Source organism: Salmo salar, chromosome ssa09 (genome assembly GCF_905237065.1).
Source record: "Salmo salar chromosome ssa09, Ssal_v3.1, whole genome shotgun sequence".
In the NCBI taxonomy this organism is placed as follows: domain Eukaryota; kingdom Metazoa; phylum Chordata; class Actinopteri; order Salmoniformes; family Salmonidae; genus Salmo; species Salmo salar.
The window spans coordinates 129,901,412-129,962,359 of record NC_059450.1 but is presented as its reverse complement, the minus strand read 5'-3'; the positions used below and the strand labels follow the sequence as shown (position 1 = coordinate 129,962,359).

General features: G+C 41.8%; 3 protein-coding genes across 5 annotated transcripts in view; 2 read left to right on the top strand and 1 right to left on the bottom strand.

Moving 5' to 3' along the window:
- The first annotated feature begins 1,535 nt into the window (after window positions 1-1,535).
- On the top strand, window positions 1,536-14,571 carry itgae.2 (integrin, alpha E, tandem duplicate 2). The gene is made up of 31 exons (XM_014214327.2): window positions 1,536-1,739; window positions 1,847-1,949; window positions 2,081-2,163; window positions 2,280-2,353; window positions 3,410-3,515; window positions 3,674-3,769; window positions 3,856-3,977; window positions 4,116-4,264; window positions 4,383-4,539; window positions 4,676-4,811; window positions 5,022-5,092; window positions 5,271-5,397; window positions 7,120-7,256; window positions 7,424-7,561; window positions 7,643-7,867; window positions 7,998-8,137; window positions 8,378-8,520; window positions 8,641-8,792; window positions 8,940-9,053; window positions 9,163-9,236; window positions 9,390-9,525; window positions 9,670-9,765; window positions 9,889-9,968; window positions 10,089-10,169; window positions 10,312-10,384; window positions 12,545-12,646; window positions 12,737-12,763; window positions 12,962-13,048; window positions 13,158-13,244; window positions 13,384-13,494; window positions 13,753-14,571. Exons 1-31 carry the CDS (start codon window positions 1,712-1,714, stop codon window positions 13,804-13,806), a joined length of 3,309 nt encoding a protein of 1,102 aa, XP_014069802.1. The 5' UTR covers window positions 1,536-1,711; the 3' UTR covers window positions 13,807-14,571.
- A 289-nt stretch (window positions 14,572-14,860) lies between these two features.
- LOC106612812 (P2X purinoceptor 5) lies at window positions 14,861-22,151 on the top strand. Of its 2 annotated transcripts, none has more exons than XM_045724606.1 (12): window positions 14,861-15,278; window positions 15,502-15,673; window positions 15,928-16,078; window positions 18,402-18,477; window positions 18,579-18,675; window positions 18,817-18,912; window positions 19,093-19,234; window positions 19,428-19,558; window positions 19,640-19,733; window positions 19,841-19,906; window positions 20,207-20,292; window positions 20,419-22,151. In XM_045724606.1, exons 2-12 carry the CDS (start codon window positions 15,525-15,527, stop codon window positions 20,483-20,485), a joined length of 1,155 nt encoding a protein of 384 aa, XP_045580562.1. In that variant the 5' UTR covers window positions 14,861-15,278; window positions 15,502-15,524; the 3' UTR covers window positions 20,486-22,151. The 2 variants fall into 2 exon arrangements, with proteins under 2 accessions (XP_045580562.1, XP_014069803.1); XM_014214328.2 differs by having other exon boundaries at window positions 20,416-22,151.
- A 35,381-nt stretch (window positions 22,152-57,532) lies between these two features.
- LOC106612813 (protein FAM222B) overlaps window positions 57,533-60,948 on the bottom strand; it is an 8,066-nt gene continuing 4,650 nt past the window's right edge. For both annotated transcript variants that reach the window (XM_014214330.2, XM_014214329.2), the window contains exon 3: window positions 57,533-60,948. This exon is cut by the window's right edge and continues 2,086 nt beyond it. In XM_014214330.2, the coding sequence (XP_014069805.1) occupies window positions 60,858-60,948 (91 nt within the window). In that variant the 3' untranslated portion in view covers window positions 57,533-60,857.

The window sequence follows — 60,948 nt, the reverse complement described above, 5'->3', positions numbered from 1 at the left end:
TTTGTCAGTGGGAAAACGTACAAAATCAGCAGGGGATTAAATACTTTTTTCACTCACTGTATACACACCCCCTTTGAATAAGCTGCTGTTTTCTCGAAGGAGAAAAGCATGCACACATTTAAAAATGATACGCTACTTATCCTTTTATCTATAATGTCTTGCATACAACTAGTTCAATTGGTTTTTGCACTTTACACATTTATTTGGGGATTCCACCCCTCTAGATGTCTTTTGCTTGATGACCCATGAGTGGAGAAGGAGAGTCTCATTTCATAGAAGCGCATTTGTTTTCACTTTTCTCTCCTTGCCTCCACTCAGTGATTACCTTTGACCTTTTTCAAAAGCAGGCAAGGAGAGGACAGAGGAGAGGACGCGAGGAGTCGAACAAAACCAATGGAGATTCTCTCTTCGTCTTGTCACTATAGTTTTTGTAACTATTGTGTGTGTTGTCACAAAATACATTCACCATGACAACTCAAGCAACTTGCTTCCTTTTTAACAAGGAAAAACAAATCATCTGTTGACGTGACACATAACTTTGTGGTTAAAACCAAAGACTGACACTGAAGACAACCAGGAAATCATTTCCATGTTGAATTTCTTTTCCAACCTGGTTCATGCATTGCAAATCATAAAACCTTCATAGCCATGCTACATCTGCCAACACAGTTTGAGTAGCTCATATCAGACATCTCATGCAACACCTTTCATCAATTTAAATAGAAAATGGGGAATGTTTGTCAATCTAGTTTGTTGTTTAATCTAAGTTGTTAGACATGTGCTCTCATAGTTGACCCTGGTGACAGAAAGCAACTTTGTAGAGGTACACAGAGGGCCTCTTGTCACCTTTGTTAGAGTAATGTCACTGTCTGTGGTCCAGACCAGATACAGCTGAAACCCACTTTCAGTTCTGCTGGTCTGCTGGAGACAAGGGAGAGAGAGCAGTTAAAGGAAACATATCAAAATATCAATTACAGTTTACAATGCTCCCTACAAAAACAGAACTGAAGATACACGCCTACTGTTTCCACTTCACACTAAATGTATTATATGTAATGTATTTGTATTGTAATGATACATTGTATGTAATGTAATGTATTGCATGTCAAGCACTTTCATATGGGGTCAATATCATGCCAAATGTATTGTGAACACACAAGTTGCAGGTTTGCCATATCTCTCCTAGGTACAAATCTTTATGGCTCTCATTTTACTTAAGGCCCTTGGAAATGACCTGCATATCTGCAGTTTTAAAAACATTCTAATGCAATATATCGATTTACAAATACAAATCAAAAGGTGTTTGTTTGTGGATAGTGATTTACATTTGTGGAAAGTGATTTACATTTGTGGATTGGTACTTATTTGTACAGATCATGATACATGACCACAAAATGCATGCTGTGTGTTCACAAAACATTCGGCATGATATTGATCTCATACTTTTACACAACCCAAGGGTTTACATGACTACAAGGCAAGAGCCACCACCCCCCACAACCCCCACTGTCTGTCTGTCTGACAATGAGGTTGTGATGTCATCACCTCATAGCATTGAGCACACCAGAATAACTTTTTTCATGTGCAGTGTACGGAAGAGCATATATGAGAAGTTATCAAAAACTTTTGATAGGTTACAAGCAAGTTACAATCAGACTGATTTGGTTTAAGCAGTTTATTTTTCTTAGACCTAACATGTTCCACTAGAAACATGATTCGAGGACACATTTTGCTGACTGGTATGTATTCTGTTTTTGAGCATTAGGCATTCATTCATTCAATTAATGTAAAGAGTGATAAAAGGTCTGTATCATTGCTTCAGACCTGACATCTCTTTGTTTTACAGTGATATGCACAGTAGCAGGCTTCAACATTTTCACAAAACCAGTAAAGTATTTTCAGAATGATGATAAACTATTTGGGCAAACTACTGTTCAGTCCAAAGCTGGGTAAGTCACTATGGCATCATCTGTTATATGTTATGTCAAATGAATTTGTGTTCATGTCATATAGACCTACAGTACTGTATTACATCTAGACTTTGTTCTCCTTATCCATGTTCTCTTATGTAATTCAACAGGGTATTGGTTACATCACCAAATTCTAGACACCAGAAAGTATTCAGTTGTGGTCTGGAAAAATGCACAGAAGTCAATATCTCAGGTAAACTATGCCACTCTTGCTAATCCAAATTTCAGAAGTAGGTTCAGTTATTCCAGTACATTTCAGGGCTTATTTTTGTTAACCATATGCTGAATCCAAGTCAACTTGTTTTGTAGCCAATGCAGGTAAAGGACTGCGACCCATCGTGGCAGTAACCAACAGTTTGACTGGAGAGATGGAGCAGCACATGGTATTTATTCTACAACAGTTTTCTACATTCATAGAGATAACCTATTTAACCTGCTGTGTTGCCTTTTATTGAGTCATTTAATTTGCCATTCACAATAAGTCACTCATGAAAGTGTCATGAATTTTTATGACATTTGTCCATGATTTGTACATGATGACACAGTATATTGGCTGTATGACAAATAGTTATAGTAGTTCAAGACAACTAAGAGCTGTGTTGTATTTCATTTCTGTGTATAAATGAGAGGGGGAGTGAGGAGTGAAGTATTAGGGGGGGGGGGGGGGGGCTGCAGGTTGGAGTGGGTGCCATGGGTACTTGTACAGCAGTAAATCACATAAGAGTAGCAGCAGAATCGTCGCCTAGTCAATTGTCTCTCAGCAAAGCCACAGCTTCCTCCTTTGTAGGCGTCAGATGCTAGTAACGTCTGCCTTTCACATGACTTCCCTTTCAGCATGATCAATGGGTCCCACTCTTCCGTTAACACTTTTTCCGATGTAACTGATTATTTTCTGCTACTGTTAGATTGTTTTTGCTAGATAGACTCACAGAGAAGGACCACATCTCTGGTCTAAAACAATACATAATTGTCTGTAAGTCTAGCATAGAAATGCTTCCTCAAACTCTGTTGATAAGATTATTGAGAGTGTTCTCTGACTGTGTCTGCTGCAGATATTAGTTGTGTTCTCACCATTAAGTGTCACTGTGGTCACATTCAGACAGACACTTGCATGCACGCAGGCATCCACATCCGCTTTTTGAGCACAAGGTGTAGGAAATACCATACACTGCCCTGGTACCTTACAGTGTCATGTCCGATTTGTTTCCTGTTCCACTTCAGACATCATATTTTTTATCTTCAAAGAAAGGTGTTTGTCCAGCGAATTAAATAAAGTTCAAATCGTCTTTATCTTGGGCCCTATGTTGCTCCAGGAATTAAGAGGATTAAGTCAGTAAGCAAGTTATCTTGTACACTATCAAACTGATCGGGCCATAGAGTTATCCTGCTCAACAGTATGCCATGTGGCCTGATGACTTGCTCTGCTCTCCTCTCACCAGGTCTGCCAACAGGTCAGGAAGAAGAAGAACATGAATGAGGATCTTAATGCAAACTGTACACTCCTGTCTGGCCTGAAGCATGAGGTGTATTATCCTGCCACGCTAGGTAGGTATTCCTATGATATTGAACCAATGGAAACAGCTGTTAAAAAGTTAGCTCTCAGATGAACATAGGGAAATGTAGACTATGGAAACACACTGTACATCCGCGCCATATATGGAGTGTAAAGTTAGTAACGAATGTCTACATTTTCTGAATTTAAGTTGTAGATCAACTGGAAAGAAACATCTCCATCAATAACAACAATAACAACAACAATAACAACAACAACAACAGTGATGAGGATGATGAGAAGGATGGTGGGTCTACATTTATTACAAATACAGGGAGGTGATGTTCATGTCTGATTTTTTGTTCATGTACAATATCGCTGTTTTGTTTTTAGATCCTGGGACTGAGATTGCATTTGTACTTGATGGATCTGGTAGCATTGAAAGCGAAGACTTTAAAAGGGCAAAAGATTTCATCACAACTGTGATGAAAAATGTTTGGGAGAAATGTTTCAATGTAAGTATTGATCAACATTGATGCACACTTCAACAAAAGATTTGGCCATAAAACTGTGCTTTCTCTTGAATTGGCATTAAATAAAATGAATGATAATGCTTTCTTGTGATAACAAAATAAATTGTTTTTTCTTTTTAGTGTGAATTTGCTGTTGTTCAGTATGGATCGAAAATCAGAACTGAACTGTCATTGAATGAGAAAGACGGGCCAAAAGCTATTGAAACGGTCAAAAACATTGAACAGATCGAAAATGCCACAATAACTGCTTCAGCTATTATCTATACAATGTAAGTACCATACTATTATCTATACAATGTAAGTACCATACTATAGGCCCATATTTTAGATAATTTAGATTGCAAATATCATTACATTGTTGAGATTTGTTTACATTTGTATTTTCAGTGAACATGTTTTCGTTCCTGAGAATGGGTCCAAAGAGGACTCCAAGAAAATCATGATAGTGGTGTCAGATGGAGCAATATCCTATTGGGATAAGACACATTTGGAAAGAGCTAAGAACTTGCTTGAAACAAAAAATATCACCAGATTTGCTATTGGGGTGAGTTTTCACTATTGTGTATCTTTTAATTAATCTTCCTGACTAAAGTAACAGGTTTAATCGATTCAATGAAAAAGTTAGCTCATATTCTGGTATGTCAAGACATACATTTTCTCTGTACATTTATGAATCACAGGTTGGTAATCAAATCAAAATAGAAGAGTTGAAGATTATTAGCAACAGTGAGAGTAACCTGTTCTTGGTTGGTGACTATAAAGCCTTGGAGGGCATCCTCTCCAAGCTAGAGACCAGTATCATCAAAGGAATCGAAGGTAACACTAAAAGGCTGTAATCATCAGTGTAACCTTTACATTGTGTCCCATTATCGTCATATACTGTATGTGTGCAGTTTAATGTAGGAGGTCTAGGGTAGTCTAACACTGACAGGCTGTAAGGTGCAGTTTGCGTCCTACTCCATGAGAAATATTATTTCTGACTCACTTTATAACAAAATGTTTGTGTTGCTCCAATTTATGAACCAGGAATCAAGCAGGGGGATGGCTTTCAATTTGAACTCGCCGAGGCTGGATTCAGTAATCACATTGCACTAGATGTAAGTTGTTTGGGTTTCAACTTTGTTTTTTTACACACTGGTTTTCTAGTTGGTTTAAGACCAAAGTCTGCAGTCTGACCATATATGAGATGCAGTTTGAGGATCATAATAGTATCTCTATCCACTCTCAATTTTTTATTGGCATCTGGCTATAAAATCCATTCCCTCCTCTTCCTAGGGGTCCTTACTGTTCGGCGCTGTGGGGGCCAATGACTGGAGTGGAGGAGTGATCTTAAAACACCCCAAGGACAATAAGGTCACCTTCTTAAATGAGTCTTCCTCAGAGTCAAGGTTCTCCTACTTAGGTAAGTTATGGGACATGTAATCTCGGTTACCCAGAAGTAAAATTCTCGCAAAGTTTAATTCGTCCACGACAGATTATGGGACATGCCGTTTCACACACAAAGTTTCTGAAGGTTTTTGTTTTGTATTCCTCATCCCGAGGCCATAACTGAAGGTCAGAGCTGCCAACTCTCACGCATTGGCCATGAGACACACAAATGTGTCCCTCTTCTCACGCCACACCTCTTATATCTCAAATATTGAAAACTACTGCATTTATTTTTCAAATTAGTCCATTAAATAGTCAGCGTGTTAAGTTTCCAACTGTGCTCCAAATCGTTTTGAAATCAGAGAATCTGCGCCTGCAATTTAACATCACGAGCGGAACCTCTATCATTGTCCTGTCTTGCCACAGCAGGAGAGAGAACGTTCTTCGCTGAGTTTATAAACAGTAAAAAGAGCAGCATGGTAGCGCTGTTTTATGAACGTTCTCTCTCCTGCTGTGGCAAGACAGGACAATGATAGAGGTTCTGCTCGTGATGTTAAATTGCAGGCGCAGATTCTCTGATTTCAAAACTCCTGTCCCTATTGCAGAATGCAGCCTTTTGACAGCATGTACTAAAGTCGATTTAATCCTCACTAGTCCTCAGTATGTTTGGTAGGGTGACCTGATTTGTAACTCTGAAAATCATTTTGACAAACAGATTTTGAACCCAAAAGTGTAAGTTCGATTCTAGAGCGGGGACAAGACATAATGATTTGGTTAGGGTGTAGGGACAGATTTATGTAATCTAACAGGAACACAACTGTTATTCCCCACACTCATTTTATTATTCCACTTCTTCCAAATTTTGAAAGTGTAATCACATACTTGAAATCTGATATGCCTACTTGTATTTTTGCAGCCATTCATGGACAGTTTTGAATAGTCATAAAAAGGAGCATGGGATATTAAATGCTCCAGGTATCAAATATAATTTTTGACATTTTAATGTTGTGCACATGCTAGGTAGAAATGGTGAGGGGACTCTCAAAGCACCATATTTTGTCTATGTAAAGAAAGATGATGGCAAGGATCTTCAACTAGTAGGCATAAACCACCTGAACATTTATATTCATTAGATTTTCCTTGAAGGTTGGGTGATTTTGCGAAATTAGCCCTATTTTAAAGTGAGAGTTGACCCAAATTACAAAATATAATTTGGTTACCCACTGCCATCAACCATTAATATTAACATTTCCTTTGCAGAGCCTTGGTGGAGTGAAAACACTCCCCAGGACATGCCACATACAACTTTCCACCTGAGAACAGAGATCAGTCCCTGCTTCCAAGCTTCCCGCTGTTTCTAGAATCTCATTTCATTATCGCCTGAATAAAGTGTCAAACCACCTAAAAAACATTTGCATGCTTTAAATGGCATCCCCCAAAAATCTAAAAGTAACAAAGTCGTCGAATTTGGAGTGTTCATTTAATGTTCAAAGCATCCTGAATACATCTGACCTGTGGTTTTTATTGAAAAAAAATCCGCCCTAGTCATAGGCCTAAGCCATGTCAAAATATGTAGAATTGCAGGAACTTAGCTATAAAACAGTTCAATGTTCCTGGGGGAGGACTCTCAGTGCCCTTTCTTGGGGTTGTGCCAAAGGGCAATGAAATTCACATAGCATATCTCACTCCAAGCTTTCTTCAAAAGTTGGCAGTCCTTCTTGAATGTATTCTGTTAACTTCTGTCTGTGTGTCCCAGGTTACAGTGTTGTGTCTGCCATGGGCCCCTCAGGGACTTTGTACATCTCAGGGGCCCCTCGTCACAACCTGACTGGTGGGGTCTTTGTCTTTATTGCAACTTCACACAAACTGCAGGAAATACTACTGGGTGACCAGGTAGGTCTATGTGTATAACAGATATATTGTGAAATCCAAGAAATCTAAGAAATCAACTTGGACAGGTACTGTATCCATCTTTGGTTCCACTTTTAATAGTACACAACCTGATGCTTACTGCCATCGTGTGGAGGTTACAAATAATAACCCAAATCTCCACTCTACAGGTGGGCTCTTACTTTGGCTCTGTGCTATGTGCCCTGGACTTTAACGGGGACACTAAGACAGACTACCTGCTTGTAGGAGCACCGTACTTCCACCAGAAAGGAGAGGAGGGCAGAGTGATCATCTTCAAGCTAAACCAGGTCAGTAGAAATGCATTCATAAAATTGTATTTCAGTGCTCATAACTGTACTTTTCTGATGATTGTGAGGGTTGTGTCCCAGGCCCAGGGTAAGTTTGATAAGGAGTCCTGGGAGTGGCATGGGCTGGACAGCTACATATATGCCAGATTCGGTTCTGCCATCTCTTCTGTTGGAGACCTGGACGGAAACGGATACAATGACGTGGCAGTTGGAGCTCCTCTGGAGGACGATGAGATATGTGGCTGTTCTGGGAGCATCTATATCTATAACGGAGTCCAAGAAGGACTTCTGAGGGACCACTCTCAGGTGATTTAGTAGAAGTCTAGCTTGCTGACAAAGAGCCTCTTGCTATGATCCTGATGCCTGCAGTGAAAGGACTTTATACAGAACCCAAACATAACATCACACATAGTGTTGTTCTTGTTCTTACTTCTAGAGAATTAAAGCTGCAGAGTTTGAGATGAAACTCCACCACTTTGGACAGTCTGTGAGTGCCTTCTCTGACAAAAAAAGTGCTGACGGGAGGAGACAGCTTTACATCAGTGTCGGGAGCCAAGGCACTGTCACTGTCCTGAAGTGAGTATAGACAGCAGGAATATATGTCCAGGAAGCTCTGTACTGTATATGTCCACCACAGATGTGTATACTGTTTCATTTAGTAGAATGCTATTTAAAAAAAAGGTGCTATCTAGAACCCCTAAGGGTTCTTTGGCTGTCCCCGTATGAATCGCTTTACGGTTCTAGGTAGCAGCTTGTTTAAAGAGTATATGCGCTGTTCATTTACTGAATAATCTCAAAACTCTGAATTTCTACCAGAACAATCCCTGTCATCGTGTTTAAACCCAAGCTGACCATGAAGCCTAACACCATCCCCACATCCGCGCAGACAAACTCAAAAACCAAGATGGAGCAGGTCACCCTGGCCATCTGCTTCCAAGCACAAAGGGGAAATATTGGCTGTATGTACAGTACAGTTCTCATCACCCATCGTCTCAGTTGATATAAACTAGAAAATGTAGATGTATTTGCTCGGAACTACTGAATCACTTATTTTGATCCATGATTTGCTTGTTTTTCAGCTTATGAAGAACTTCCCATATCTTACAACATAGATCTGGATGCAGGTCAAAACAAAAAGCGCCTGTCTTTTGATGACAAAGCAAATGGGGAAGGCATCTTCACTATACTTCATGATACAAACTGCCTTAACCCCATCAAACTTTTTTTTACGGTAGGTTTCTGAGGCGTCTACATTCATTACAAATATTATCTTTAAATCTCTATTTTAAAGTATGAACAGTCTCCAGTAAGACTTACTGATGATACTTAATCACACGAGAGAGAGGGATAGACACATGTAGTTTTTTCTCTCTTTCAGGGTTGCTATGACTGCTTCTCACCGATAGAGATCAAGCTAAACTTCAAGTTGAATACCACTGAACCACCTCTCCGCATTCTGGATTTCTGTACTCCCACAGAGTTCACAGAAAAGGTGAGCATTTGGTAGCCTACTCAACAAAGTTGTGAAAAACTGTTCAAGAGTCCTTTTTAATTATAATTATTATTATGCTATCGTATGTGCTGTCAATTGAAATCTTCAGATTCAATTTGAGAAGGAGTGTGAGGTGAAAGACAAATGCAAGGAAAACATACCCCTATCTGATTCAAGGCTGAGGTAAATTAGTTTTCAATCACAATGCCATTATTTTTCTATATCGTGTCTTCTCCTGTCTACAAACATCTTTAACAAGGTGAAAATAATAAGTCATTGATTTTATACCCAAACAGATGATTTATTGTCCTTTTTATCCTATCATTTGTGTAACAGCAAGGACATGGTCATAATCGGAACGACCCAGAACTTGATGATTGACTTCAATCTGACCAACGTTGGGGATAGTGCCTACATGACAACACTTGTCCTGGCATATCCCAACATGCTCCTTTTTAACAAGTTCACAATGGTAATTTCTCCTCACTGAAACAAAAATGATTTTGTTGAGTCCTTAGAACAAGATTTGAGGTTGGAAATATTAGATCAGCTTTGTTGCATTGACTGACAAAGGAGTCAGCAACTGACTGACTATTGTTCTGGTCATCATTCACAGAAAATGGAAGGGTCTGTTTGTGAGAACCAAGTTAAGGAGAATATTTCTTATTTGAAGTGTCGTCTCTTACATCCAGTCTTCAAGAAAAATACCCAGGTACCGATACCCACCATGACTTCATTAATACAGCCTAGTGGCATTGCTCATGCTAAATATCTCCCATCAAAATGTCCTTTTTCTCTGACCTGTCAACAAGTTTTTTTTATTTTGATACCCTAGGTACATTTCTCCATCTCCTGGCAGCTTGTGAACAAGAAATCAGAGATGCGAGAGGCTGAGATCACAGCAAACCTAACATGGTTTGAAGCTTTCCATACCGATACTTCTTAAATGATCTTCGTGTTGAGTAAAAATGTAGCATTTTTGTATTTTATTTTAATCAAGTTGTCTACATTTGTCCTTCCTATCATTGTTTTTAGTGAGAATAGTGGCACCCAGGTTTTGGATTTTAAGACGTACCACTTTGGAATAAAGAATGCTTTAAAGGTCCAACTGACTGGGTGAGTTAAGACTGAACAATAGTAAGAGAGGGATGATTTCAAGGCAAAGAATGTCTTTATAAATCCTACTTAATGCTGTTGAATGTTGGATTTCAATTCCATTCAATTCATCTTTATTTTTCTGCTACCTTGTTGTTTACAGGGAGGCCACACCGAACATTGTAAAATTCACGGACCAAATCATTGAGAAAAAAGACCTGACATTTAAGTTTCAGGTATGCTTGCTATGTTTCCGTATGTTTTCTTCTTTCTATAATGTGTTCAAATCAAGTTAAATTGATTTATAAAGCCCTTTTTACGTCAGCCGATGTAGAAACCCAGCCTAAATCCACAAACAGCAAGCAATGCAGATGTAGAAGCAGAGTGGCTAGGAAAAACTCCCTAGAAAGGCAGGAACCTAGGAGGAAACCTAGAGAGGAACAAGGCTCTGAGGGGTGGCCAGTCCTCTTCTGGCTGTGCCTGGTGGAGATTATAAGAGTACATGGCCATTAAGGCCAGATTTTTCTTCAAGATGTTCAAACGTTCATAGATGACCAGCAGGGTCAAATAATAATCACAGTGGTTGTAGAGGGTGCAATAGGTCAGCACCTCAGGAGTAAATGTCAGTTGGCTTTCATAGCCGAGCAATGAGAGGTTGAGAGAGAGGTCGAGTCAGTCAGTCCAGTACAAGGCAAAAACGTCCGGTGAACAGGTCAGGGTTCCATAGCCGCAGGCAGAACAGTTGAAACTGGAGCAGCAGCACGACCAGGTGGACTGGGGACAGCCAGGAGTCATCAGGCCAGGTAGTCCTGAGGCATGGTCCTAGGGCTCAGGTCCTCTGGGAGGGGAGAGAGAGAATTAGAGGGAGCATACTTAAATTCACACGGGACACCAGATAAGACAGGAGAATTACACCAGATATAACAGACTGACCCTAGCCCCCTGGCACATAGACTTTCGCTGCATAGATAATGGAGGCTGAGATGGGGAGGGGGGCAACCAGGCAGGATATAACCACACGCATTTTGCCAAAGCACAGCCTCCACACCACTAGAGAGTCAACAGACCACCAACTTACTGAATATAGCCCACAAAGATCTCCTCCACCGCACAAGCTCGAGGGGGTGCAAAACCGGACAGGAAGATCACGTCAGTGACTCAACCCACTCAAGTGACGCACCCCTCCTAGGGAGGGCATAGAAGAGCACTAGAAAGCCAGTGACTTAGCCCCTGTAATAGGGTTAGAGACAGAGAATCCCAGTGGAGAGAGGGGAGCTGGCCAGGCAGAGACAGCAAGGGCGGTTCGTCCACCCAGTGCCTTGCCATTCACCTTCGCACCCCTGGGCCAGACTATACTCAATCATAGGACCTACTGAAGAGATGAGTCTTCAGTAAAGACTTAAAATGTTGAGACTGATTCTGCATCTCTCACATGGATAGGCAGACCATTCCATAAAAATGGAGCTCTATAGGAGAAAGCCCTGCCTCCAGCTGTTTGCTTAGAAATTTTAGGGACAATAAGGAGGCCTACGTCTTGTGACCGTAACGTACGTGTAGGTATGTACGGCAGGACCAGATCGGAAACATAGGCAGGAGCAAGTACACATAATGCTTTGTAGGTTTACAGTAAAACCTTGAAATCAGCCCTAGCCTTAACAGGAAGCCAGTGTAGAGAGGCTAGCACTGGAGTAATATGTACACATATGTTGGTTCTAGTCAAGATTCTAGCAGCCGTGTTTAGCACTAACTGAAGTTTATTCAGTGCTTTATCGGGGTAGCCGGAGAGTAGAGCATTGCAGTAGTCTAATCTAGAAGTGACAAAAGCATGACAAAAGCATGTTTGCGTCTTTAATGTGCTTGCTGAAAGCAAGACCACTCTAGAATTGTACATACATATTATTATTCCGCCCACTAGTGCTTAAACCACTGGAGCGTAGCTATCGAGACCAAACAAACTTTAGAATGTCCAGACAGTTCCAACTTATAAAATAATTGTTTATGCTATTTATACTTTGTGTACATAACTACATTTGCATAAATCATCATGAATCCGATGTCAACCACAAGAACACAGTGACACTTCAAGTGCTACTGCTCGTTAACCATTTCAAATACAAATATAAAAAAAACTAACATTTTCAAAACGTTATAAACGATAACAATTCAAATTAGATCAAATTAGCATAAAATAAGCCACCAACAACAATAGTAACTCTTGAACCGTCCAAGCTACAGACATCAAACCAACTTTCACATGTTCAGGCTATCCTATCCTATCAATCAAATGATCCTTCAAGACAAGCTAGCAAGCACACACATTTTCTTCAGGAAATGTACTTTTCTAGTTCTATAATGTGTGTGTTTGCATCTTTCTACAAATATTTTCTCCCTTCCAGCTTCACGGTGAGAACAAACACAATGCAACTATACGCGTTAACATTACAATAACAGTACAGGCACGTCACACCGAAATTACAATCAAGAGTATTACACCTAAGGTATGTTAAAAACATCCAGACATTTCTATTGTTCTAATATTTGGTACCCAGTATTCGGTCCCTGACATAATCATTTGGTTTGGATTCCAGGAGAGATGTGGAAATCCAGAAGTAAAAGTGAGTTCCATCCTTTCCCATTACACCTATAATATTAAATTGATTCATGAAATCAAAATATTATGCAGCATATTTGTCTTAATTTGTCAGCAAGAAATGACAAATGAGAAGTATATTAGCCAAAGTAACATATCTACAATGGTTAAATGTCACTATTTTGACATAATGAGAACAAGTAAAAATGTGTTATTCTTCCAGGCCTTCGGGGAGTATCTCATTCAGTGTTCAGTGACAGATGTACAGGAAATCACGGTTGAGGCTGAGGCTTCAATCAGAGACGTTTTGGTTGGTAGATGCACGTTTATTGACTTCCTCTGCAATATAGAGATGAAGATCCTTACACATTTTATGATCAAAAGGCTTTGTTGTGACTATCCATCATCAATCATTACAGGGTAAATCTGAGAAGATTACAGCTAAAGCCACTCTGGGATTTGATGAAGACCGATTCGAAGCACTGGAATTGAGATCGATGGAATCAGTGGGTTAAACGTTCAATAATAGAGATGTCAGATTTAAATAATTGAATAGAATAGTTGAACATTTATATTTATTCATTTACGTACATTATTGGAAACAATCTTGCTCTGTCTGCTCTGCTTTGTGGTTCTGCTTCCTAGGTGGAGGTGATGATTATCAAACTGGCAGTGGAGAAATCATTGCCCGTCATCATCGGTGGCTCCATTGGAGGCTTTCTATTTCTAGCCATAATCATTGTCATACTCGTTAAGGTAATAATGAGTGTTTTTGATGTTTTTGTACATCGAATACATGTTCAACTACTTTAGCTGGGCTTGATTGAGCTTGCATGAACCAATAGAATAATCGTAGAAGTGCAAACCCTGCCAATCTAGCACTCAAGATAGGCTAAATCAAACACTAAAACTACTTGAAAGATTTCAATTTGAACCCAGGTCTGACTGCAGTACATTATTTCGGTTAAAGTATCAAGGCATCACTATTCTAATCTTTCCTTTTCGAACTTGCAGTGTGGCTTTTTCAAACGACGCCATCAAAAGGATATAGCAATGGATGCTGAGTGATGCTCTGTCACTGGTAAGATTAGTGCTAAATGCTAAATTAGCCTTTTGAAAGCTGGAGCCTTGTGTAACTTGGGGGATTTTACCATAAATAAATATTCCAACTGCACGCTGGATCTGCATGGTGTTCCACTGAACTTTAGCCTTAGCAGCCAAAATGCCCATAAGAAATTTGCATTGTTGAGTGATTTAATGAGAACTTTGAAATATGATAAAGCCATGTAATCCAACAGACGCTTTGTTTTGAGTATTTTGTTAAATATTGTTTTGAGTATTGTACATTCATACATATTCAGATAATTGACTTATAGCCTACTGTGATGACTGTTTTAAAATATTTTATATTGTACGGTTTTATACAAAATATGACTCAATTAGAATATAGCACACTTTTTAAAATGGACTCATGTTTGTATTATGATGAGAACTTAGAAATATGACAAAGCCACATCATTGTTTTGAATTTGTTAATTATTTTGTTATGTATTGCATATTTCTACATAGAGATAATTGACTTACACTATGTCTGTGTTTTTAAAGTATTCTATACGGTAAGGTTTACTATAAAATATTACTCATATTTCTACTGTACATTTGTTTACCTTGGTGTAAATTGCCTCAATGTTTTTGTTTTAAAATGTTTGCTCTAAAGAACTAAATACAAAGATTAAATGAAAAATATTATCTTGAAAGCAAAACATGATTTTCCTGTTATAAATCTCAACATGCTTTGTAAAAAGGTTAAATAAAGTCTCAGCTGCTGTTAAAGTTTATTTTTTTCATTTGAGATTGATCAGTGAGAACATAGAGAAAGGCTTTTCTTCACTATATATCGAAAACGGAAATAATAACCTACACCTGTGACCTTGTGGTGAAGTTACATACTTCAAACTTTTTACATTTTGCAAACTGTTGACAGCTTTGACATTTTCGCCTCGGATTGACACCCACACATAGGCCTACTGATCTGTTTATTCGCATCTTACTGACTCATGTTTCCCCTCCATGTCATCGCCAGTAAAACCAGTAACAAAAGCATCCCTGCCTTTCAAAACGTGGGTCTCATGCAAAAGCAGAAATCATTTACATTCTATTGTGTACTGTTGTTTTGTACAGAACATCCTAGGATGTGGGAAAATGTTGCATCAACTTGCACCTGTGACCTGCAGATGCACATCTACATCATGTGATTTGTTCTAAGTCTGCCACACATTTCTTGTAAATCACTCTGCTCTACAGTGTGCTGTTAATCTCTCCCCCTATTGGACAACTGGTTGTCAACTGAATGCTTTTTGTTGTTAATATATGCACAAACTGTCTCTTCAGAAGATTAAAAATCCATGCCCCTTGAAACTCATTGCCTGAATTGAAATATGACCTAGGGAAACAATGTCATCATTACATTGCTGTTCATATAAAAGCTGATGGGTAGAGACAAGATTTGATTCCAGATTTCAATAATCTCGTAGACCAAGGTAAGAAACGAAACTATGATCTCATTTAATAATATTTTTTTATGCGAGTTTGAATGTATATATAGAATATAATGAGTGTTACACTAGCATACTGAAATTACGCTGAAATCAACAGAACGTTTGCCAAAGTAGTTTATTTGCTCTGGTTAAGTATTGGACTGTGATGGCTTCTGTGGGTTCAACGGTTGCATTGGCTGTATAAGCAACTGACTGTTGTTTTCAGATTTACAGTATCATCACCGTGGGATGGCTTCCAATAGCTGGAAAAGCAAAGTTCTTTTGAATGTGCTTTCCTATCTTGACTACAAGACAGGAAAATTCATCATTGTAGGAAGCAAGAGAGTCGGCAGTTTGTACAGAGTTATACAATTATCCATCATTGGATACCTTGTTGGGTAAGGGTCTCAACAAATACCTTTCCACATTTTCAAGATATATGCCCTTATAACATTCTAAAGGCATATGAAATGTTGTTAATAAAATACAATCTAGTCCATCTATTTGTAGTTCACAGAAACTTAACATCTAAAAATATATTCCAACCAATATTTTAAACCCCTATAAGACAGTAACCTCCACTTTTTCCAAGTTTTAAGCAGATTATCCCCATTGAGATAGTTACAGTATATTGTCCTCCTGGTCTACACAGGTATGTATTCCTGAGCAAGAAGTCCTACCAGACCAAAGAGGAATCTATCCAGAGTGCTGTGATAACCAAACTGAAGGGAGTGGCGGTCACCAACACATCAGAGTCCGGACGGATGGTGTGGGGACCTGTGGACTATGTCATTCCACCCCAGGTCAGACTAACCACAATCCCCTTTAAAGTAATTTAATGTTAAAAATAAGATTGATCTAATCCACTGTGCTTGACTGCTAGAATAAATATAATTTTAAATGGAATGTTGATTGGTGTATCAGACCGTATACCACGGGTATGACAAAAACATTTTTTTTTACTGTTCTAATTACATTGGTAACCAGTTTATGATCGCAATAAGGCACCTCAGAGGGGGTTTGGTATATGGCCAATATAATAGCAATAAGGCACCTCAGGGGTTTGTGTTATATGGCCAATATACCACGGCTAGTGGAATTGATCAGAAATAGTGTAGACATTGCTAATGTTGTAAATTACTATTGTAGCTGGAAACAGCAGATTTCTTAAATGGAATATCTACATAGGCGTACAGAGGCCCATTATCAGTAACCATCACTCCTGTGTTCCAATGGCACGTTGTATTAGCTAATCCATTTTAAAAGGCTAATTGATCATTAGAGAACTCATTTACAATTATGTTAGCACAGCTGAAAACTGTTGTTCTGATTAAAGAAGCAATAAAACTGGCCTTCTTTAGACTAGTTGAGTATCTGGAGCATCAGCATTGTTACCAATTTTATAGAGACACCAAACCAGAAGTTGGGCAACTGTGCTGAGGTAAGGAAATTCCCTTTCATTTCTTTATGCTGTCACCTTTAATCACCCTTTTAAAACGGCAATATCCACTGCTCAAAAAAGTAAAGGGAACACTTAAACAACACAATGTAACTCCAAGTCAATCACACTTCTATGAAATCAAACTGTCCACTTAGGAAGCAACAGTGATTGACAATACATTTCACATGCTGTTGTGCAAATGGAATAGACAACAGGTGAAAATTATAGGCAATTAGCAAGACACCCCCAATAAAGGAGTGGTTCTGCAGGTGGGGACCACAGACCACTTCTCAGTTCCTATGCTTCCTGGCTGATGATTTGGTCACTTTTGAATGCTGGTGGTGCTTTCATCCTAGTGGTAGCATGAGACGGAGTCTACAACCCACACAAGTGGCTCAGGTAGTGCAGCTCATCCAGGATGGCACATCAATGCGAGCTGTGGCAAGAAGGTTTGCTGTGTCTGTCAGCGTAGTGTCCAGAGCATGGAGGCGCTACCAGGAGACAAGCCAGTACATCAGGAGACGTGGAGGAGGCTGTAGGAGGGCAACAACCCAGCAGCAGGACTGCTACCTCCGCCTTTGTGCAAGGAGGAGCAGGAGAAGCACTGCCAGAGCCCTGCAAAATGACCTCCAGCAGGCCACAAATGTGCATGTGCCTGCTCAAACGGTCAGAAACAGACTCCATGAGGGTGGCATGAGGGCCCGACGTCCACAGGTGGAGGTTGTGCTAACAGCCCAACACCGTGCAGGACGTTTGGCATTTGCCAGAGAACACCAAGATTGGCAAATTCGCCACTGGCGCCCTGTGCTCTTCACAGATGAAAGCAGGTTCACACTGAGCATGTGACAGACGTGACAGAGTCTGGAGACGCCGTGGAGAACGTTCTGCTGCCTGCAACATCCTCCAGCATGACCAGTTTGGCGGTGGGTCAGTCATGGTGTGGGGTGGCATTTCTTTGGGGGGGCCGCACAGCCCTCCATGTGCTCGCCAGAGGTAGCCTGACTGCCATTAGGTACTGAGATGAGATCCTCAGACCCCTTGTGAGAGCATATGCTGGTGCGGTTGGCCCTGGGTTCCTCCTAATGCAAGACAATGCTAGACCTCATGTGGCTGGAGTGTGTCAGCAGTTCCTGCAAGAGGAAGGCATTGATCCAATTGATCCAATTGAATCCAATTGAGCACATCTGGGGCATCATGTCTCGCTCCATCCACCAACGCCACGTTGCACCACAGACTGTCCAGGAGTTGGCGGATGCTTTAGTCCAGGTCTGGGAGGAGATCCCTCAGGAGACCATCCGCCACCTCATCAGGAGCATGCCCAGGCGTTGTAGGGAGGTCATACAGGCACGTGGATGCCACACACTACTGAGCCTCAATTTGACTTGTTTTAAGGACATTACATCAAAGTTGGATCAGCCTGTAGTGTGGTTTTTCACTTTCATTTTGAGTGTGACTCCAAATCCAGACCTCCATGGGTTGATAAATTGGATTTCCATTGATTATTTTTGTGTGATTTTGTTGTCAGCACATTCAACTATGTAAAGAAAAATGTATTTAATAAGATTTTCTTTCATTCAGATCTAGGATGTGTTGTTTAAGTGTTCCCTTTATTTTTTTGAGCAGTATACTTTGTATTTGGTCCGTATTTGTTAAACCATACTAGTTTGTGTGGTATTGTTTCACAGAGCCCCAATGTGCCAGATGGCCACTGTAAGGGAGATGAAGACTGTGCAGAGGGAGAGGTGGTGGTAGCTGGCCATGGTAGGAATCTTTGAAAACTCAATTGAATTCAAACAAATTGAAACAAGAAATTACATATACCGTCTCCTCACAAACATACTGTGAAATATAATTTTCTGTAGGAGTTAGGACAGGCCACTGCTTGAGAGACAATGGGAAATCCAATGGTACATGTGAGATATATAGCTGGTGCCCCGTTGAGAGTAGATGCCAAACACAGTAAGTGCACTCACACACTTTTACTTTCGTAGCCACACACACACACACACACACACACACACACACACACACATACATACACACACACACACACGAGCATGTGTCCACAGTATTAATGTTCATTCCCTTTTATTCCTTCAGGGATAGACATAAACACAAGAATATGTTAAGAGAAGCTGAAAACTTCACCATCTACATAAAAAATGTCATCCGATTTCCCAAATTCAGTTTCTCAAAGTAAGTTGTCTATATTAACACCACCTAAACAATAGACAGGCAGATGGTTTTCTGCCAGAGTTTTCTTTAAATGTATAAACGTGCTGGAGTCTTAATCTGTTAATATTACGTATTTCAGAATGTGTTTGCTGTCTACATTTTGATAAATAAAAACTTTGAAATGTTTCACCCAATTATCAGGGCCAACGTTCAGGACACGGCTGATAATTTCCATCTGAAGAAATGTCGTTACAATGAGTCTCTTGAACCCTACTGCCCCATATTCCGTCTGGGAGACATTGTTAACCAAACTGGACACAGCTTTCAGGACATGGCTTTGAAGGTCAGTTTTCACAATTTAAAAGTTTATTTGTTGTTGTTGTTGTTATTGATGATGGTGTTTTCAATTATCTTAAGCAGTTAAATGGACACTCTGTACGATGTCCATACCATCAAAGAGTAAGCCACCAACAAAATACATAAATAATGTAAATAATATAGCATTTTGCTATCAATACCTCTCTCCCTCTCTCCAGGGTGGTTTAATTGGAATTCTGATTGGGTGGGAGTGTGACCTTGACAGAGGTCCCTCAGAATGCCAGCCACGGTACAACTTTACTAGCATTGACGTTAATGTGTCCAGAGAGTCCTCAGGATTCAACTTCAGGTAACACACACGAAGTTGATACATAATACTTAATTTGAAGTCATACTTTAATCTTTCACATCTTTGGTACTCTCATAACAGACATGCTCGCTATTTTAAATCTGAGTCTGGAGAAAGCTACCGAACACATTTCAAAGTGTATGGTATACGCATCAACATTATGGTGCATGGGAAGGTATGAGAAATATATATTATTCAATGGCTTTTTAGGATAAATGCATCTATTTTGTTTCCTGATGTTTTGATTCCCTTATTGTTACTTCCTTCTATTTTCTACTACAGGCTGGAAAGTTTTGTATCATCCCCACCATTATCCATATAGGCTCAGGACTAGCTTGTATTGGTGGTGTACGTATTATCTTTTTAAAGATTACATTTGTATAGGCTATACTTATGGACTTATGAGTATCAGTACAGCCGAGGAGGCTGGTGGGAGGAGCTATAGGAGGACGGGCTCATTGTAATGGCTGTAATGGAATAAATTGAATTGTATCCGTTTCACTTATTCCATTCACGTCATTACAATGAGCCCGTCTTCCTATAGCCCCTCCCACCAGCCTCCTCTGCAATACAGGTATATAGTATATTCTATATATTTTATTATATAAGATTATATTATATTTGTTAATGGATCTCATTTTGTTGCAGGGGGCCTGGTTCTGTGACTGGATTCTTCTCTACCTGATGAAAAATAGGGAGTTCTATAAGGACTGGAAGTTTGAGAATGTGAAGAAGTACGGCATTTACAATAAATATTTGTCAAGACATTTGGAAATATTTTTTTCTGGTAATGGAGATTAAGAGAGACTTTTGTTATAAAATGTCATGTTATTTTTCACTCTCCCATTTTACCATAGCAGTACTACAGAGGATGTAAAACAAACCCCAGAAGAGCAGCAGCTCACTGACCTATCACCTGAGGTTTAACACCATAGCAGCAGCTCACTGACCTATCACCTGAGGTTTAACACCATGGGAGCAGCTCACTGACCTATCACCTGAAGTTTAACACCATGGCAGCAGCTCACTGACCTATCACCTGAGGTTTAACACCATGGGAGCAGCTCACTGACCTATCACCTGAAGTTTAACACCATGGGAGCAGCTCACTGACCTATCACCTGAAGTTTAACACCATGGCAGCAGCTCACTGACCTATCACCTGAGGTTTAACACCATAGCAGCAGCTCACTGACCTATCACCTGAGGTTTAACACCATGGGAGCAGCTCACTTAGCCTTGCCTAGTTAAATAATGGTTAAATACAAAAACAAAAGAAGCCGAAGTAAAAGACATGCCTGAGCGGGATGCCACACATTCTGGTCATGAGGAGAGAGAGAAAAACTGTCGGGGAGGTTCTCTTCTTCACTGTTCAACTAATCCACACTCTTTGTAGAATCCTACAGGACTAGCTAGATTCGATCCAGGTAGAATCCTTTTTGGTTCCAGGCAGAACCCTTTTGGGTGCCATGTAGAACAAAAAATGGTTCTTCAAAGGGTTCTCCTATGGGGACAGCCGAAGAATCCTTTTAGGTTCTAGATAGCACCTTTTTTTCTAAGAGTGCAGTACATGTGGAGGAGGAGTTAAGATGGAGTGTTGCCTTGTTGATATTCCAGATTGAAACAAATGTAAAGAGCAAGCAAGCACATGCCATAGCTAGCTACTACACAGATATTAGCTAGCGTTGTCTAGCGATAATGGACTCTGACAAAGTTAACATCAACAAAATTGGTATGTGGTGTCGGTCAACTTTGTGGCAAGGACTTAATCTTGAGGAAAGACAGGCACTATCTATAGCACAGGAGGTTGGTGGCACCTTAATTGGGGAGGACAGGCTCATTGTAATGGCTGGAGCGGAATCAGTGGAATAGTATAAAAAATATATAAAAAAATATTTTACCTTTATTTAATTAGGCAAGTCAGTTAAGAACAAATTCTTATTGTCAATGACGGCCTAGGAACAGTGGGTTAACTGCCTTGTTCAGGGGCAGAACGACAGATTTGTACCTTGTCAGCTCGGGGATTCGATCTTGCAACCTCTTGCAAAATACATCAAACACATGGTTTGATGCCATTCCATTTGCTCTGTTCCAGCCATTATTATGACTTGTCCTCCCCTCACCAGCTTCCACTGATCTATAGGCATCTGCTATATGTTTCACCGGGACTGTAAACAGCGAGGCGCACGTCCAAAAGTGGGCCGTATCTCCTTAAAACCGGATGTTTCTGGGTTCCTTCGACCTCGCTGAAAGTGCCAACTCCTTTTGGAATTAAACTCAACCTCATGCGTGACAGCATATAGGCTTCCTCTGTAGAACTATTCTTGTGTTATTCACTGATGGATAGTTTGTTTTATCACATTTGTTTTACCATTGTTTGTTTTCACACTGAATATTGTGTGATTTAGCATACATAGATAGCATTTTTTTGTAATTGCTGTTAACCTGTATAATCTGTTTTAATTTTGTCCTCCTTTCAAGTTACAACTGTAGTCTTCATGACCATGTACGATTTCATTTAATTTCAAAATTGTTCATTTATTGTTTGAATATTTCATGATTTTTTACTAATAAAAATATTTGTTTCATTTAAGCACATGTATTACTCTTAAATGTAATCTTAATTTGTAAATTGTGGGTTTGAATTATGGGACTAATGACAAAAACCACATTCACTGCCGTTGGCAGACATATAGGCCCACATGAATCAGGCAAATCTATGGTTCTGGGGGCAGATCAGTTGGTCATATCAGAGTTGGTTAGGGCAATATAAGGGTTTAGTACGATAACTATGGCAACACATACATAGAAAAGGTACAGTATAGAACACCATAAAGTATCATATGCTAATGAACGGTTTTGCAATGGATGCGTGCTCTATCTAGAATCAAGATTAGACAAGAAACGAGTGAATGAGCAAATGTATTTCTTGTCTGGTCACTGATCACTTGTGAGGTAACACCTTATGACATACTTCAAAATCTCAGTTATCATTCTTTTAGCCGAATTAGTGAAAGATGATGGCACACCAATAGACTACATATGAGGATAGTGTTAGATGAAGATATTCAAGTAACCTTACAGGTATCAATATTAAACTATTTCACTTAGGATAGGATGAATTTTAATGTCCCTGAGGAGTAAATTGTATTTGGCACACAATACTGGCACACAAAATAGACACTGTACATTACACACCCAAAATATTATATAATATACAAATGAAATGCTCCAGGTATCATTCTGTACGAATGACCTAGGCTTTTTTATTTTAATCATGAAAAACATGAAAATAAATATTCTAGATCAACAACAATGCCATTCCTCTTGTCTAGTGAGTGAGTGGGAGGAGTGGGACAGACATCTTCCTCCCGTTCAGTATGGCCCTCCCCTTTATCTAACCCCAAGCCTAACAACAGTGTACCACACTCAAAGGGCTGGACCTCAATGGACAACCCAAATGAACTGGACAAACCACTTATCAGCGAGACAAGTCCTGATAAGGAGTCTACCGCGTAAGTTGATGCGCGCTCTTGAATATAGATGCTTAATTTTGGTACTAATTTCTTACAGCATATTAAGTAATTCACTTTTTAACAACTCTTTAATAATATGACAATGTTGTGTGATAAGGTCAGTGGAAGTTAGGCGCCTAAAAGGCAGGTAATTCAAAAAGAACACAAAAAGGCGGCCAGTTGGATACAAAAACACATGTACAGTGCATTCGGAAGGTATTCAGACCCCTTGACTTCTTACACATTTTGTTACGTTACAGCCTTATTGGATGAAATTATTTTTTCCCCTCATCAATCTACTCACAATATTGCATAATGACCAAGCGAAAACAGGTTTCTTTTTTTAGTTCTGCAAATTTATTTAAAAAAAAGAAAAACAGAAATACCTTATTTACATAAATATTTAGACCCTTTGCTATGAGACTGGAAATTGAGCTGTGGTGCATCCTGTTTCCATTGATCATCCTTGAGATGTTTCTACAACTTGACTGGAGTTCACCTGTGGTAAATTAAATTGATTGGACATGATTTACAAAAGGCACACACGTCTATATAAGGTCCCACATTTGATAGTGCATGTCAGAGCAAAAACCAAGCCATGAGGTCGAAGGAATTGTCCGTAGAGCTCAGAGACAGGATTGCGTCTAGGCACAGATCTGGGGAAGGGTGCCAAAACATTTCTGCAGCATTGAAGGTCCACAAGAACACATTGGCCTCCATCATTCTTAAATGGAAGAAGTTTAGAACCACCAAGACTCTTCCTAGAGTTGGCTGCCAAACTGAGGAGGGCCTTGGCCCGTTAGGTGAACAAGAATCCAAGAGTTCCTCTGTGGAGATGGGAGAACCTTCCAGAAGTACAAACATCTCTGCAGCACTCCACCAATCAGGCCTTTTTTAAAAATTTTACTAGGCAAGTCAGTTAAGAACACATTCTTATTTTCAATGACGGCCTATGAACAGTGGGTTAACTGCCTTGTTCATGGGCAGAGCGACAGATTTTCACCTTGTGGATTCGATCTTACAACCTCTCGGTTACTAGTCCAACACTAACCACTAGGCTACCTGCCACCCCCTCTATTGTTGAGTAGCCACTCCTCAGTAAAAAAGGCACATGACAGCCCTCTTGGAGTTTGCCAAAAGGCACTTAAAGGACTCTCAAACCATGAGAAACAAGATTATCTGGTCTGCTGAAACCAAGATTGAACTTTTTGGCCTGAATTTCCAAATGTCACGTCTAGGGAAAACCTGGTACCATCCATACGGGGAAGCATGGTGGTGGCAGCATCATGCTGTGGGGATGTTTTTCAGCGGCAGGGACTGGGAGATCCATCCTGAAGTTGGAATGTTGCAGGCCCTAGCTGCCATTACAATCTCAGGGACTTGGACCAAAATTAGGAGAGCTTGTTCTGGCGGTTGTCAGTTTTGATCCTCACCCAGTCCTGGGCCTTCAGGCTTGGTTGTTTCACTCCGTGAGACGTGTCATAACATTATTTAATCTGTTGCTGTGCTGCTCCAACATAGGCTTGCCTTGCTGCAGCAGGCTTGTTCTTTTGTTTTGGGCAGAGGCAGTCCAAAGGGAGTTTCAGTTCCCTGCCAATCATCAGGGAGGTAGGAGACACCCCAGTTGTGTGTTTGGTAACCCTGATGTGGGTATGTCCGATTTCCCACTCATCAGGCATGCTGTGCAGTCCTTCACAAGGGACTCAATGTCTTTGTCAATATTTTGCCACCAGACCATGTCCCTGCACCGTTGCTTCACCTTAACGATGCCCAGGTGCCCCTTATGTGCTATGCGAAGCGTAGTTTGGAAGAAACCGTAAGTAGTATATTGCCATGCTGAGGAATGACTCCAGCTGTGCTGCGGACTGAGGCTCAGGTAAGGTGAGAATGGCATCCAACTGGGACAGGATGGGGGTGATGCCCTGGCTGGAAAGCCTGTATCCAAGAAACTCAACGTCTGACACCCGAACACACACTTTTCTGTGTTGAGTCTAGACCCGTTCTCGAAGAGCTGACGAAACACCTGCTACAAGCAAGAATCGTGCTCTGTCTGTGATGTATCGTGCACCACAATGTCATCCAGATAGATTGACACTATGTATGCCTGCCAGAAGAAGAGTCATAATCTTTTGGAAACAGCTGGGCGTGGAGCTGAGTCCGAATGGCATGCATTTGTACCTGAACAGCCCTGTGTGTGTTATGAATGCAATGAGATCTCAATTCTCATGGACAAAACCTCTAAGGTGACCTAGCCCCCTCAAACAGTTGTGAGTAGGCACTGGTCTAGGCAAGTGCTGCACATGTGCACCAGTTGAATCTGACACCTTGAAATAAATCCAGTCTGAGGATGTTAGCGCCATCTGTTGCAACGTAGAACTGGGTGGCTGCTGTAGTTTTGTTGTTTTAACAGACAGTCATAATGACTGAGATCGACGTGTGGTTGTAGAGGGATACTGCTGGTCTCTGCAGTGGTACATGTAAGAAGAATGAGTCAAAAGTGGCTTTGTTCAAAAGTAACACTTTTGCTCCAGTGTCAATCACCAGGGAGGTTTTAACACCCTTAATGAAGCAGTCACATTGCTTGAATGCAACTGAGTCATCATGTACAGAGTTAATGGAGACTGGTGAACTTCGACCTGAATCGGCTGGACGCTGTCCTGCCGCTAATGAACGACAACAACGGGCAAAATTATTGTATTTGTTGCAGTTCTTGTAGCGTTGCCCCTTTGGTGGACATGTAGATGCCCTTGTAGCATGCCCACTGGAGCCACAATTAGAACAATGTCGTCCCCCAGTGGTTTCCTGCGCATTTTGCACTGGTGCCCCAGCCAGTGTGTGAAGCCCCGCCCCCTGAGATGCACACTGTAGTTTATGTAGGTCAGCGAGAGAAACTTCCATTTGTTTTCCAATAGTAAGTGCCAGCCTGCCAGCTTGTGGAGTCTGCCACCAGCACAGTCAGTGTAGTCAGCTCAGCTATCGCCATTGAGACCGTGTCTGTGCCTTGATCTAGGTTGGGCAAAACTAAACATGGAGGTGTTCGCTTTAGCAATCTCACTGGAATAAAGACCTCCTCCATTCCTGCCATTATTGAAAGAGATCGTAATACCTCACATCTCAAAATAGGGCTACTTAATGTTAGATCCCTTACTTCCAAGGCAGTTATAGTCAATGAACTAATCACTGATCAAAGTCTTGATGTGATTGGCCTGACTGAAACATGGCTTAAGCCTGATGAATTTACTGTGTTCAATTCTGGTTACACTAGTAACCATATCCCCCGTGCATCCCGCAAAGGTGGAGGTGTGTGCTAACATTTGCAATAGCAAATTTCAATTTCAATTATTTTTTTTTAACTTCGTTTTCATCTTTTGAGCTTCTAGTCATGAAATCTATACAGCCTACTCAATCACTTTTTATAGCTACTGTTTACAGGCCTCCTGGGCCGTACACAGCGTTCCTCACTGAGTTCCCTGAATTCTTAATGGACTTTGTAGTCATGGCAGATAAAAAGTCACCAAAAATTTGAATATTAATATTCACATGGAAAAGTCCACAGACCCACTCCAAAAGACTTTCGGAGCCATCATCAACTCAGTGGGTTTTGTCCAACATGTCTCCGGACCTACTCACTGCCACAATCATACTCTGGACATAGTTTTGTCCCGTGGAATAAATATTGTGGATCTTTTTTTTAAAAAATTTATATTTTATTTTTGCATTTTCCAATTAAGAACATTCAAAACAAAAGTGAAAATATGTTAGACAACAAAGGACAAAGTGACGGTAACAGACGAGCGTAATAAAAAAATAAAAATTATATATACACGGACATACATAATACATAAAAAACATGCATGATACATAAGTCATAATAAAGAGTAAGATAAAAAATAATAATGAGACATTGAATCATATGGTCACCTGCCGTAAGCTACATATTATACATTATGTGTGAAACATTATATAAGAATTATATAGCGATTCAATCAATGTGATGTGAGGGGAGATTCTCCATATAGTCAATAAAAGGTTGCCAAATTCTGTAAAATGTCTTTAACTTATTCCTCAAGCAGCAAGTGATTTTCTCCAGTGGGATACAACTATTAACTTCCGATAGCCACATTGCAACTGGCAGGAAGGAATCCGATTTCCATTTTAAGGCAATACATTTCCTGGCAATCGCTAGCAATATTTCTGTTAGCTTTATAGTATGACTTTGCCTAAGATTGGTGTTAGTATAGTTACCCAGTAGACAGACCTCCGGGTCTAAAGGGAATGCAACCCCATGGATTGAGGATATGGTATCGCATACCCCCTGCCAGAAACCGTGTAGTTTTGAACACTGCCAAGTGGAATGGAGGAATGTTCCTTCATCTGAGCCACATCTAAAACATAGGGAGGAGATATCAGGGTTGAACTTGTGCAGTCTAGATGGGGTGATATAGAGCTGATGGAGGAAATTAAACTGGATCAGTCTGTATCTGGAGTTCAATGTGGATGTAACACCATCCCTGCATAGGTCACTCCATAGGCCCTCATTAAGATCAATACCCAGATCTTTTCCCCATCTAAGTCGGGGTTTATCTAGCTCACGCAGTGTTAGTACTGACATAAGAGCATCGTAAACACGGGAAATGGTCTTGAATATTGGTTGGTCTGCATGGCAGAGTTGTTCAATAGGTGACATCTTAGGTAGGTTCCATTGTCCCTTGAGAGTCACCCTAATAAAGTCTCGTAGTTGTAGGTAGCTAAAGAAGTCCCTGTTAGACAAGTGGTATTTCTGTTTCAGCTGTTCAAAAGACATAAGAACTCCCTCCTCATAACAGTGTTCCAGAAGAGTGATCCCTTTATCAGACCATGGTCTAAAGTTACTATTCTGGAAAAACATAGGGATCAATCTATTGTTCCATAGAGGGGTTTTAGGGGAAAGAAATCCCCCTCGTCTGAACAGCTCATGCAGTTTGCACCATGCCAGGACAGAATGTATGATTAAAGGGTTGTCTGGGATGGTTTTTATAGATTTTCTGTCCCATTTGTAAAACAATTCTGCCCCCGTGTCATCATTCACCTCAAGCTTTTCAATGTTCAACCATGAGGGAGAGGGACCATTGTCAAACCTCTGAGCCAGAAACCTAGACTGTGCAGCCCAGTAGTACATTCTAAAATTGGGGAGGTTTAAGCCCCCTTGACCGTAATCCAGGGTCAGTTTGTCCAGGCTAACCCTCAGGGTTTTGCCATGCCAGATAAACCGTCTGGTCAGCTTGTCGAGAGAGGAAAAGAATGCTGCGGGCACAGGGATAGGGAGAGATTGAAACAAATATAGAAATCTGGGCAGGATATTCATTTTAATCACATTGATTCTACCCAGTAGAGTGAGAGGCAAGTCCATCCACTTACACAGGTCACCCTCCACCTTTTGCAACAAGCCGGCCAGATTGAGTTTAGAGGTTGTTCAGGTTACCATCCACCATTATGCCCAAATATGTGAAGCCCAGAGGCGACCATCGAAAAGGAAACTTGTGCTTGATGGTATGATGGTCAAAGACAGACAACGGTAAGATTTTGCTTTTATCGAAGTTAACCTTATATCCAGAGAAAGAACTATAACACTATAGTAGGATCTGCAAGTGAGAGAGGGAGTGTTCTGGGTTTGTTAGAAATAAGATAAGGTCGTCCACAAAGAGTGATAATTTATGGCTATGGGGGCCCACCTCAAAGCCATGTATGTCAGGGCACGATCTAATAGCCTCAGCCAACGGGTCGATGGCGAGTGCAAAGAGGTGGGGGCTAATTGGGCAACCTTGTCTGTTCCCCCTATAGAGAGGGAAAGAGGAGGAAATAATCCCATTGGTAGCAATCCAAGCTTTAGGAGATTTGTAGAGTGATTTTATCAAATTTACAAACACAGTACCTAAACCAAACTTTTCCAAGACGCGAAAGAGGTATGGCCATTCAACCCTATCAAAGGCCTTTTCAGCGTCGAGGGAGACTGCAACACTAGATATTTTGTTTTTGTTAGCAAGGTGAATTATATCAAAGAACCTTCTGAGATTATTGGAGGACAGTCTATTAATTATGAAGCCAGTCTGATCTGGATTGACCAGCAGGGGAAGACATGACTCCAGTCTCTTAGATAGCATCTTGGTGACCAGTTTACAATCTGTGTTAAGGAGAGAGATTGGTCTATAGGAGGCGCACTTTAGCGGGTTTTTCCCTTTCTTGTGGATTACAGTAATCACTGCTTGAGAGAAAGACTCTGGAAAGCAGTTGTCTTCCCCGGCTTTTTTAAGTACCTCCATAAGGTAGGGGACCAACAGCTCCCTAAATTCTTTATAGAACTCTGGAGGGAAGCCATCCTCCCCAGGAGATTTATTAGAAGGTAAGGATTTAATGGCTTCCAACAATTCAGGAACTGAGAAGTTTTCACTCAGGCGCTCTCTGTCTTCCTCTGACAGGCATGGGAGGTTGAGAAGGGAGAGAAAGGAGTCGATCTCTGATAGATCATCGCTTGATTGGGAAGTGTAGAGGTCTTCATAGTATTTCTTAAAGGTATTATTAATTTCGGTAGGGTCGAAAGATCTCATTAGTAAGAGTTTCTATAGCATTAATTGTCCTCTTACTTTCCTCTGCTTTCAGTTGCCATGCCAGTACTTTGTGAGCTTTCTCTCCAAGCTCGTAATAACGCTGTTTTGATTTAGTGATGGCCCTCTCAGCTTGATATGTGTTCAGAATATTATATTTCAGTTTTTTATTTACCAAAAGCCTGTATAGATCTTTAGTCGGGCCTCTTTGGTAGGTTCTCTCTAGCTCGGAGATTTCAGATTCAAGGACATTCAGTTCCGCACCGTGTTTTCTCGTCAACCCTTTAGTATAGGAAATGATCTGTCCCCTCAGATAGGCTTTCAATGTGTCCCAAAGAATGAAACTGTCAGGAGCAGAGGGTTTGTTTGTCAAAGTAAAAATATTGATCTGCTCTTTGATAAATGCACAAAATTCAGGTTGCTTTAGGAGTGTAGAATTTAGTCTCCATCTATATACTCCATTTACCTTGGTAGGAATGGAGATTGATAATACCAGAGGAGAATGGTCACTAAGCAATCTGGGGAGATACTCGATATCTAACACTCTATGAAACAGCTGGGTCGATAGTAAAAAGTTGTCTATGCGTGTGTGTCTTGTGTGGGTGTGAATAAAAAGAGTAGTCCCTATCCTGTGGGTGCAACTATCTCCAGATGTCTAGTAAATTAAGATCTTTCATGAATGACATGGTGAGCTTGGCGGCTTTGGTAAGAAGGGAGGGTTTATCAGAGGACCTATCAAGAACTGTATCTAAACAAAAATTAAAATCTCCTCCAACCAGTAGCCATCCTTGTGGTGCTTGAGCGACCTGAAGGAAGACATTCTGTATAAACATATGGTCATCGAAGTTAGGAGCATAAATATTCAACAGGGTCCAAGACTCTGAAAACATATGCCCCTGCACCAAAACAAACCTGCCCGAGGGATCAGAGATGGTGTTGTTGACGCAGAAGGGGATGTGTCTACTTATCAAAATTGCAGTTCCTCTTGCTTTGGAGTTAAAAGAGGACGCAAAAACTTGTCCTACCCATTCCCTCTTCAATTTCTTGTGTTCGCTGGCTGTAAGATGTGTTTTTTGTAGAAACACAATGTCAGCCTTTAATTTCTTAAGGTATGTATAGACTCTTTTCCTATTAAATCGGGCTGTTAAGACCTTTTACGTTGAATGTGACATATTTTAGTGGATTAAGCATCGGTTGGGTTTCAAATATGTAACCGAATGGAAATCTCTCATATGTAAATAGTCAGGAAATGTTTCAACTTTGGTTTGAACACAGAAGTGACCTATGTGCCTCTTTAGGAAATAAAGGGGGAAAAATTCCCACCCACCCCGATTGTCAGACTAAAACAACAATCCAACATGAATACACTTGTAGAGATACGTTGCTGCTCGCTTTCCACCTTACTCTTACTAGCTAAACCTTGGCGTAAACTAAAACCTGCGAGCTCTCTAAGTTGAAAACAAACGTTGTGAATAGACATTTATGGCTGAATATTTACTGCCCACGGTAAGGGCTGCTTGAGTCTCTTTTCGGGAGAGGAGAAACATAAATGGGGGGGAAGCGGTGGGCCTAAGCCCACTTATTTGCTTCGCCCAGTGGATATTGACTAAACCAAAATATACTCTCCTGTAAATGTAATAGAACTCACCCCGGGGAAAAACGGTTAGTTGAAAATGTGCAAATCAATTATAGCGAACGGATAGCGGGGTAAACGGATCCAAAATCCAAGAAGATATCAGCAGTTCAGTCCAGATAAGAGAAAACAAACAAATTAGATCTTATCCCCCAGAGAGACTGTTTTTCAGACGCGGTTCGGTTCTTTGAGAAAAGTGAACACTTCTCCCGGTGTGTTGAAGATGTGGCATCGGCCTTTGTACTGAACTTTCATCCGCGCAGGGTGGATGAGGTAGCCGGTGATGTTCTTCTCCTTCAGTGCTTGGGCGGCAGGTCTGAACTGCTTGCAACGTCTGGCAAGATCGGCACTCATATCCGGGAAAAGGCTGACCCTCTTGCCATCGATGGTGATGTCCCCTTTGGCTCTTGCGAGTATCTTCTGTCTTGGAAACGGAGGAACCTGACCAGAACGGCACGTGGGGGCTCCTCTGGCCGGGGTTTCGGCGCTGATGTTCTGTGGGCGCGTTCGATTTCCAGCGGCTTGGTGAAGTTGATTATGGCTAGGACATCCGGGATCCATTGAGTGAAGAAGTGGACCGGGTCACGGCCCTTGCTGTCCTCTTTCAATCCCACCACACGTATATTACTACGTCTGCTCTGGTTCTCCATCTGGTCTACTTTGTTTTTGAGGTAGGCATTATCCTTCTGCAGTTCTATCAGAGCCTGGTCATGTCGAGCGATGGTATCCTCAACTGTGCTAATGCGCATCTCGGCCTCAGTCGTTCTCAGAAGGAGATCATTCATGGAGGATTTCAGGTCGTTGATGGAAGAATGGAGTTCAGCCGATTTCTTGTAAATTTTCATAGAAAAACCTTTGTTACCATCCTGAATTTCCCGGAGGAGAGTACCCAGCATGTCGGCAGGCTCGCAAGAGGCTGCCGAGAGCAACAGTCTGGAACTGTCGTCTGAGTTATGAGGGCTAATGCTAAACTTGCTAGCTGTGGCTTTATTGTTATCTTGGGATTCAACAACGTTTTGGTTGTCCTTCTTGCCTCTCGGTCGGAGGTCCATGGCTCTTTGGGAAGGTAAGTACTGACAATTTATCAGCCGATGTTAGAATATTGTTTCAACGTTGTTATTTAGGTAATAATAGGATAACTTTGAAGAGCTCGGTTTGTTAACGTCTGTTCAGCTCCGCGGCATCACGTGCTCCCAATATTGTGGCTCTTAATGTTTTTCCTCATAATCCTGGACTATCGGACCACCGTTTTATTACGTTTACAATCGCAACAAATCTGCTCAGACCCCAACCAAGGATCATCAAAACCTATACTATAAATTCTCGGACAACCCAAAGATTCCTAGATGCCCTTCCAGACTCCCTCCGCCTACCCAAGGACGTCAGAGTACAACAATCGGTTAACCACCTAAGGAACTTAATTTAACCTTGCGTAATAACATAGATGCAGTCGTACCCGTAAAAACAAAAAAACATTTGTCATAATAAACTAGCTCCCTGGTATATGTAAGGGGCTTAATACAGTTGTATTCCAGCCACTAGGGGGTACTCTGGTGAAGCCCATGGGAAATAAAGAAATATAGTTTAAGTGAATTGGGAAGAGTAAGAATGAAAAACTAAAGAAAGACTGTAAACGGCTGTTACCTGTGCTGACATGATTAAATGTGAAGTAAACCGTACTTTTGGCGTTGTAGTTTATATGATAAGCTCATTGGAAGGGTAACAAATTTGGAGGCACCGCTGAGATTTATTTTAATGTGAGCACCGGCCCATATTCCTGGAACGGACAACGAGTGAGAGACATTGGGAGAGTAGCTAGCTAGCTAATGTTAGCAGGCTAACCACCAAATGGAGTGTAGCTATCTTGCCATTACCTGCATTGTCGTTGTTGCCACCTGAGTAGGACAATATGAGTTGAGAGAGGGAAACGTTGTTGGATGAAATTGAACAGAGTTTATGGACTTTAACTGAGGACAATTTACGGCACTTGTGTGTACGTTGTGGAATAGGAGGTGTAGATGACTCTGAAGTAAAAGGAAAGAGCCATCGCGCTTTGCGGCACAAATTGATGGAAGATTACTGTGAGAAGGAGGATTTAATGGAATTAGAGGATGAGGGAATGTTTTGGCTGCTTTAACTGAAAGACGAAATCGAAGGAATATCGGACTCTGAGGATGCTGTGAAAAGTCTGCCTATAAGTCCCAGTCAGTCGGCGCCAACAAGGCAAGTGGACAGCGAACCCAGCGGAGAGACGGGAGCTGCGGCAGAATGAAAAGAAGAGGGAGGGGCTCCTCAGCCCAGCAGAGAAGTGGTTTCAGGTCCAGAAAGGCACCCGCCACAGAGAGAGAATGGAGTGAGTATGTCCAATTATAAAGACTTTAAAATTAGTGGACAGATCGGAGATCAGAATCAAAAAGATAAGCTCAGCTTCAGCAGCCTAGAACATCAGATTGAAAATGGACGGAGAAAAGGGTACCATGAATTAGAAATCATAGAAGCAGTAATCAGAGCTGTGAGCCCAGGGCTTAAGATGAGGAGTTATCTGGAGGGAAAAACAGACATGACACTACACACTAAGGCAAATCTTGAGGACACATTACACAGAGAAGGATGCTACTGAACTGTATCACAAGTTGACTAAAGCAACACAAGAGCCGGGAGAGTCTGCCTTGGACTTCCTAGTCCGAGTCTTTGACCTGAGACAGAAAGTGTTATCAGCCTCAGCTCGTGCCCAATCAGGACTGAAATATGGCACAGTGTTAGTCAAGAGTCAATGCCTGCAGGCCATTGTTACAGGATTAACAAATTATAATGTCAGGGCAGAGATGAGAGTGCATCTCCAGAATATTAACACCAGTGATGAACTGTTGCTTGAGAAAATGCAAATTGCCTGGGGCAATGAAAGCGAACGCATACAAAAGGCCAGGATTTCCCGTAAGTTCACACCCACACGAGTGAATGCAGTACAGAGTGAGGATAACAGGGATAGCGGAGAGGAATGTGCACAGGCAGAGCCCTCACAGACCACAGTACGAAAACAAAAATAAATATAATCCTCTCCTGAGTAAAATTGATGCGCGCAATGAAGCAATCAAAGAACTGACCTGTCAGGTTGCCTCATTAGTACAGTCAGTGCAGGGCCAGGGTGACAGTTCAGTTAGGAATCGCTCCAACAGAAAACCAAGTCCAACCAACAGGGAGAAAAGAAAATGCAAAAGTTGTTATGAGACTGGTCAACAGACTTGCCATCATTGCTACAAATGTGGCAGTGATGGCCATTGGGTAGTAGGATGTAGGATCAGGGGCAACGAACAGCCATCGGGAAAAACCCGGGGGGTCACAACCATGGAACGGGGAGTGACCTCAGATACATCTAGTTCCATCCAGTGCTGCAGAGCAAAGGTAGAGAGAATCTCAGAGTTGGAGTTGTGTCATTGTGTCATAAAGCTGCCTATTGTTACAAAGTGTGCCAACAGGATAATTGGAAACAGCACCAACCTACATGTAAGACTGCCCGCAAGGCTGACCACAACTCCCCTTGTCCCATGACACAGAGAGAGTGGAGGCCAACTACCCCAGCTACCACAGGACATTGGTAAAAAATGTCAAGTGTGGTGTTATATGGAGGGTGTAAAGACTAGCACTATCGGACACAGGGGCTCAGGTATCTATCATAAGTGAGGAATGGAGAAAACGTAATTTGCCACGCACACAAATTAGACCACTGGCAGAAATCATGAGCAATACAGAGAAACTGGATCTGAGGGCAGCCAATGGCACTGAAATTCCCTTTCTGGGTTGGATGGACATTTGCTTTAGTTTGCTTTATTCCAAAGCTGAGGTCATTGCAGGAAAACGGTTGAGGGTTCCGATATTAGTCACAAATGAAAGACTGGAGAAACCAATCATTGGGTTTAATGTAATTGAAGAAATAGTTAAAACAAAAAGGTAACAAGGAGCCCTCAGAGGTGATGTATACAGTAAAGATGCTTAGAAATGCACTTAAGCTAGGACAGGGAAAGGCAAAGACTCTACTCAATCTGCTTCAGCACTCAGAGTACATGGAGGAATGCTTGTTTACAGCAGGCAGACGTGACGTCATTCCAGGTGGACAAACAAAATGGATTCATCCCTGTATCCCAAGAGGGGCTCCCTTCAATGATGAAATTGTGTTATTTGAACCAGACGTGAGAGTGATCTGGGGCCTGGACCTACAAAGTCAGGTTGTGAAAACATCAAAACGGCCATCTCAAAAAGTTGACATTGCAATAGTGAATACTACCAAACATGACATTACCTTACCAAGACAAACAGTGATAGGGACATTACAGAGAGTAGTAGCGTGTCACCAGGTTCCTGTGTCCAGTGGAGAAAAGGTTACTGTAGCACAGGTTCAGGACAGATCCCCACCGGAGCCTGGCCCTGACAACAGTCAAATAGAGTGGTGGGACCAACCTGTAGAAGTTCAGCACTTGAGCCAAGAACAACAAGAATTAGTTAAACGGATGCTCAGAGAGGAATCAGCTGTTTTCGCCAAAGATGACATGGACATAGGGTGTATTGAAAATCTCAGAATGGAGATAACATTGACTGATAACATACCAGTGGCAAAGGGATACAACGGTGTGCCACGCCCCTTGTATGCTGAGGTGAAAAGCCACCTTCAGGGGCTCCTGAACAAAAACTTCATCAGGAAGTCAACGTCATCATACGCATCACCTGTGGTCTGTGTATGGAAAAGGGATGGGAGTTTAAGACTGTGTTGATTACAGGGGATTGAACAAGAAGACTGTTCTGGACAGGCATCCCATACCCCATATACAGGAAATACTTGATGGTTTGGGAGGAAACTCATGGTTTACAGTTTTAGATCAAGGAAAGGCATACCACCAAGGCATTGTGGGAGAGGAGTCCAGAGAGCATTAGAACACTTGGTGTGTGTGTTGACTAATCCACCTGTGCTTGCTTACCCAGATTTCAAGGACCCTTTTATACTACTACATGTTGATGCCTCCGAAGATGGATTGGGAGGGGTGTTATACCAACGACAAAGTGGCAAACTGAGAGTCATTGGATATGGCTCCCGCACCCTAACTCAAGCAGAAAGAAACTATCACCTTCACTGAGGGAAACTGGAATTCTTGGCCCTGAAATGGGCAGTGACTGAGCGGTTCCGAGATTAGCTTTTTTATGCTCCCTCTGTGACAGTGTACAGTAATAATATCCCCTTGACATATGTACTAACTACAGCAAGACTGAATGCCACCGGTCATTGCTGGGTGGCAGAGCTGTCTGACTTTAATCTTACACTGAAGTATCATCCTGGAAAGGTAAACACTGATGCAGACTTTCTGTCACACTCTCCTTTGCATGCTGAACATTACATGGAAGAATGCACAGAGAAACACTCACTTGAAATGGTAAAAGCAACACTCAATAATGTTCAGACACAACAGAATGACTGTAACGTGGATATCCACGGTCACACTAAGGCCATCAGTGCAAGATGAGCTGTCATGGTGGGGGGAACAGTTACAGACCGACTGTCTCCACACGATATCATGCAGGCTCAGTTAAAGAATGCGGCTGTATCAAGAATCTTGGAACGAAAAAGTCAAAGGATTAAGGCTAAACCAACAGAATGTCAACAAGAGTCATAGAAAGTCAAACAGTTACTGCAAGAGTGGAACAGGCTCCATGTCTCACCAGATGGATTATTACAAAGGAAAACAGCAAAAAGGACACAAGTTGTGGTACCAAGTCAGTATAGAACACTGATTTACAGTACTTACACACTGAAACGGCCCATCTAGGAACAGTAAGAGTGTTGAACTTAGCACGAGAACACTTTTATTCTCCGCATTTATTGGCCTGCTATTTGGAAGGGCTCCAGTGCTACCTGTTGACCTTGTCTTTGGGTTACAGATAAAGGAACAGGAGAAATCATACCAGGATTATGCTAAGAAGTGGCAGCAACAGATGGCTGAAGCCTATGACGTCGCCAGTAGAAACATGGAGAAATCAACAGCAATGGGAAAAGCCTACTACAATCGGAAGAAAATGAGTTTGGTTCTGGTCTCAGGGGATCGTGTACTGGTGAGGAACATGTCAGAACGTGGGGGGCCGGGAAAGCTAAGATCACACTGGGAGGACCAAATACATGTGGTGGTAACCAGGAAAGGTGATGACAGCCCTGTCTATGAGGTCAAACCCGAGAGGGGTACAGGCAGGGCCTGCATCACAATATGCTCATGTCATGTAATTCCCTACCATTTGAGGAACCTGTTGAAACACCCGGTAGAGGTCTGTGGAGAAGGGAACCACCCCAGCAAAAGCAGCAAAATGGGGAGAGCACTGAGTCAGAGCTCAGATGAGGATTCTTATCCAGTATTCATCAATAGGTCACGTAGGGATGAAGAGAGCAGACAGAGTAGCACACAACTAGTATCAGTGAGGAACGGGGTCAGACTGATAGAAACTTCAATGTGAAGGAGTGCCAGCCAGTCCTCAGAGAAAGCAGGTAAATATGGAAACAGCTGAGGGCTCAGAGACTCAATCATTTCATGATGAAGTGGACACTGATTCATTGGGGTCACCCATGACCATGCCCCGGCGTTCAGCTCGGCAGAGGAGGCCCAGAGACATTCTAACCTATAACACTTTTGGGCTGCCAAGCTCTTATCAGGATACCAACTAGAGATGTTCTGATGTGTATATATTTTCTCGTTTACCTTTACTAATCACAGTGTGATAATGTTAGTGGGGGTTGCGTCTTTGGCCATAAAGGCAGACGGGACATCTCTAGATAGTTATATGGCTGTTAGGCCAGTGTTCTCTGTTGTTCTCATGACCAGTACTTACATATTCTGTTTGTTTTGAGGCCAGTGAAATGTTTGGGACAACATTTAGTTTTTGCAGGGGGGTGTTGTAAGGGGTTTAATACAGTTGTATTCCAGCCACTAGGGGGTACTCTGGTGAAGCCCATGGGAAATAAAGAAATATAGTTTAAGTGAATTGGGAAGAGTAAGAATGAAAAACTAAAGAAAGACTGTAAACGGCTGTTACCTGTGCTGACATGATTAAATGTGAAGTAAACCGTACTTTTCGCGTTGTAGTTTATATGATAAGCTCATTGGAAGGGTAACATATACATTAAATATCCGAGCCCTGAAGCAAGCTTCCAGAAAATTGGAACAGAAATGGCGCTACACCAAACTGGAAGTCTTCCGATCAGCTTGGAAAGACAGTACCGTGCAGTATCGAAGAGCCCTCACTGCTGCTCGATCATCCTATTTTTCCAACTTAATTGAGGAGAATAATAACATTCCAAAATTAATTTTTGATACTGTCGCAAAGCTAACTAAAAAGCAGCATTCCCCAAGAGAGGATGGCTTTCACTTCAGCAGTGATACATTCATGAACTTCTTTGAAGAAAAGATCATGATCGTTAGAAAGCAAATTACAGACTCCTCTTTAAATCTGCGTATTTCTCTGAAGCTCAATTGTCCTGAGTCTGCACAACACTGCCAGGACCTAGGATCAAGGGAGACACTCAAGTTTTTTAATACTATATCTCGACACATTGATGAAAATAGTAATGGCCTCTAAACCTTCAAGCTGCATACTGGACCATAGTCCAACTAAACTACTGAAAGAGTTGCTTCCTGTGCTTGGCCATCCTATGTAGAACATAATAAATGGCTCCCTATCCACCGAATGTGTACCAAACTCACTAAAAGTGGCAGTAATAAAGCCTCTTGAAAAAGCCAAACCTTGACCCAGAAAATATAAACAACTATCGGCCTATATCAAATCTCCCATTCTTCTCAAACATTTTAGAAAAAGCTGTTGCGCAGTGTTACGTTCCACAGTTTCTGTGTTGTTGTGGGTTTGTATGTGTGTCTATTTCAGGCAATGGCTTCCTGGATTCCTAAAGCAGCTTTTGGTCGGCTCCATTGCTGATTGGAGCTCTGACCCCTCCCTCTCGTCAGGGGATACAGCTGTTTCTTCAAGTACCAACTCCTTCTCCAGCTTCGTAAAAACCAGTGTTCCTTGGTCAGAGAGAGCTTCTTTTTATGTCCTGTGTTGGTTGTGGCGGTCAGTGAATGTTTTTTTGATATTATTTTGTAGCCACTCCTTCAGAGGTATGTGTTTGACAATAGGATTTAGTGTTTGTGGTTATTGAAATTTCACACTTAGAGTATTGGTAAATTATTCTGTGTTTCATTTGTTCCCAGGGGAGAAGGGGAACACACCTTGGGAGTGTTTAGGCAAGAGGCCTGCGGGCATACATAACCCATAGTATTTAATCTGTCTATGCACACTAGGTAAGACCTGGGCGGACCACCCTCTGTATTTTGGTTAGCGTGTCAGGTGGTGCTAAAGGTTAGGTAAGAAGTGGTAAGGTAGGAAAGGGGATTCCTTAACTTTAACCTTCTTTGCTTTGGTTCCGTCCAGCCCCTTTTCCCAAATTACCGTGTGTTAGGAATAATAAATTCCCTGTAAATGGTATTTTTCTCTGCTTCTGTTGTCGTTCCCCGCACCTGCGATCACATACTTTTTTCACTCAACAAGGAGTTGAGATCAAGTGGGGTGTTGCGTTCCATCCTCCAAGAGGTGTACGTAAAATGCAGCAACTCACTGCCTTCCTGAAGACTAACAATGTATGCGAAACACTTCAGTCTGGTTTTAGACCCCATCAAAGCACTGAGACTGCACTCGTGAAGGTGGTAAAATTACCTTTTAATGGCGTCAGACCAAGGCTCTGCATCTGTCCTCGTGCTCCTAGACCTTAGTGCTGTTTTTGATACCATCGATCACCACATTCTTTTGGAGAGATTGGAAACCCAAATTGGTCTACATGGACAAGTTCTGGCCTGGTTTAGATCTTATCTGTCGGCAAGATCTCAGTTTGTCTCTGTGGATGGTTTGTCCTCTGACAAATAAACTGTAAATTCCAGTGTTTCTCAAGGTTCCATTTTAGGACCTCTATTGTTTTAACTATATATTTTACCTCTTGGTGATGTCATTCGGAAACATAATGTTAACTTTCACTGCTGTGCGGAAGATACACAGCTGTACATTTCTATGAAACATGGTGAAGCCACAATTTTTTTTCACTCTCTGGAAGTCTGTTTCATACATAAAGAAGTGGATGGCGGCAAATGTTTTACTTTTTAACTCGGACAAAACAGAGATGCTGGTTCTAGGTCCCAAGAAACAAAGAGATCTTCTGTTGGCTCTGACAATATTGATGGTTGTACAGTCTTCTCAAATAAAACTGTAAAGGGCCTCTGCGTTACTCTGGACCCTGATCTCTCTTTTGACAAACATATCAAGACTGTTTCAAGGACAGCTTTTTTCCATCTGCGTAACATTGCAAAAATCAGAAACTTTGTCAAAATTATGCAGGAAAAATGTATCCATGCTTTTGTTACTTCTAGATTAGACTACTGCAATGCTCTACTTTCTGGCTACCCGGATAAAGCACTAAATAAACTTCAGTTAGTGCTAAACATGGCTGCTAGAATCTTGACTAGAACTAAAACATTTGATCATATTACTCCAGTGGTAGCCTCTACACTGGCTTCCTGTTAAGGCTAGGGCTGATTTCAAGGTTTTACTGCTAACCTACAAAGCATTACATGGGCTGGCTCCAATCCATCTTTCCGATTTGGTCCTGCTGTACATACCTACAAGTACGCTATGGTCACAAAGTGCAGGCCTCCTTATTGTCCCTAAAATGTCAAAGCAAACAGCTGGAGGCAGGGCTTTCACCTATAGAGCTCAATTTTTATGGAATGGTCTGCCTATACATATCAGAGACGCAGACACGGTCTCGATCTTTAAGTCTTTATTGAAGACTCATCTCTTCAGTAGGGCCTATGATTGAGTGTAGTCTGGCCCAAGGGTGTGAAGGTGATCGGAACGGCACTGGAGCAACGGACCACCCTTGCTGTCTCTGCCTGGCCGGTTCCCCTCTCTCCACTGGGATTCTCTGCCTCTAACCCTATTACGGGGGCTGAGTCACTGGCTTACTGGTGCTCTTCAATGCCATCCCTAGGAGGGGTGTGTCACTTGAGTGGGTTGAATCTCTGACATGATCTTCCTGTCCGGGTTGGCACCGCCCTCGGGTTCGTGCCATGGGGGAAATCTTTGTGTGCTATACTTGGCCTTGTCTCAGGATAGTAAGTTGGTGGTTGAAGATATCTCTCTAGTGGTGTGGGGTTGTGCTTTGGCAAAGCGGTGGGGTTATATCCTGCCTGGTTGGCCCTGTCCGGGGGTATAGTCGTACGGGGCCAGTGTCTCCCGACCCCTCCTGTCTCAGCCTCCAGTAATTATGCTGCAATAGTTTGTGTCAGGGGGCTAGGGTCAGTCTGTTATATCTGGAGTATTTCTCCTGTCTTATCCGGTGTCCTGTGTGAATTTAAGTAGGCTCCCTCTAATTCTCTCTCTCTCGGAGGACCTGAGCCCTAGGATCATGCCTCAGGACTACCTAGCCTGATGACTCCTTGCTGTCCCCAGTCCACCTGGTCGCGCTGCTGCTCCACTTTCAACTGTTCTGCCTGCGGCTATGGAACCCTGACCTATTCACCAGATGTGCTACCTTGTCCCGGATCTGCTGTTTTCAACTCTCTCTCTCTACCGCACCTGCTGACTCTAACTCTGAATGATCGGCTATGAAAAGCCAACTGACATTTACTCCTGAGGTGCTGACCTGTTGCACCCTCTACAACCACTGTGATTACTATTGCTGGTCATCTATGAACATTTGAACATCTTGGCCATGTACTGTTGTAATTGTCACCCGGCACAGCCAGAAGAGGACTGGCCATCCCTCAGAGCCTGGTTCCTCTAGGTTTCTTCCTGGGTTCTTGCCTTTCTCGGGAGTCTTTCCTAGTCACCGTGCTTCTACATCTGCATTGCTTGCTGTTTGGGGTTTTAGGCTGGGTTTCTGCATAGCACTTTGACATCGGCTGATGTAAAAAGGGCTTTATAAATACATTTGATTGATTTCTCCAGTGTCAAATTATCGGTCTTTAACAACAATTTCTCTTTCAGTGGAGCACAATTTTTCAACGGACTGTTAAGGTCCAAATTTGTTTTAGATTGGTCCTGAATCTGCATGGTCCCACTAGCTCTCTCAAGAAGACAAACAGTGCTAAAGACTCACCCCGCAGTTGAGCTTGTTGACTGATGAGATAACAATGCATGATCCAGTGGCAAGGGGCAAACTCAACAACAACAAAAAATATGCATGCCAGCAAAGCCACTAAACAATACATGAATTACACTATAACGGTGACAAACAGTACCCACACTGTTAGGGCCTACATAAAGCTGTCCCAAAAGCAGATCTTTCTTTCAGCACCACGGAGTGACTCCTTACCACTGCTACATCTGACTATCAGCGGAGCCTTGTCTGGCAGAAAAACAGTTCATTCAGGCTCATTTACTGCATAAAAAAAACATAGCTGATGTGGCTGACTTGCTTAAACAAATGTGGTTTATACGGACAATTGAGATGTACAAACTATGGCATGAGGGAACGATGAGCGGATAACAGGCAATCTGTAATTTTGATTAAGATATTAATGAGCGAGCTAAGACGACGTAGTCATATAACTATTTGTTCAGCCCTTTTGAAATGTACAGTGACAGAATTCAGAACATGGGCCGTTCTTACAGTATTCTCCCTGTACACCAATTCAGAACCATAGGATAAATAAGGGTGCATATGAGTAGAAAATGAAAGTTCTTACAATATTCAATGGTGACATTACTTTAAAACAGGCTATAGGCTACATGTGCACCACCAAGTCAGAACAGTAGGCTAAGTTATGAGGGGGAAAAGGGACCAAATTATTAGGGTGAGGCACATGGGCTACTACCTTACTACACAACATACACTTAGTATTACTTAGCTACAGTATACATATTTCCCTGGAATATTACATCATTTATGCAGCAGCATACAATACAATTTTAGACTCACCTGGTTGTGCTGTGCTCACTTGAACAGTCCTTGTGGGCAAATTTTCAGGCGCAGGACAGCAGAGATGAGTAAATAAAAGTAACTTTACTCAAAGTCATCAAAATACAAGAGAATTACCAAGCCCACAAATACGGACCACAATACAACAAACAAACATGGGGAACAGAGGGTTAAATAATAAACAGGTAATTGGGTGAGTGAAACCAGGTGTGTAAGACTAAGACAAAACAAATGGAAAATGAAAAGTGATCGGCGGTGGCTAGAAGGCCGGCGACGTTGACCGCCGAACGCCGCCCGAACAAGGAGAGGGACCGACTTCGGCGGAAGTCGTGACACATTCTCTGGATTCATGGTGTTTTAAAGACAATTGGGAACTCTGAAAGAAAAACAAAGTTGAATCATGACGTCAGTGATCTTCAGGTCGGAGCTCTAGAAAGAGGCCCTAGTTCCCGGCATGAAATTCCGAGTTGGATGACCATTCAAAACTTATTTTCCTAGTCGGAGCTCGTTTTTTTCATAGTTCCCAGTTTTCTTGAACTCACTGAAGTCAGAGATTTCCCAGTTTCCGAATTTCCTGTTTTGAACCGGCAAAAGTCTTGCTGGATTGACAGCATGGCCCAATCTATTCAACCTTTTCTGGCCCATGGTGTTGCATGTGAATATTTATCATTTTAAGCTTAGAAAAGAGACCCTTAACCAAACTTGGACCACACACCTGCACCACCGAATAGCAGGCTAGTGATTGCTTTGCAACGCTTGCAGTTAGCCACTGATTCCTTCCAAACAACTCGTTATTGAATTTTGCAATTTCCAACTTGTTGTGTAATATTTATGTCCAATGGCCGATGAGCACGGATACGTTTTATCTGTAATTTCTCTTCATATGACAAGGATTGAAAAGCATTTACCAGTAGATTGTTGACTTGATTCATTATGATGACTGCTGTCAAGGGTGTGCGTACTGGTAGCGAAGTCAGGTGCAGGAGAGCAGAGGGTTGTGAACAGGCGCACACTTTATTGAGGCAGGCGAAACCAACAGACGGACGCAACTGCGTCAAAACAAATAAACATACCTCGTGAACAACACGGAATATAAGAACACCAGTCTGGCGCGTCACAAAATAACACGTAACACAAACAATATCACACAAAGACATGAGGGGGAACAGAGGAATAAATACATGCAGTGTGATTTGGGAATGTAAACCAGGTGTGCAGGGAACAAGACCAAACCAATGGATCAATGAAACACGGAGCGGCGATGGCTAGAAAGCCGGTGACGTCGCCCGAACAAGGAGAGGAGCCAACTTCGGCGGAAGTCGTGACATTATCGAGTTGCTGGCTAAGATTTTGAAAGTATGATGTTGACATGATCAGTCCAATCAAAGCTACAGTAGATATGTGATTTGATGTCATTTTATCTCTGGCCAATGACCTTGAGCTCTCATGGATGGGCACTTCTAATGTAAATCTACGGAAGCACCAAAGGGGCTTGAACTTTCTAGCTCTCCCTGTACATTTTGCAGTGATGTAGTATCTCCATGAGTGGCAGAACACTGAGCCAATCATGGTGCAGCTAGAGAACATTACCAACCCCTACGCTCTGTATTTTCCACTGGCTGCATCACCACCACAGAAAGCCCTTAGCTAGGCTGAAACACCAGCATTTTGGAGCTGCCTTAAGAAAGCAAATAGAGACCATGTTGGTATATGGCTTTATTAACGCAAAGATATTTTTTTTTACATTGTTTGCAAACTGATATGTATTAATGCCAAAATAACATGCCAAAATAACATGCAAAAAAGGCTTTACAAAAAGGCTTTACAACGAAAGCAAAACATTAGATTATGTCAGGAGAGTACCCAGCCAGAAATAATCACACACACATTTTTCAAGCTAGCATATATGTCACAAAAACCAAAACCACAGCTAAATGCAGCACTAACCTTTGATGATCTTCATCAGATGACACTCCTAGGACATTATGTTATACAATACATGCATGTTTTGTTCAATCAAGTTCATATTTATATCAAAAGCCAGCTTTTTACATTAGCATGTGACGTTCAGAACTAGCATACCCACCGAAAACTTCCGGTGAATTTACTAAATTACTCACGATAAACATTCACAAAAAACATAATTATTTTAAGAATTATAGATACAGAACTCTTTATGCAATCACGGTGTCCGATTAGCCCGGCCATCATGGCTAGCTATTTTGACACCCACCAAGTTTGGCACTCACCAAACTTACTATAAGAAAAATTGGATTACCTTTGCTGTTCTTCGTCAGAATGCACTTCCAGGACTTCTACTTCAACACCCAATGTTGTTTTGGTTCCAAATAATCCATAGTTATATCCAAATAGCTGCGTTTTGTTCTTGCGTTCAAGACACTATCCGAAGGGTGACGCGCCTGCGCGTATCGTGACAAAACATTTAAAAATATTCCATTACCGTACTTCGAAGCATGTCAAACGCTGTTTAACATCAATTTTTATGCGATTTTTCTCATAAAATAGTGATAATATTCCGACTGGGAGACCTTGTTTTCGTTCAAACACTGAAAATAGACAATGGAGTCTTCACATGCACGCGCGCCCCGTGTCATTGTTCTCAGAACGACCACTTTCCAAATCCCCTACTGTTTTTCGCCCAGGGACTGCAGAGTCATCATTCCCCATTCTGGCGCCTTCTGAGAGCCTATGGGAGCCTTAGAAAATGTCACGTTACAGCAGAGATCCTCTATTTTCGATAAAGAGGCTATAGAAGGACAAGAAATGGTCAGACAGGGCACTTCCTGTATGGAATATTCTCAGGTTTTGGCCTGCCATATGAGTTCTGTTATACTCACAGACACCATTCAAACAGTTTTAGAAACTTTAGGGTGTTTCCTATCCAAATAAAATAAGTATATGCATATTCTAGTTTCTGGGCAAGAGTAATAACCAGATTAAATCGGGTACGTTTTTTATCCGGCCGTGAAAATACTGCCCCCTATCCTAAACAGGTTAAACAAATCAAAATATATGGCTGCTTTTCCTTCACTCTGCAGTCCAACTCATCCCGCACCATCTCAATTTGGTTGAGGTCGGGTGATTGTGGAGGCCAGGTCATCTGATGCAGCGCTCCATCACTCTCCTTCTTGGTCAAATAGCCCTTACACAGCCTGGAGGTGTGTTGGGTCATTGTCCTGTTGAAAAACAAATGATAGTCCCACTAAGTGCAAACCAGATGGGATGGCGTATCCCTGCAGAATGCTGTGGTAGCCACGCTGGTTAAGTGTGCCTTGAATTCAAAATAAATCACTGACAGTGTCACCAGCAAAGCACTCCCACACCATCACACCTCTTCCTCCATGCTTCACGTTGGGAACTATACATGTGGAGATAACCCGTTCACCTACTCTGCGTCTCACAAAGACAGTTGGAACAGTTGGAACCAAAAATCTCAAATTTTTACTCATCAGACCAAAGGACAGATTTCCACCGGTCTAATGTCAATTGCTCATATTTCTTGGGCCAAGCAAGTCTCTTATTCTTAGTGGTGTCCTTTAGTAGTGATTTCTTTGCAGCAATTCAACTATGAAGGCCTGATTCACACAGTTGATGTTGAGATGTGTCTTTGTCTGTTACTTGAACTCTGTGAAGCATTTATTTGGGCAGCAATTTCTGAGGCTGGTAACTCTAATGAACTTGTACTCTGCAGCAGAGGTATCTCTGGGTCTTCATTTCCTGTGGCGGTCCTCATGAGAGCCAATTTCATCATAGCGCTTAATGGTTTTTGCGACTGCACTTAAAGAAACTTTCAAAGTTCTTGAAATGTTCCGGATTGACTGACAATCATTTCTTGAAGTAACAATGGACTTTCTTTTCTCTTTGCCTATTTGAGCTGTTCTTGCCATAATATGGACTTGGTCTTTTACCAAATAGGGCTGGCTATCTTCTGTATACCAACCCTGCCTTGTCACAACACAACTGATTGGCTCAAACGCATTAAGAGTGAATGAAATTCCACAAATGAACTTTTAAGAAGGCACACCTGTTAATTGAAATGCATTCCAGGTGACTACCTCATGAAGCTGGTTGGGAGAATGCCAAGAGGCTCTGCCCCACCTGCCCTCAATGACGGGTCGCCGCTGGCATGATCACACTGCGGGAACCACTGTAGTGTTCCTCGAGAGCTTGGACTGCCGATGTAAACTTGTTATCCACTGGCTGTAAACTTGTTATCCACTGGCTGTAGAGTAGAGAAGACACGTTGTCCCTCAGCACCGTCAGCTCCATGCAGATTGATACCTACCATATACAACTGGAACCATATACAACTGGAACAGGTGGATCTCTAGGGACCGGGAGAAATACAGATGGTGGAGGTAAGCTGAACTCGGCCATCCTCATCGCCAAAATGTTACAAATGCCTTGTTCTGCAATTAAACTGAATGTCTTTACTTCAGATGAACATGTTAACAACTCGAACAAACTAATTTGTCCAATCCTCACACATCAATACATGCACAACATGCCTGATATATTCTTAAAGCAACAGTATTCAACTTTGGTTTTAGAAGTGAGGGGGACATAATTATTATACATTTTTTTATCCATTCGGATTAACACTCCAAACAGCCTACCCAACCGCTCGGAGGCATCCGCATGGTCCTGAAGCACACTGTTGCCTTGATTTGTATCTCATTCCAATGATGAAACTGGGGGGGGAAAAAATGCAATTTCAGAATGTCCCCAGTGAAAGTTGGGAACAGTGGGAAAAAGTTTTTAAAGACTACAATCTCCTACAAAATTCAAAGTGTGACTTTGGTAAATGCTTAAGGGCAAATGCTGGAACTACACAAATACGGTAGGTATTTATTGTCCATCACTGATTTATTGATTGATTGGTTGGTTGATTGGCATTGCTCTGCAGGTCAGACAGCCCTGTATGTGGCAATAGAGAGAAGGAGCTTAGACTTTGTGGAGTTTAGTTGATCTAGAAGTGTTGTAAAGACTACAGAAAGATTGGGAGGGTGTTGATCCATCTGATTTGTTTAATAGACGTCTGGATACTGTGCATCAGGATTTTGTGGCCATTTACACAGATGGTTCCAAAGATCTAAGGACAGAACGTATTGGGTCAGCATTCATAGTGCAGGACTGTGAGATGGCAGTCAGGAAACGTATTACAGATAATCTGTCTGTATATACGGCGGAGCTGATGGCCATACTGTTAGCCTTGCAATGGTTGGAGAAAGTATGCTCTGATTCATGTGCAGTGCTGATGAGTCTGCAGTCCTTTAGCTCACGTAGCAGACAAGACTTGCTTTATGATGTACTACAAACCCATGGCATAGAGAGATGGTTATATAGATAAGATTTACTCGGGTACCAGCCCATGTGGGGTCGGTGGAGAACGAGGCAGTTGATGTCATGGCTAAACAAGCACTTAGTAGCGGGGATGTTGATGTTGTAGTTTCAATGAGCAAGGCAGAAGCCAAAAGCCTGATATTGACGGTGATGGTGCAGAGATGGCAGGAGAAGTGGAATAGAGATACTACGGGGCAGGCATTTATTTCAAGTACAGAGGAAAGTCGAGGAGGGGAGGATGTCATGTATTGCTACAGTGTGGGCAGTATCAGAGGGAAAGAGAGAGGCTGAGATCTAGTATGAGGGACAAGGGGATACAGGAGTATATTGAGTAGAACCTCATTAGATATAGTCTGGAATATTTTAGATTTTTTAAGAGCAAAAAAATACAAAATAAATACAATATTAACATAGGACAAAACACACATCACAACAAGAGAGACAACACAACACTACATAAAGAGAGACCTAAGACAACAACATAGCAAGGCAGCAACACATGACAACACAGCATGGTAGCAACACAACATAACAACAACATGGTTAAATATAATGTATTATTTAAATAATAGTCTTCAGAAATTACTTAGTCAAAGCAACAAAATAACTAAGGCTTTTCAATAATGGTAAAACTTGGATACATTTTGGGATTGAGAGTGTTAAAATCTTCCTAGAAGTGACACGGTTGACGGCGGAAGGTGTCAAAATACTGAATTTTGGCACTTTAGCAAGCCTTTATTCATATAAAAAAACACATTTATTGGATTCTCCATGTGGTCTATATTAAATGGCACTTGATTTAATATGACAGGCTTTTAAAATGCAATATTGGTGCACAATTTCTACTTAAAATATCAAAGGGGCACAAAAAACATTTCATGGAACAACCCATATACAGTACAGTATAGCTGTGTTCTCAGAGTGACTTTCTTTAAATATCCTACCCTGCTTGCACTAGAATCGTCTCGACATGCTGATTCTCTTCACTGACATCTCGTGGAGAAGTGGTACAAGTTTGCCAGTAAGATAAAGGTAACTTTTTTTTCTTCCTGAACTTCCTGATTTACGTGGTATACCTGGGCATCTTCACCAGTGGGCTCCTACAGAAAGGAAGGAGAATTGAGTCTCTTACTGACCAAAAATTCCCCAAATATGTATACACCTAATATACACCTAACCCCCCCCCAAAAAAAATCTATAACGTTTATTTTCTGACAGATACACAATTTCTTTATGCGTTGTCTTTGCCAAATACTATATTTATCAAAGACTTCAATGGTTTCACCAAATCCCAAATATAACAGAGGCTGACATTTGATCTATCTGATTTGCAAGCCTATATTTCCTGTTGAGTATACACCACTTGACTACCTGCGTTTCATTGGCGAGTTCATCAGAGTCATTAGAGCAGTCTACTTCTTCTGGAGGGGCAAGAGTGTGTGATGTCTAAGCATTACAAAATGAATGCACTAAGTGTAAGTGCCTCTGGATAAGAGCATTTGCTAAATTATTAAAATGTAATGTAAATGGGACAAACTATTTTGAATGCAAAAGCTCCCTGTAGGAAACTATAGGAGAACAGAGAATATCACTTGGCAGATCTGTTCTCCTATAGTTTCCTACAGGGAGTGCTCCTCATGGTGTGTGTAGTGTTGTGTGGATGTAGGGAGTATGTGGAGCCCCTGGTGCTCTCTGGCCCTTGCCTGGATCAGCCTCCTCTACCACTCCAGAGGCTCCAAACTCATGGGAAGTACAACGTCATGATGCAAAATGTAAGAGTTTAGGCCAGAAGCTTTGAAAAGAATCCATTAACAATTCATTAGTAGATTCTAAGTGAATGCTTTCTCTCACTCTCATCTTCTCAGATGATCTTAGGCGACATCTTGCACTTTATTGTTGTATTTTCTGCAGGATTATCCACTTTATCATAGTTTATGGAATTTAAGCATTTAACATATCGTTTCCCCACAGCAACATTTCTAACCTTTTCCATGTCCAGCTGTTGTGGCCCAGATAGAGGAGTCCCCGTCATGGGAATTGGACACTGGCCAGAAATACACCACCATCACGTCCACATTCACGTAGGGGGTCGGTGGTTCAAGAAAACACTACAGGAAACCAAACTTTAACAACCTCCAGTTTACCACCCTGGAACTGTTCAAGTTCACCATTGGCATGGGAGACCTGGAGTTCACAGAGCAGATCCAGTACAAAGAGGTGTGTACATGGGACCTGTATTGTGAGACTTTTATTAGGTTAGTAAGACTTTTATGACATTTCTTTATGGCTCTGGAGTAAAGAGCAGGGTTTGTGCTCATTTTATGTTATTTTATTTCTGTACTTTTAATTGTTTTATTGAAGACAATGAGTAATCATTCACAGTGCAGGCTGTAAAAAGTAAGTGAACCTCTGTGTTAAAAGCTATTTGGAGTCAGTTGTTTCAATTAAAGAGATGAGATTGGAGGTGTGGGTTACAACAGCTGCCATGCCCTTTAAATAAAGGCACACAAAGCCTGGTTACTGACAAATCTGTTATTCTCCAGAAAGATTGGTTAGTGTTAACCATGCCTCGATCTCAACAACTTTCACAGGACCTTAGAAGACGCATTATAGAGATGCACAAAGCTGGAAAAGGTTACAAAAGCATTGCTAAAGACCTTGGTGTTCATCAATCCACGGTAAGACAAACTGTCTACAAATCGAGAAGATTCAGGACTTTTGCTACTCTCCCTAGGAGTGGGCGTCCTGTGAAGATCACTCCAAGAGCACAAAGTGCAATCCTGAAAGAGGTGAGAAAGAACCAAAGGGTAACAGCAAAATACCTCCAGAAAACTCTACAAACAACGAAAGTCTGTGTTCATGTGTCCACTATCAGAAAAACACTGAACAACAATGGTGTTTATGGAAGGACACCATGAAGGAAACTACTGCTGTCTAAAAAAAACATTGAGGCATGTCTCAAGTTTTCCCAAGACCACCTGGATGTTCCACAACACCTCTGGGAAAATGTGCTGTAGACAGATGAGAAAAAAGTTGCATTTTTTGGGAAAAATGCACAATGCTATGCGTGGAGGAAAAAGGGCACTGCACACCAAAAAAACTCATCCCAACTGTGAAGCATGGTGGAGGGAGCATCATGGTTTGGGGCTGCTTTGCTGCCTCAAGGCCTGGACACCTTGCAATCATTGTGGGAACAATGAATTCAAAAGTGTATCAATACATTTTACAGGAGAATGTCAGGGCAGCAGTCCATGACCTCAGGCTTAATAAGAGAGGTTGGGTGATGCAACAAGACAATGACCCAGAGCACACAAGTAAATCAACTAAAGGATGGCTGAAAATGAAGAAGTTTCGTGTTTTGGAATGGCCAAGTCCTGACCTTTATCCAATTGAGATGCTGTGGCATGACCTGAAGAGGGCTGTGCAATCAAGACAACCCAGAAATATTGATAAACTGAAACAGATTTGTAGGGAGGAATGGTTCAAAATTCCTCCTCAACATTGTTCAAGTCTTATAAGCAGCTACAGGAAACATTTGGCAGAGGTTGTTGCTGCTAAAGGAGGATCTACAAGTTACTAAATTCAAGGGTTCACCTACTTTTTCCAGCCTGCACTGTGAATGATTACTCAATGTCTTCAATACAAATTTGAAAAGTACAACTGTTTGTGTGTTATTAGTTTATTAAGATTGTGTTTGTCTATTATTGTGATTTAGATGAAGATCAGACCACATTTTATGAGTAATCAATGCAGAAATCCAGGTCATTCCAATGGGTTCACAAACTTTTTCTTGCAACTGTATGTGTTTGTGTGTAAGCATGTGAATTGTTTAGAAGTCTGGATTGATTGATTGTGTGTGTGTGTGTGTGTGTGTGTGTGTGTGTGTGTGTGTGTGTGTGTGTGTGTGTGTGTGTGTGTGTGTGTCCACAGAGAGCATGTACTATCCTGGACCCAGAGAGGTACCTGCCCATGTGTCTGAAAGAGAAACTGAGCTCAGGAGAGGTGCAGAAGACGGGACTGTTGGCCGGAGATGAAAGACGCATGGTTTCCTAGGCAGAATTTAAGGTCTAGATCTGGACAAAAAAGCACTTTCAATGGAGATTCTCCATTGAGCATGATTTCTACTCTAGCACTAGACTTAATCTTTGTCCGGGAAACCGGTCCCTTGAGTACCTTCCTATAGTAGGACGATGGGACCCCTCGCGAGAATTCGGCATCTGGTTATGCACAGTGCATTGGGAAAGTATTCAGACCCCGACTTTTTCCACATTTTATAAAAATAAAAAAAATATCACATTACATAAGTATTCAGACCCGGGCTGCCAAGTGGCGCAACGGTCTAAGGCACTGCATCTCAGTGCTAGAGGCGTTACTACAGACCCTGGTTCAATTCCAGGCAGTATCACAACCGGTGGCGATTGGGATCCCATAGGGCGGCGCACAGTTCAAAGGGGGTGACACTCTAGACCCAAACTGTTACAGACCTATATCCATCCTGTCCTACCGTTCTAAATTTTTCGAAAGCCAAGTTAACAGATTACTGACCATTTCGAATCTCACCGTATCTTCTCAGCTGTGCAATCCAGTTTCCGAGCTGGTCACGGGTGCACGTCAGCCACGCTCAAGGTACTAAACGATATCATAACCGCCATCGATAAAAGACAGTACCGTGCAGCCGTCTTCATCGACTTGGCCAAGGCTTTCGACTCTGTCAATCACCGTATTCTTATCGGCAGACTCAACAGCCTTGGTTTCTCAAATGATTGCCTCGCCTGGTTCACCAACTACTTCTCAGATAGAGTTCAGTGTGTCAAATCGGAGGGCCTGTTGTCTGGACCTCTGGCAGTCTCTATGGGTGTACCACAGGGTTCAATTCTCGGGCCGACTCTTTTCTCTGTATATATCAACGATGTCGCTCTTGCTGCGGGTGATTCCCTGATCCACCTCTACGCAGACGACACCATTCTGTATACATCTGGTCCTTCTTTGGACACTGTGTTAACAAACCTCCAAACGAGCTTCAATGCCATAACACTCCTTCCGTGGCCACCAACTGCTCTTAAACACTAGTAAAACTAAATGCATGCTCTTCAACCGATCGCTGCCCGCACCCGCCCGGCTAGCATCACTACTCTGGACGGTTCTGACATAGAATATGTGGACAACTACAAATACCTAGGTGTCTGGCTAGACTGTAAACTCTCCTTCCAGACTCATATTAAACATCTCCAATCCAAAATTAAATCTAGAATCGGCTATTTCGCAACAAAGCCTCCTTCACTCACGCTGCCAAACCTAGTTTTATGAGGCTGACTATCCTACTGATCATCGAGTTCAGCGATGTCATTTACAAAATAGCCTCCAACAGTCTACTCAGCAAACTGGATACAGTCTATCACAGTGCCATCCGTTTTGTCACCAAAGCCCCATATACCACCCACCACTGCGACCTGTATGCTCTCGTCGGCTGGCCCTCGCTACATATTCGTCGCCAGACCCACTGGCTCCAGGTCATCTATAAGTCTTTGCTAGGTAAAGTGTCACCTTAGCTCACTGGTCACCATAACAACACCCACCCGTAGCACATGCTCCAGCAGGTATATCTCACTGGTCAACCCCAAAGCCAACACCTACTTTGGCCGCCTTTCCTTCCAGTTCTCTGCAGCCAATGACTGGAACGAATTGCAAAAATCGCTGAAGTTGGAGACGTATATCTTCCTCACTAACTTTAAGCATCAGCTATCTGAGCAGCTTAACGATCGCTGCAGCTGTACACAGCCCATTTTTAAATAGCCCATCCAATCTACCTACCTCATCCCCATATTGTTTCTATTTACTTTTTTGGTCTTTTGCACACCAGTATTTCTACTTGCACATCATCATCTGCACATCTATCACTCCAGAGTTAATTTGCTAAATTGTAATTACTTCGCTACTATGGCCTATTTATTGCCTTACCTCCTCACGCCATTTGCACACACTGTATATATACTTTTTATATTGTGTTATTGACTGTACATTTGTTTATTCTATGTGTAACTCTGTGTTGTTGTTTGTGTCACACTGCTTTGCTTTATCTTGGCCAGGTCGCAGTTGTAAATGAGAACGTGTTCTCAACTGGCCTACCTGGTTAAAGGTGAAAACAGTTGGCCCAGCGTCGTCCGGGTTTGACCATCATTGTAAATAAGAATTTGTTCTTAACTGACTTGCCTAGTTAAATAAAGGTTAAAAAAAATTTATTTTTTTAAATACCCTTTACTCAGTACTTTGTTGAAGCACCTTTGGCAGCGATTACAGTCTCGAGTATTCTTGGGTATGACACTACAAGCTTGGCACACCTGTATTTGGCGAGTTTCTCCCATTCTTCTCTGCAGATCCTCTCAAGCTCTGTCAGGTTGGATAGGGAGCGTCGCTGCACAGCTATTTTCAGGTCTCTCCAGAGATGTTTGATCGGGTTCAAGTCCGGGCTCTGGCTGGGCCACTCAAGAATATTCAGAGACTTGTCTCGAAGCCACTCCTACATTGTCTCAGCTGTGTGCAACAGGACGGTGAACCTTCGCCGCAGTCTGAAGTCCTGAGTGTTCTGAAGCAGGTTTTCATCAAGGATCTCTCTGTACTTTGCTCCGTTCATCTTTGCTTTGATCCTGACTAGTCTCCCAGTCCATGCCGCTGAAAAACATCCCCACAGCATGATGCTGCCACCCCCATGCTTCACCATAGGGATGGTGCCAGGTTTCCTCCAGACATGACGCTTGGCATTCAGGCCAAAGAGTTCAATCTTGGTTTCATTAGACCAGAGAATCTTGTTTCTCATGGTCTGAGAGTCCTTTAGGTGCATTTTGGTAAACTCCAAGAGGGCTGTCAGTTTTTTTTTACTGAGTGGCTCACGTCTGGCCACTCTACCATAAAGGCTGGCCACCTTGTCAAAATGAACAATTGGGGGAGAAGGGCCTTGGTCAGGGAGGTGACCAAAAACCTGATTGTCACTTTGACAGAGCTCCAAAGTTCTTAAGGTCTTAATGGTAGAGTGGCCAGACGGAAGCCACTCCTCACTAAAAGGCACGACAGTTTGCCAAAAAGGTACTTAAAGACTCTCAAACCATGATAAACAAGATTCTCTGGTCTGATGAAACCAAGTTTGAACTCATTGGCCTGAATGCCAAGCCTCACATCTGGAGGAAACCTGGCACCATCCCTATGGTGAAGCATGGTGTTGGCAGCATCATGCTGTTGGGATGTTTTTCAGCGGCAGGGACTGGGAGACTAGTCAGGATCGAGGGAAAAATGAATGGAGCAAAAGGACAGACCGAGATCCTTGATGAAATCCTGCTCAGGACCTCAGACTGGGGCGATGGTTCACATTTCAACAGGACAACATCCCTAAGCACACAGCCAAGACAATGCAGGAGTAACTTTGGGACAAGTCTCTTAATGTCCTTGAGTGGCCCAGCCAGAGCCCGGACTTGAACCCGATCTAACATCTCTGGAGAGACCTGAAAATAGCTGTGCAGTGACGCTCCCCATCCAACCTGACTGAGTTTGAGAATATCTGCAAAGTAGAATGGGAGAAACTCTCTAAATACAGGTGTGCCAAGCTTGTAGCGTCACACTCAAAAAGACTTGAAGCTGTAATCGCTGCCAAAGGTGCTTCAACAAAGCACTGAGTAAAGCATCTGAATACTTATGTAAATGTGATATCAGTTTGTTTTTACTTTGTCATTATGGGGTATTGTGTGAAGATTGAGGGTAGGGGGGACAATAATACATTTTAGAATAAGGCTGTAACGTAACAAAATGTGGAAAAAGTCAAGGTCTGAGTACTTTCTGAATGCACTGTACATGTTTAGAATGACTCATTGTTTGTATATCCTTTGAAAATTATATTTCATACGTATCACCTCAAGCCTTGCTGTTACAAATAAAATAAACAGAAGAATCGGTTTTGCAAATGCAAACTTTATTTTGGTTAGGGGAGAATGTTTGTGCAAGGCATAGTTTCTGAAGGACAGGCAAACTGGAATAACACAATTCTACAAAGTAGAGAAACATGAGCTTCCCCAACCACTGCCATTCATGTCACATTTCCACTTATGTGGAGCAGAAACTCTCTCTCACAAGCACAGTTTAGTCATCACAGTCCCACATGCTGTTCCTACAACTGTCTAGAGGGCAGTAGACAACTTCTGTCACTACCTTAAAATAGCATGAGTCTTTAAACTTAATTCAATCCAACCTGCCTAAAAGAATGTGTGTCCAAAATGGCCCCCTATTTTCTAAATAGTACCCTAGGTCAAGTCATATACTATAGAGCGAAAAGAGTGTCATTTCGGACACAGCCTGTATCTAGGCTTTGGGCCATGGTGGTGGGGAAAGCTTAGTGACTTTGGTCAGTGGTTCAGTAGCAACCATTCAGACTCCTAACAGTGTCTGGAAACATTGTGGCACGTGAGTACGGACTTCTGTCTAGTATCAGTAGTTACAGTTAGAAGCTTGGGCCCCCAACAATGGATAGAAGTGCACCACTGTGTAGTGTGCACAAGCACCTAGGCTATGCTTCACACCCTTTCTTTCTTTCTCTCTCACACACACACACACACACACACACACACACACACACACACACAACACACACACACACACACACACACACACACACACACACACACACACACACACACACACACACCATATTAAGTCCAGTGGAGGCACTTCATATGAAATAGTAACTGTAAACCTGATTTTCTCGAGCTGTACAACATTATAGAGCAGGTCAAATAAGCTGAAATGGAACGACAGGTACATTGCTTGGTTCACTGTAGCAACAGTTGGTCCATTTCCACTGCAAAGATTTACCATCTCGCATTTCAAAAATCCATGACAACAAAGTATAAATAGTAACCTTTATTCCACTAGTACAACCCATACATCATTACTATATATACACACACACACACACACACACACACACACACACACACACACACACACACACACACACAACTATTGTGTGTTCAGACTTGAATTCATTAGCAGCTTCAAGGGCCAGGCACACAACAGTAGTAAGAGCCAAACAACAGAATCTAGCTACCGCCCTCAGGGAAGAAAGCTCAATCCATAAGATTAAAGGTGCTACACATAGGGGACAAATTCTATCCGGAAGCTCGGTGAATTGCAACAGCACTAGGCTACTTCCAAAACAAAATCTACCCTCTCCCGCAACCCATTTCCCCGTAACATGGAGACTCACGCTTGAGCCTTTTAGTTTCGGTTTTGGTCCACCAGCTTCAAAACAGCTGTAAAAACTATATATTTTTTGTTATTGAAAATATATTTCACAGAGATTTAGACGGTACAATGATTCCCTACACTATTCAGTGCTTGTTTTCTCACATACAACTGAAATTGAGGGAACCGTGTGGAATTTTAGAAACCAGGAAATTACGGAGCGATTTTTACGTTGGCCGCTTGACCCGATTTCCACTAAATAACAGCCAAAGTCAAAACAGCTTTCCCGTTTCAACATGTTGCTCTGGCGGGAGACGAATATCACAGCTAATTGGGCAGGTATGTAATACTATGAAACAATATCATCCCACTATTACTGCAGATATATTATAGCCATTTTATGAAATGACAATGCAAAATCCTATGTGTAGCACCTTTAAGGCTACATAAAATGACTTATGACTTTTCCATCTCTTACTGAATGCAGCTAATCATGAAACGTCAGTTTGCATTGTTTTGTGTCTGATGAAATGCTTTACCTATGGCACCTATGAGGAAAAACCTATGGCTTCAGAATGCAGTGATCAAGGAAATAAATTAGCTAAGATCTAAATTACTGAAGGCTATTTGTCACATAGAAACAACTAAAGAAACGTAGTCCGAAGACCATAGTTACAGCCCAGTGCCACACACACCTATAAAACTCTGCTAAATACTATTCATACTTTTCATCCATTAAAGGAGGATTTTTACTTAGCAATTTAACAGTGTCCTTAAATGAAAACATATGCAGAAACAATTGCTCGTATCATAACTATTTTCGATATAGGATCCTACACCATGCAGTTTGAGGAAATCCAGCATGGTGTAGAAAGTCATAGAACATTTAAGGTGTCAAGGGTAACTAATATAACATTTTAAGGCTTTTTTCAAGAGTTATCAGGGAGGAGGAATGTGGGGCCATCACAAGAGTAAGCCGTTACCCAAGCTAAACTGAGGAAAAATGCAGCATGCTAGACCCATAGAAATACAATTACTAGAATAACAGAAGTAATTATATTTCTATGGCTAGACCCATCTACTAGCATAAGGTAACCTGCATTTAAAAGAACTGGACCTCAGTTTTCTAGGTAGTACAGAGACAATATACAATTAGGGTTAGGCTAGCAAGTGAAGGACAGGCGTATCCTACGAAGCAAGCTAGATCTACTCAGGGTTTTCTAAAGCTAGCCAGATTCCGTTAGTACGAATAAGAGCTGGATTGTGAAGCTAAAACGGTGGATATTGCTCATCCACCTGCCGCTAATTATAGCAGGGTAGTAACTGCACATGTATGTCACACATGGCTGAAACATCAATCCATGGGCGAGTCAGTGCCATATTTTCATTTGTGGTGAAATCAAAAAGAAAATCTTAAAAATTCCACAGACTATGGTATGAAATGGGCTTTTAGAAGCACCATCTTTATTACTTATCATTGATGCCAACTTGGTGTGCTTATCAATGAACAACCACAAGGACCCCCCCCCCCCCAATCGATAACATTTTATTAAGTCATTAAAAGTGTTACTGGGTGTATAAAATGCATTGTCATTACCAAATATGTAATGTGATATATTTTAACACTACTCTTTAAGACAAATTGATTAAATATTTAAATCACTAATCTTCCTCAAATGAAAGGGATCATGACGCTATGTTTGCAAGAGGGTGGAAATCTAACACTGTTGGTCCTCAACTCGTGGCTCAGTCATTTCATTCAGTGTAAGTGGAGTTAGCCTTCCCCAGAGTAGGTTAGTTCTGAAGGATTCGTTGCCAGAGATTTACCTTGCTAAAAAGTGAGCAACTTTTGTATGACCGGTTATCCCGAGTTGAACTCAGTTGACCAAAGTTACCTCTAACTCCTCAAACCTGCTTCGTAGGATACCCCTCAGCTTACCACAACCCCCACAGACAGGCAAAGATCCACAAGGAATTGTTTACAGTAGTGTATAGTAGTGAAACAAAGTAGCAAATAACATTTTAACCCTCTGGTATGTTCAGTTGTACTTGCAAGTGATCAATTTGGTCTTTGCGCACACAGACAATTCCTTTCAAGATCAGGGGATTGATTCTACAGGGTTCACATTATTCCAAGACATTTAATGTTTTTCCAGAAGTGAGCTTTTGTTCCTTTTGTAAATGTTTAGCATAACATTTTGATTCTCCAAGTCCTCATACTGAAAACGTCACCGGTGAAATTCAAGTAACAGCACAAGGTAGGGATAAAATAAAACAATAAAAAATTACTTCAAAAGCACTCCGTCTTAAGGCCTTACCACACACAAGAGGACAGGACACAATGGTTGTAGCATTACCTTACTGTATATGGGGAGAGATTGAAGTAAGAATATACTCTTAGACATTGACCTGATTCATATTAGCATAGACAAATACCCCTTCAGCAAATTAGTCTCATTGGGGCATTAAAAAGCATGCATCCTCCATCATGTCTATATGGAATTTTTATAGATGCGTCAATGTAAACATAGGACAGGAAAGAAAACCCAATTTTCAGCCACTGTAAAAGGGAGTGGTTGGTTCCATGACAACCTGGGCATAACTGGCACTTATTATGTGGACAGGATGTAGCCCTACTAGGTTCTCTACCTAGTCCTAGATCACAATAGCGTATCCCAGAAAAATACTACAAGCAGCAGATGTCCATGTTGTGGTATGAGTAAGTATTCCTCATCACTGGAACAACAATATAAAACCTTTCATCTGGCACTAAGGTTTAACAGATACCATTTTAAAGGGCTGAGGACGCATTTTTAAAAATACATAAGTCAGAGATTGAACATTGAGAGCAGGAGCAACCGACCTGGGAGAACATTCAATTGATCACTTGCAAGATATCTAAAACATGTTTACACCTGATTGTAACCTTGAATCACTCACCAACCATAACACACGACTGGTGAGGTGAAGAGAGATATCTATCTATCTATCTATAGCCTGGGTGGTGAGCATGGATATGTCTACTGTTACCTAGCTCTGGGCTTTGGGCTGGAGCTCTACCCATGGGGGGCCTGTGC

Bases quoted from the DNA above. Each gene is read 5' to 3' on its own strand.
- itgae.2 (XM_014214327.2), top strand. From the start codon at position 1,712: ATGATTCGAGGACACATTTTGCTGACTG. The intron at 1,740-1,846 runs GTATGTATTCTG...TTTGTTTTACAG, and splicing joins AGGACACATTTTGCTGACTG to TGATATGCACAGTAGCAGGC. The intron at 3,978-4,115 runs GTAAGTATTGAT...TTTTCTTTTTAG, and splicing joins TTTGGGAGAAATGTTTCAAT to TGTGAATTTGCTGTTGTTCA.
- LOC106612812 (XM_014214328.2), top strand. From the start codon at position 15,525: ATGGCTTCCAATAGCTGGAAAAGCAAAGTTCTTTTGAATGTGCTTTCC. The intron at 16,079-18,401 runs GTCAGACTAACC...ATTGTTTCACAG, and splicing joins ACTATGTCATTCCACCCCAG to AGCCCCAATGTGCCAGATGG. The intron at 19,907-20,206 runs GTACGTATTATC...ATTTTGTTGCAG, and splicing joins GACTAGCTTGTATTGGTGGT to GGGGCCTGGTTCTGTGACTG.